Here is a 72,089-nt window from a genome sequence, read left to right on the forward strand (position 1 = left end):
CGGCCCAGAAAATATTTACCCATCCCCAGAGCAAACAGTAACACTCCAAAGGTACATTTCTTGTGATGCACAACACATATTTTTTATTCACAACACACACTTTCCCCACCTCCCCTACATACAGTATGCGTGCTTTGACGTGCCTGCAACGCGGAGACCCAAAAACCCAGGCACTGGCTCCGATTCGCGGCAAACACACAACCCCGGCATCTATACGGCTCGCGTCGCCACCGCCGCCACTCCTCTGCAGGGGCAAAAAGCACAAAGAGGGTTTTGTGCTTTCGCTGCACCGCCAAGAGCAATATTTTTATGTGGAAGCTATACCTGTCCACAGGCTTCCTGCTTCATGTAAAGGCTGCCTTATAAGCAAGATAAGACTGGTCTGGATGGCAGGAGGAGGAGGAAGAGAGGGGGGGGGGGGGTGGCTGGGAGAAACGCCGCGTGATTTAAGGTTGCCGCGGGTCCGATCGCTCCGCATCCAGAGACCGGCTGTAATTAAAAGCCTTCAACTGTGCTTCTGTTTTCTCGCCTGCGGCCACACCAGACAGAGAGACAGAGAGAGATAGAGAGAAAGAGAGAGAGGGAGGGAAAGAGCGAGAGAGGGAGGGAGAGAGGGGAGTGCAAGAACTGTTGGTGAGACAACCAGTCTTCAGTCATGAAAGAGCTCAGTGTCTGTGTGCCAGTGACTGGCTCAGGAGTATAAACCTATGCACTGCTATACACACTGAGCCTGCAGTAGCACACACACGCTTATAATCTGTTGTGTATGCACACACATAAACACACACATGCAAAGTGATATGGAAACAGACACAGACAGACACACATAAACACACCCTACATAGAACACACACATCTAACTTGACTGCAGTAGAAATAATTTGTACAACTTTGTCCATTGCTGGACTGATTAAAGCTATTTGTCAACAATCCAATTAAGCCCGTGGTGAGGCTTGGGTCTGACAGACTGGCGTAAGCGGCATTTCCAAATACTTGGCGCTCTGCCTTGATCCTCCCTTGCTGCGTCTGTTTCAGTCTTGGTCTCCCAACAGCGATTAGAGAGATGAGAGGCAGCAGCAGCAGCGTGTGACAGTGGCTCTGTGGTCAGTTAAGCGCACCACATACTGTATAGGTGACGACGTGAGTGTGCAGACACTTTCTGTCACTTAGCCCACACGCACACCAGTGCCGAAATATTCAACTTACTAGCATTCAATTAACAATGCGCTAAACAAAAATAGAACTGAATCATAATGTACACAGTGGAGGGGAAAGGGGTTCCGCCGTGGTTTGTAAGGTTGTATTGAATTCAATGGAATCTAAAGTAATCGTCTGTTGAAAAGCAGTGTGCACCACACTCATGTCAGCGTCTAGGTGTGGGGGCCTTTAGCCTCCTGACAGGCCAATAGGAGGTGACCGCCGGAGGAGGCCGTCGTGGCCATTCATCTACTGCCACTCCGCGTCCCCAACGCCAGGCTTCTGCTGTTGCTGTAACCACCAATGTGCTAGCCAACACTGACAAAGCACACAGCCGACAGCACCCGCAACGGGGCGGATAGGCTGTTTCCCTTGAACGCTCTCTCTCTCTCTCTCTCACTCTCTCTCTCTATCTCTTCCTCTCATTATTTCTTCACTTTTCCTTTACTTTTTCTGCTTTCCATTTCTCTCAGTATTTCTTGGGTGCTCTTTCCCTGTCCAAGCAACTTTCTTTTTTCTTGCTCTCTCTCTCTCTCTCTCTCTCTCTCTCTCTCTCTCTCTTTGTTCAGTTGTATTTGTTTTATTTTTGTACCACCGGTCCACAAAGCCTATTTCGAAATGTGGCATTAAGCTGTCAGTGCAAATGTGGCGCCATGGACTTGCCTGGCTCCAGAGGTGGTGGGGGATAGGGGTGGGGTGGGGTGGCGATGGGAGGAGAGGAGAGCGGAGCTCAGGATGGAGGTAGGGTGGGGGTGAGAAGGGGATGGATGACTGTGAAGAAAAGAAAATGACTGCGGAGCACAGCTGGGGGAGGGAAAAAAACGACGGCGAGCTCCCACACGCTAAAGCAATTATGCGGCGCGTCCGCACTAACGGTGTCCGCCACGTTATGAGCCCCACAGCATGGAGGCGAGGGGGAGATTACGATAATGCGCCGCCATCATTTTTACTACCCTCTCCATTGATGCTTTCCCCGTGTGTCTGAAAATTTCATCAACGACTCACTCTCTCTCTCTCTCTTTCCCCTCTTTTTCAATCCATCTCCTTCAATGTGTCTCTTGGCCAACCATCGCCACTCTCCTCAATGTAAATAAATAGAACATTAAAGAGAGCTCTCTGTCTCTAGTTCTGGGTTTCGCTCCCTCCAGGGTTTTTCTATTCACATCTGTTTTTACTCTCTCTCTCTCTCTCTCTCTCTCTCTCTTTCTCCTGTCCTCACACTCTGTGGTTAATCGCAAGCTACAGACATTTATTCATCAAGACTCTGGCATGGGCCGATGCAAATGAATGTCATATCAAGTCTAAAGAGACAGCAATACGCTAACACCTCAGTGCAGATGCATTTAGCAGATGCCGCCGTTCTCCCAACCACAACTGGAGCCAACAAACCCTGCTAAGCTGTGTTGTTCATTCAGGGAAGGCCTCAACCACTGTTGTGTAAAACAACGCATCAAAACCAGAGTTTCTATCACTGTGGAGCGCTGTGAAACACCGCGCTAACCTCCGTTTGAACTCAGGCCGCTCTCCAGCGCAGGGGGGGGTCGCAGAGTTCAGCTCAGTCAAAGGCATTCTAGGCGCCCGACTATCCTACCTCGAACACATTGGTGAATGTCTCCATCTAGTGCACACAACGACAACGACATCTCCGCTTAGTCCCTCCTTCCTGGAACGTTGCCTGTGTCGCTAATATGATCAGTGAGGCCCACGGGGGAAATGACACTATTGAAGGATTACGCTCTTTATTGGTAGAGTGAGCGCGGAGAGAAGCATTTGTTACAGTAGTACAGATTATGGGTGAAACAGGAATGCACTAGTGAAAGAGTCTCTGCCATTAGGCCTTTTCAATATTAATAGGCTCAGACAGCTGATTTAAGAATAAGTAATTAAGTGTTTTGAGGGAGTGTAATTAGATTCACTTAAAAATAACTGAATGCTTAATACTATAATTCACATCTCCTAATTGGTGTGGTTCGAAAAAAAAATAGTTTTCCCCATTTTTAAGAAGTCACTAAGAAAATTACACACAATGTCTTTCATAAACGAGTCACATAAGCCATTTTGTGTCATTTATGGGTCTATTTTGGCCGTAGTGGTTGTAATTGAGTTTCATTAGCTTTCCCATCAAAGCTGACTCATACAGTTGCAGATGAAGCATAGGTATGAAAGGCTGCGGAGTTCATATTTCATTTACTTTTACTGCCTCTGGCTTTTAATGTTATAAGTGCTCTTTAGATGGAAGGAGTGCAGTGGCTCCACCTGTTGTGAAAAGTACAGCTTTCTTTAACGTTCTCTTGAGAAGAAACTTATTATACCTCTTTGGGTTTAGTTCATTTTAAACATTTTAAAAGGTTTCAAATAACTTACCAGCACTTACATCCTCTGGTATGTAGACCTTCTGGGAAGATCAGTCACATTACATCTCTGCTGGAGGAAGACAGACATATGAACACAGAAGATGCTTGGCAGCAACATTTTTAACTGAGCACTTTGAGTCCATTTTCTGGTTTGTTTTTTTGATGAACTAGAGGGTAGACACCGACATTTTGACGATGGGTCCTGTTTCAACTTTCTAACTTGTTTTAAATCGCCTTTGACTGTTTAGCAGGGTTATCAAACAGGCACGTTCCTTAATCTGTGTTTCGATGAAATAGGCCCAAAAGTTCTGTATGGCGACCCAGACCCCCACCACATACACACACACTCGGGATGGGCTCTCTACCAACAAATACTGACAAATTCTCCAGTCAACCCTCCTTGTTGCTGTGGCTGTTTATCCTATGGGCACCAACAAATACTAACAAGTACCAGCAAATTCTTTTGTCATTTGCCTTTGTTGCTGTGGCCGTTTACGATCCAAACAGCAACATAACCGGACAAACCGCAAGACCTTGATGAGGGTCACCCATAATTAAAAACAAACACCAAGAAATTCTTCAGTCAGTCATCTTCACTACTGTGGCCATTTATGATCCGATCAGCAACATACATAACCAAACGAGATAGCCCTTGATGCAGGCACCAACAAATTCTTCTCCAAATTCTTTGCACTATTTGTCTCTCAGCAAGGTCACTGAAGGTTAATGACGTGATCTGCTTGAATTCCCAAGACTGGATGAATGATTCAGATTCTTTTGATGCAAATTGTCTCTGCAATGTAGTCTTGCCAAAGCTGCTTATAGCTTGTGTATAACTGATGCTGAGGTGGTGCTGTTAAGTCTATCTACATAGACTGTCCGATGCCACTACCTGCCATGATCGGTCTGGGATGTAATGTGGTATCATGAGTGCTTTAGGGTTTGCCGGTTGGTGTTCTTGACATGTGCTGCAATTCCTTAACCATGTTCTCCATGCTAGTGATGGGGACGAGACCGCCTATGCCGAGTCCGAGACAAGACCGAGTCTTTGAAGGGTCGAGACCGAGTCGAGACCAAGTCCGTTGGTTTTCAAATACAGTCGAGTCCGAATCAAGACCGAGTTTTTGAGGAAGCAAGTCCGAGTCAAGACCGAGTCCTTTAGGAGTCGAGACCGAGTCGAGACCAAGACCATAAAAACATGTCAGTTTTCATATTCATGATTTAATATCACCCCAATTAATAATCAACAGTTAGGCCCAGGCTTGGAATTTCACCATTTTAGGGGCAAGGCCACTTGGCCTTCAGTTGGGCATATTTGGTGGGGGGCACAAAGGCCACATGTCAGGGCACCAAGGCCAAAGTTAACTATACAGTAGTAGGCTATAAAAATAATCAAAGTTGTATTTAGCCTATTCACAGCAGTAGACCTGAATCACTGTATGAAACATTACAAAAACATGAAACATGACATATTACATAGAACTGTAAATCATCTGATCATCTAATATTTAGATGTCTAGGCTATATTTAATATTTATATTTATTTTATATTTGGCCTGTTATGGAATAATGTATTGAACAATTTAAGCACAGCTCAGCTTTAAGAAACTGATGCAACCTAGATGCATGCTTAGCATTTTTTGATCATTAAGACTCCTTTCACAAACTCTTACTCAGCTGTATATCCTCTGATTTTAATATTTACCTATATCTAGGCAATATTTGTAACATTTATTTTGTATTTGGCCTGTTATGAAATCAAGAAGAACGATTTAAACACACCTAAAGACCAAAGTTGGAGACATGAATGTAGACCTTGCTGCAGATTACATTTTTAATTTAACCAGAATACACTGGAACGGCTCACTGTACAGGGGACTGCTTTACACCTTTGTGTTCGGTAAGGTCTGCTGTTTATTCTGATATATGGTTTGTCATGTGTTGAACGAAGGGTTCGTGAAGTATTCCACCAATATGAATGGGTAGGGAGATGGGTGTAGCACCTTATGTAGACGTTATGATAAAATTTAATTATATTATTTACTTTTCTCACGAACTGTTCACCACAGCAATTAGCGGCTAACATTGTTTAAAAGCTGAGAAAAAGCTCTTTTATGTGATGTGATACATGTGCCTGTGTGATGAGTAGGCTTAGCGATTGCGAGTATATCAACTGAGAAGAATGGGTGAATTTGGACGCACTTTCTGTCTTGCCATGTGCTGTCATTTTCTCCACTGTGTAAGACTGAATTAGTTTGCGCTGTGATGCTAAGATTATTTTGACAGGCTATAGGCTAAATAAAATATATATTTAAACGCTATTAAACGGACGCAAAGCAGAATATTGAAAGAAGGGGGCACCAAGGCCAACAAGGGGCAAAGCCGTGGCTGCCGTGAAATTTCATTTTGATTTTTTTTATATGAACATAAAAAAATGCGTTGGTCTCGAGGACTCGGTTTGAAATTACGAGTCCTTCTCCTCCCACTGTGGTCCGAGACCGAGTCAAGACCGAGTCTTTGAAGGAACAAGTCCGAGTCGAGTCCGAGAAAGCAGAAATCGGTCTCGAGACCGGACTCGAGTCCGAGACCGGACTCGAGTACTACATCACTGCTCCATGCACTTGGACATTACAGGCCAAAACATGATGTTACATTATTGTTCTTTTGTGTTGCTGTGTCTTCTTTGTCTGCCTTTTTCCATGCCCATGTGGCCTGCATGGATCTTTTTCAGCATCTTGTCTCTGAAGCTGGTGGGAATGATGATTTTTCTCTTCCTTGAAGAAACATCCGTTCATTTTGGACAGTTTGTCTCTTTGGTTCCAGAACTCACTCACGCTCTGAGGGCACTTTTTTTCTCTCCTCAGGCCATCCGTCTTGAGGGATTTCCCCCAACAATGGGAGCTGTTTGTCCTTCTTTTCAGCTTGAATGTCTTTTATCCAATCATTGTTCACTGGCAAGCTGCTGTGCAATGTATGCATCTGTACATCCATCCCTTTGCTGAAGCTGGTGTTGTGAGCCCTATGTGCTTTTCTAAAGTGTGTCAGCTACAGTCCACTGTCCTTACTGGGATGGTGAGTGATTGTGAAGTTGTATTTTTGAAGCTGGTTGGTTTATTCTCTGTAGCCTCGGATGGATTGCGGCCAGTGGCTTCCTCATGATCCTCTCAACTTAAAAAATGTCTATTCACAATTCACATTCAATGTACTTTTGTGTCCACCAGTAATGTGGGACCTAATTGGCTTGTTTCTGAAAATGTGTCCGTAAGTGATAAAAACATGCATTGTGTTAATACCAGCATGCATCATGTTCAGCCAGATCTGCGTAGCACTGCATGAAGTACAATGGGCCTAATCCATACAGTAGGAATGTGATGCCACTGCCCATACAGATGCCTCATCATTTTATCTAAATGTTCCACCCCACACACTCAGACACACACATATGTGCACGTACACACACACACACACACACACACACACACTGAGAGAGAGAGAAACAAAAGAGAGAGAAACTACAAAAACCCACTGTCTCAGCCATATATATCTCCCTTGTGTTTAGGTTTCTAGTCAGTCTTTGTATAACACTGCTCCCGTCCCAATATCAAAAGGAAATGGTAGTATGACAGTGAGACAAAAATGTGACATTGTTTGGGAATTAACCTGCACTCTGCTGAAGGTATCCTGGGCGCTTCCACGAAGGCCTACAGTACTTGGATTTCCCCAGTGCACATAGCATACACTTGACCATTTGAACAACAGAGGGCAGCAGATGTTTGTATGGACATGGTGAATGCTCTCCAAAACTGTCCACACACACAGCCAAAAGTTTTAAAAAGCTGACAGGCCTACCGTACACATTAGCCTGTTTGTTTCTCTGTACGCTGACAGGTTGCTTAATCATTGTGAAACAATTACGTTTTTAAGCCATAACTCACAAGAACAATTGGACAACGTGTATGCACTGTCCGCCTTTGCGCATAGCCTCCCAACGAGGTCGGTGGCTCACAGTGAAGGGCCTGGCAAGCTTACCAGCAGACTGAATGCTGAGATGCGGCACAGATTTGTAGGAGAGCACGGCCAGTCGAAGGCCGCTTCTGTGGGGGAGGAGTCCAGCCTGCTTGGACCCCCCCGCATATTATGTGCCTTCGCAGCGGCTGACTGTAGGCAGTGAGTCAGAGGGGTGTTGCCCAGGACTCAAATACGCAGACGCCCAGCCCTAGCGACACTATTTCTTTCTGCAGCTAAATCTCTCCCATTCCCCCGAAGTTTTTAGTTTTGTTGCGGCTCCTGCTCTCACACACTCGAAACAGCAAACGCGAGGTAAGAGTGTTTTGCTTGAACTACCCCGTTAACATTTGTCTGTTACTATGTGATGCTTTGGTGCAGGCTAATCAATTCATTGTTTGCCTGTGTGAAACACATGAAGGATAAACTTACCACTTATTCCACCGATTTTGATATTTTGAGTCATGAGCAACTTTACCTAAAAATACGTTCGCACATGGACATGCAGACGTAAGCTATTGTAGCCTTAACCATTTTCTCCGACCGTCATTCTGTCTTGTCCTGAACTTGAAACCATAGGCAACAGATAACGTTAGGATACATACAGCTACGTCGAAAAGCAGTCGAAAAACTCATCAGAGTTGTTTGTAACATGCTTATCAGAGCAAGGCATTGGACCAGGACAGTCAAGTCCATATATGGAGAACACTAAGAAAAATGGTCAGGAATGACAAAAGAAGCGAATTAGATGAGGATAAGATGGATATGCAGCCTAGCTTGTGATAGGATGATGAGCAGAAGGGTTTGCCTGCCCATGACAGATCTGTTACAACACTGTTGTTACACCTCAATAACTTGCCCAGGCCTGCAGCTGTATTATAATGTTTCAGTCATAATGTTTACAGTAAAGTTAAAGTGGGATAATATGTGGTGTTGCATCAGGTTTCTTTGAAAACTGCTGCCAATCAACAAAGACCAGAACTATCCGTTTTAGAAATACCCTTTACACACTCTGCAAGTACATCTTTCCATGCTCACAGCGTGGAAACTTATTGAGCCGTAAGAGTCTGATATATTAACATCGGGGCAGAGAGTACAGTGAAATGGAAAAAACACATAGGCCAGACATCTGTCAGGTAACAGCTGGGGTTGATCCGGCCCTGATCGATCAAGGCCACATTTGTTCCACAGTGTGTGCCTGTCAGGGTGGTGTAGATCTGACCACACCCTCTAGGCCTACACTAACATTTACTTCAATTTATATCTGAAAATATTTGAAGGATTAGACAGTAGACTAATTTATTATGTTTATCCATTCAGCTTTTTTGAGGAGAAACAGTGGAAGTCTAGCCTAGGCTATATCATATCAGCAAGAGTGAAATCAAATGCTTAATGTGATACCACTGCAAGTGTGAGAGCAATTCATAGCTTCCTGCATAGGCGACTGGCATATGAAAATGTTTTGTTGCCATAGAAACAGACAGTAACAAACATAATCTCAGTCATTTACACATCTCCAGCCTCTGTCACTAAATATACCCATGATGAACAAAACAGGAAGTTGGTGCCCCTACACAAGACTTGCCTAACAGAAGCACAGTCAGTTTCTCTTTTAGTATGAAAAAGTAATTCTAGATTGTTATGGCAACTGTAATGGCAACTCTTATGGCAACTGTATGGCAACTTATTTCGAATATGTACATGTATTAAGAAAATTGGATCATTGGTTAGGATGATTAGATCTTAACTGTATTGCAGGTAACGTTGCCTTGTTAAAATAATTTCAACTTACAGCCGAAGTCACAATGTTCAAGTGATGGCTGTGAAAACTCCCCCAAACATAGATAGGAAACTCCTGTGGGACATGTCTGAAACTCGCAGCCACTTGTTCCTTATCAGAGCCTGGGGCTGGCTCCTGAAACTGCACTTGTGTGTAACAGTTTGATACAGATAGCCCACTGCATGTTGGAAGGGGTGAACAGGACAGGCGATATGAGGCGATGTGTGCTTGTGGATGGGTGCAGGCAGGCCCATATGCATTCCGGAATGAGACAGACAGATGGAGGGGGTTGGTGGAGGCGGCCAAACAGCTGTGCGAAAGGGCTGTGGAACTTATGCAAAACCTCACCAGGCCTCTAATCTTCTCGAACCAACCTGAGCTCAGCAGGCAGTCTGAAACAATGACTGGTTCTCTGCGCAGTGATGGTTACTGAGTATGCATGGATGAATGGATGTTTTTTTGCTTCCTCATCCTGGTAGAAAGCAAAGCAGAGCCACAGAAATGCAAAGCAGCCATCCCATTCCAACAAACATGCTAATAACAACCCCCAAACCACCCCACTGGCTCTCGGCTCGACAAAATCCGTCTCTACAGACCTTGAAGGCAGACAACACAAACACATAAACAACTCACTGACTGCAGCAAACAGCAAACATGTTATTGGCCTAGTCCATCACACTTTTTTTTGAAGGGCGAGTTGCAGTGAATAAAAGTCAATACTCGCTAGAAAAAAAATAATTTTGACTTGGCTCACACCTGTTTTCAGGTTTACCTTTGCATTGCACAGGCTACGATTGTCAATGTAAGTGAACCATTACGGGCGGGTCAGACTAAATATTTGCAGGTAATGTTGAGGGTACTTCCTGTTGAGTCAGACGTAACAGCTGTCAGCTGAGGTAGCCAGAGTGGCTGTGATCAAAGCGACTGGAGGCCTTGTCGTTTTCTGCTGACCAGAGCTTTTGTGTCCATGTATGGATGCAGGCAGGACTTTAATGAGGCTGTAAAATATGGTGCATCCTACTCGCTGTGTCTGTCTGAAGTGAAGGGCACCTTTTGTTTGCCTGTGAGTGTGTGTGTGTGTGTGTGTGTGTGTGTGTGTGTGTGTGTGTGTGTGCAATATGTGTGTGTGTGCAATAGAGAGAGGCTAAAGACCCCATGCTGAGGATTTAGTTGTTTAGTAAGGTAAGGACAGAAAGGAAGCCTCTTACATTGCTCTCTCACTCTCTCTCTCTCTCTCTCTCACACGCACACACACACTTGGAGAGGAAGTTTGGATGGAGAAGATGAGTCATCCTGGAAATACCACCGGGCTGAGGATTCTTAAATGCTTGTGTTAAATCTTCTCCACAGACTTCTGGCTGACCTAAACAGTTCAACAGCACTGGACACCACTATGATGTCAGCCATTTGATTTAAGGACTCTGTTATTCCCCAGAGCAATCATTAGAACCAAACCAATAGATTTTTCCATTGGTTGGTCCAAGATATCCAGAAAACATGATATGTCAGGCATTCAAGCAGACATATCTGCCTTTTGACTGTAAATAACAGTAAACCTGTGCTGCTGCACATTATGTAGGCGTTGTGCTACTGTAATGCACACAGAGGTATGTGTTATGCAATTATGAAACAATCTTAGATAAAACATTTGAATCATCACACACAATAGGAAGCAACCCCCCCCGCCCCCCCCCCCCCCCCCCCCCCACACACACACACATACACACACTAGTTTCTATGGTATGCAATTATTTAGCTGAGGGCCATTCTTCGTAGTTGAAGTTCTTTTTATCCCAGTGCCAGCAAAGATAACCTATTGGCTGATAAAGTCGTGTCTTGTTTCCTTCTCAACTCTGAAAACTCTTGATTCCAAAACTCAAATCACAGAACATAAAACACAAATCTTGTTATCAGCTTACAGTCATATACATGCAGTGCATATTGACATGGACCTGGACCTCGACAGCTGCAGACAGGTTGTAGACAGATTCCTTTCCTAGTTCCTTTTGCTGACAAGAAATACAAATCCTTTCCTGTACAAAACATAATGCACAAGTGATACTTTAACTGCAAATGCAGTGAAATAATATTAGAATGAGAGTGTGTTCCAGTCATACATACTGACTAGCTGCTGTGGCATGATTTGACTCTGCTAGTGTGAGTAGCGAGGACCTGCGGTTAGGTGAGGGGTTAATATGAGTCAGAGGCATGAGGATGCTCGTCACCCAGGGCCCCCTGTCATGGCTGAGTGGCCACAGTGCGGGTGGGTGGCGGGCGGTAGCGGGTGGTGGGCAGTGGGCTGGTATGGCTCAGGGGCAGGCCTATCCCTGCTGGCTCCTCCCCACTTATTCTCCTCCTTCTCCTCCTCCTCCTCCTCATGTGCCAGTGAGACAAGTACCAGAAGTCATGTGACCGCACAACGCTATTTATATCCCCAGCCAGGAGCTCTCTCTCTAGCTGTCTCTGGGTCTGTGTGTGTGTGTGTGTGTGTCTGTGAGACAGTCTGTCTGCTACCCTATTTTCTGTGCTGTCCTTATTAACAGTGCAACAGATTAAACTATGAGGGATGTGAGTTGACTAGTGTTGTCAGTTTTAGTATACCCTCATGTTGAGCATAATTGCTAACTTATCATTTGGACCTGTGTTTGTGTATGTGTGTATTTGTGTATGTGTGTGTTTGTGTGTGTGTGTCCCTGTCACTCTGGTTGCTATGTGACCTGTTTTTTAACATTCCTGAAAATGTAATTAGCTGTAAACAATGCTGTTTGGACTGTCACATGGAAAAGGTTGCTTGGTCCTCTTTGCCTCCTGTATCTTGTGTTTATCACTTCAGTCACTTGTACTTTTTCAACACACATCAGAGTTGAGGATGTCCCCACATATGAACTCCTGTGTGTCTCAGGCACTGACAAGTGCACTGGCAAGCGCATGGTGGGCGTGGTAGAGTAGTACAGGTCATTTCACTGGTCAGCCCAAATTTGAGAATTGTGAGTCTGTACTAGCCTGGCGGGCCATCCTATATCATTGAAATGTATAGTCTGGAATCGAACCATTCACCTCGCTTAATCCAAGTCCAACTCCTCCAAAGTTGACGCCAACGCCGATTCAAACAACCGCACTTCGTTCGCCATAGCCACCTTCCTTATTGTTCACTGTCGCAGGACTGTCGTTATCCTGTTAAGCCCGCCTTAAGACTCTCTAACAAAATAGAGCGCTGTGGTTGGATGACGTCCACGGCGTCAGCCAATAGAAATCCCTTTTAAACCCGGTTTGGTACTAGACGTACAGGCTGAGCAAATTAATTTGCGAAGTCTGTACCACTTTGGATTAATATCAGTCACCTTTACCTTTGACAAAAATGCCTAGCAAGTCCTCAATTTATAATCGAGGTGATTATATCAGAAGCTTTGTTTCACTGTTCCTCCTAAACAAAACAAACCTCCCAAACAAAATATACTGTATTCTTCAGACTTGAGGAACTGGGCACTGAACAGTACTCCTTTCACGATGCTGTTTGGAATCCCGCACTCATGAAACCAGGGTTGCCAACCGTTCCGTAAAATACGGAATCGTCATATTTAGTGTTCCATATTGAACTGATACGGAACGCATTTTGTTCCGTATTATTGAGAATCAACATCATCAGTATAATAAGTTAGACCATGAACAAAGAATGTACGATTCGTATGAGATAAAGGGAAATGTTGCTGCTGTCATTTATCCCTATAAATGTGGGCCTTATGACAGAAATAATTCTGGGCCCCCCAAAATGCTAGATATACTATACTATATACTATCTTGAATTTCCCCTGGGGATCAATAAAGTATCTATCTATCTAGTATACTATAAAAATATGCTACATTAATTGATTATAGCATATTACACAGCCTAAAAGGTGACACCTGTTAAACTCACCTCAGCATGACATTTACTGAAGGTAAAAAATGTATACACCAAAAGATGAAAACCCAATACAGGATGGGACATGAAACTAGCTGTAAGAGCTACGTGACTACATGCACAGACTATGTGACAGTATGCACAAAATGAAAGCAATTATAGAACCACAGGCTTCCTATTTGTGTGTGTGTAAAAGAGAGAGAGAGAGACTGTATATCTGGTCACTAGTTTTCTAACTCCTCTAACTTAAAACTGTGTGACTACATAAAGAGACTGTGACCGCATGCACAAATGCACAAATTCAAATGAAACATAGAACCACAGCCCCCCCCCCCCCCCCCCCGTTCCTTATTTTAATATCAGAAAGTTGGCAACCCTATGTGAAACCCTCTAGAGTTTGTGAATCCCATAGTTAATCCCATCATGTTAATAGTTCATTAGATGAGTTCCCAACACAAGTAGCCCTCAGATTGCTTCAAATTTGCTTCATAACAGCTTGGCTGCTACCGCCAGTGAGACTGTTGGGTCTGAGGGATGGTTTTGGCCCCCTTTCAAATGCCCTCCCTGCCAGGCACACCCGACAGCTGCATGCCACTCACAAACAGCCACTCTGTTAGCACTGTGGCTGGCTGCTGACATATCTCAGCTTCATTAAAAGAAAGAAAGAAAGAAAGAAAGAGAGAGAGATGTTATATCTGGCCTTTGAATTCCCACTTAATCAAAGCGTGATGTTTGAAATAATATCTCGACACCCGCGACCGACACCCTTGGTGGGTTAATTACGTGTCTCTGTCTGTGAGATGAGAGAGGCAGGGGAGAGCACTTCATCACACACTGCTCACGCTCCCACGACGTTCGCTATGCTAATCTTCCTGGGTGCATCTGACAGGAGGCTTTGATGAGCCAACTGACAGCAGCAGAGCAAAGGCCCATGCTCCCTATCTATCTACCTGTCCCTCTTTCTCTCTATCTATCTGTCGCTCTATCTCTATCAGTCTCTCACCATTTCTCTCTTCCTCTCTCTCTCTGTGAGCGTGTTTACATGCACTTCAGTATCCCGGTTATTATCGGGATTTTAAAGTATCCCGGTTTTGTGTTTGCACATGTAAACATCATATTCCGATTTCAGAAACCCGGATAAGCCATTCACTGGCTCGTTCACTTGCCCTGTGCTGTGGCTCACTTTATCCAGTGAGCATGCTCACTTGGGCTGCTGTTCCCACGCAGGTTTAAATTAAGTTCCAAAGGTACTAGGGAGTTAGGAACTCGGCCCCAGAGGACAGCCCCAGGAATTCAGAACCACAGGCCAAGAGGAGCCCAAATTGTTTTTTACACAAGCTTTCCATTTAGAATTCCCATGTGATTAGGAGTGAATCTATTTGGTGTTTGCATCAGATTTGTTTTGTTAGTGTAACCTAGACAAAATTCAAACAGTGGGCTTCAGACATACCGGTAATATACCTGACAACGGAAGCCTTAGTATGTTTTAAATCTTACTGTGAAAGTTAATCTATGGGAAATATGGTCTTTGCTGCACTAGACAGCCATCATAGTACAGCGGCTAAAGGCCCATTCACACCAAAAACGATAACGATAACGATAACTATAAATAAATATCGTTCTCGTTAATATGAATGACGACGTTCACACATAAACTATAACGATAACTACATGAAGAACGATATCGTTGGGGATCACTTTCAGAGCGATTTTCACAACGATAAAATGCTAATAGCCAATCAGAACCCATCGAATTTTAGCCCTCACATTTATTAACACAATGTCAGACTTTTATCGTTATGGTTATAGTTATAGTTATCGTTATCGTTCTTGGTGTGAATGGGCCTTAAGGCCAGATTTTTACCTGAATAGTTTTTGCAGAAAGCACGAAACTTGGTACAGTTATACTACTACCCCTAGTGATCAAAAATTGAAATGGACCCCAACACATAGCGCCCCCTATTGGCTCCTATCTTGACTTCAAATATGGCCACCAAAATATGCCCTTTTTTCTACATTTATAATGCTATGCAGCTTTTAACACATAATATGACATGTCTATAGCCATCTTTCAGCATTATGAAATACATTATGTGACAATCATGCATAATTAAAATGGCAGACATGTTGGATTTTAAGGAAGTAACCATAAATTCTGACACAGAGTCAAAAACTGTGGTGCATTTAGGCTGTGTGAAGTTTTAACTGTGTGACTAAACCCTGCACTTGCCTGGGCTCAATCCTTCTAATTTGCCCCCTAGAGGCTGGCACGCTAGCAAGGAGCCTAAAACCCATGGATGCTAGCGTCTGTCAAGTCTCTTAAAGAAACATATGCTGCTTCGGTCACAGACAGAAAAGCAGTTGCTCTAGGAGAACAAAAGACAGTTGCTCTAGGAGAGCTGGGCAGGATGGTAGAGAGTCCCTAACCCAACAGCAGGACCTGTATCTGCTCCTTTGTGCAACAACAAACAGTAGGAGCCCTGCCAGAGCCCTACAAAATGACCTCTTCCAGGCCGCTGGTGTGAATGTCTGTGTGTGAAGAAACAGACTTTATGAAGGTGGCCTGAGGGCCCGATGGCCTCTGGAAGGACCTATGCTCACTGCCCAGCACCGTGCAGCTCAATTAGCATTTGCCATAGAATACACAATTGGCAGGTTCACCACTGACACCCTGTGCTTTTCACAAATGAGACCAGGTTCACCCTGAGCACATGTGACGTCTGAATATGTCTTGGAGAATGCAATGCTGCCTGCAACATCATTCAGCATGACTGGTTTGGTGGTGGGCCAGTGATGGTCTGGGGAGGGATATCCTTGGAAAGACACATTTTTTCACTTAGATTTTTGGGGGGTCTTTGAATTCAGTCCTCTGTGGATTGGTAATTTTCATTCCCAAATAACAAAGTGGCATCCTTTCGTTCCTAACATATTACCCAGTCCATATCAGTTTAAATCTTACCTCACAGGACGCTTGTTTAACGTATCATGGCTTGGACAGCTGTCCGCACCTCACCATCTCACCACAGGGGTCCCCCAGGGCTCAGTACTGGGCCCCCTTCTCTTTGCTATCCACACCACTTCTTTGGGACAGATTATCCGTTCGCACAGCTTCTTATACCACCGCTATGCAGACGACACACAGCTCTATCTGTTCTTTCCACTTGATGACCCCTTGGTCTCGGCACGGATCTCGGATTGCCTCTCAGACATATCTACATGGATGAAGACACACTCACCTCCCAGCTAAACCTACTATACATCGTGACATCAACATCAAAATTGACTCTCAAGAAATTTAGGAGTCGTTCTTGACAACCAACTAACCTTCTTTGATCATGTTGCCTCGGTCGCCCGGTCATGCCGTTTCACACTCTACAACATATGGAAAATCAGGAGACTTGACTCAAGATGCTACCCAACTCCTGGCACAGGCAAGTCACAGTGAAACCCCTTCAGATGATCCAGAACGCGCCGGCGCGTCTGGTCTACAATCAACCCAAAAGGGCACACTGGCTACTATGGCCGCCCACATCAAATTCAAGTCTCTAACGCTTGCCTACAAAGTAGTCTCCAGTTCTGGCATGGGCATACCTCCCATCTGTTGCACTCCTCAGACAAATAACGCGCCACGCTAAGGTCAATCCAAACTTTTACCAGTTCCTACTAGAGCAAGGGCATCCCTCTCCATCTTCAAAAAAACTCCTGAAGACCCAACTCCAGAGAATATCTCATCTCGTAGCACAACTTACAACTAGATAATTCTAGCACTTACCACCTGACTAAAACTGACACTTGACTGTATAACAACAGCACTCACTGATGCACCTTTTCCTATTGTTCTCTACCTTTTTGAATTGTTTTAAATTGTTCTACAATTGTTGAGAGAATTGTTTTAAAAGCTTTAAACTGTTTACCAGGTTGTAAGTCGCTTTGGTTAAAAATGCATCAGCCAAATGTAATGTAATGTAGATGTCCAGCATGATGTTTTTTCCCCATTGAGATCTGATGTGTTTCAGCAGTAAGAGTTAAGGTTTGCTCAGAAAGAGAAGGTAGAAAATATAGAATTTCTGGCTTATTTTCTTACATGGTGGCCATATTGAAATCTTACCAGATTATATTTGATGCCTCATATATTATTGAGGTTGTGATAAAATGACTTTTGTTTTTGAATGATATTTCTATCATGAATAACAATAGAGATGGTCTATATTTTCACATTTGGTATCCGCCATATTGGATTTCAAAATGGTCAACATTAGGTTTGTTTGTAAATCATGTCAATAGCTTCCTTGACCCTAAAAGTTAAGTGTTAGAACTTAAAAGACATTTTTATCTTGCTTAATTTTGAAGCTGTATCAACAATTCTATTAGGAATGGTGGCCATATTTGAATTCAAAATGGTGGCCACTAGGGGGCGCTATGTGTTGGGGTCCATTTTAATTTTTGATCACTAGGGGTAGTAGTATAACTGTGCCAAGTTTCATGCTTTCTGCAAAAACTGAACGATTCCGGTGCTTAGCCGCTGTACTATCAGTGAATTAGAGCAAATTTATGGCTTTGAAGATACCTTCCTCTTGCTGTGCCATTTACAAGATGTTCGTGTGGTTACATATTAACTACATCAGAAATCAATGTGATGTTTATGGCAAGAGTGTGAGCGGATGTAGGAAATGGTTGGCAAGGGAACCAGAGTTGTCAAACAATGGCAAACCAAATCTATAACCACAGAAAATCATCATCATACCCCAATGACTCATACTGTACTGTGCACTTACATGCACTGACACACACACACACACACACACACACAAGCACACACACTTAGCCCCAGATATCTTCAACTTCAAGAATATTAAGCTAGTTAGACTACATGACCAGAAACCATAACTGTTCCCAAGCATCATCGATTGACTTAGTGCCACTTGAAGAGCATCAGCATGTATTCAGCAGCAGGCCACCTAATGACGGCACAGGGAGACAGATGAGACGCTCCTCAGGGTGGGATCAGCACCAGACATCAAAGGAGCAATAGAGGAAGACAAAAAGGGGAACACCTCTAAGGGAACTGCCGTTTTCAGACGTACCAATGTCTTCCCTTCGAGTCCACTTCCCTTTCTTTTTTTTTTTTTGGTGGGGGGACACCACAGGAGAGCTGTATACGTATGTGTGTGTGTGTGTGTGTGTGTGTGTGTGTGTGTGTACATAGTTGTGTGAGTCGGAAAGAAAGACTGACACATCAGCTCCGTTGGGAAGGCCTGTTTTTGTCAGGAAGTTCCTCATGAACCACAGCACCGCAGAAGTACGCCCTGGTTCTCCTCACTCACGTAAAGGATGAAAAGGGAACGCGACGAGATTCTCTCTTTTCCACAGAGAGTTGTGTTTACTTGCTCACTCAGTGGACCTACTCAACGAGGGGAGGCAAGAGAGGGCTGGAATGTAAACCGGAGACTTTAATTGCTTCACAATGTGCACAGACACACACACACAAGAGTTTACGAGGGTCTCTTAGAGCCCAGTCTGTAAGGAACTACACCATTTCATTTGTGCACTTCTCTTTCTGAATCGCTAGTCGTGCGGTTTGCTGTTGATGAAACAGAGTAGTGGTAAGGTCGTATCTATTGTGTGGGTGTGTGGTTTCTGTTTTTGACAATCTTATCAGGTTATTGAGATGCACACTTCCCTCCCCTGGTCATGCTTGGTCTGCTCAAATGAAATATGTCACGCAAAACTCATAAAACCACACATGAGTGTGTGAACTTTGGACTGGACAAAGTATATAACTCACACTGAACAAATTCCAAATCATAGGGTTACCCAGACTGGGATTCCCTTACATTTTTCACATTCTTTAGAAATCTGTTCACACTTTCTGCAGTGGCTTGAATGTTAGCTTTAGTGTCTCTCTCTGCACTATGTCTGGGCTGCTGGATGTTGAGAGGGAGGGCGGTCGGCAACTTGACTCTCCTGCTCCCACACATCTCCTAAGAGCTAATACTGCTGCCATAATACATGATCGTGAGGTGAAGAAATGAGCATTTGAGACACGTTAATGTGTAACATGAAGGAGAAAGAAATGAGATAAGAAATGAGAGCAAAGTTTAAGAGCCGTGTAAAAGTGAAACTAATGGTGATGCGGGAAACATCACACAGACAGGTCAAAACAGAAAGAACTGATTAAAAAATTATAGATACTGTAAAAAGAAAGAACAGAGAGAGAGAGAGAGTATGTGGTGAAGAGAAGCTGCAAAGCTTCTCTAACTGTTTGGACGAGTGACTCATGGCCCAGGCACGCTAGCCCCCCCTCACGCTTGTCAGAGCTGGACCAACTGGCCCCTGCGTGGGCACCTTCCTCAGGCCTCACGCCTGTCCTCACGCCTGTCACCGCTCACAGCTGGCAAGATGAAAGCCAATGCACTATTTGTACGTCTGAGTGTGTGTGAGTAGTTTTCGTCAAGTGCTGTCAGACAGAGTGTGAGTTTGTGTGTGTGTGTGTGTGTAGTGTGAATACAGTATATGAAAGAGAAAAAGACAGAGAGTATGGCAGGCAAGTATTCATATTTTAAAAGGTGCAGGTGTGTGTGTGTGTTGTGTGTGTGTGTCTGTGTGTGTATGTAAGGGTATCTTGGCCCTGGCTCATAGTTCTTCCCTTTCCTGTATGCCCTGTATGTGAGCAAAGGGGGAAACACCCAGCACCAATGTTGTATGTGCGCGCTCATGTGTGTGTGTGTGTGTGTGCGGGCCGGTCAAGCCCCTTGTGTAGATTCAGCTGATAACTATCTCTTGTTATTCCACCCATGAGCAATACAAAGCCTGTAGCATGACTCATTACTCATGATCTAAACATTACTTACGGGTCAGTTAGGCTGGAGCTGTTGGAAGGTCTCCATAGACTTAGGGGTGCACGCAATCAAGGATGAAGGTTAGAAATGTAGGCCGAAAGTTTACATCTGATGGTCAAAGGTCCAGACTTTTATTTAAATATATATATGTATTGGTTTTCAAATTTTCATCCCACAACAGAAGTTTACATCAAATAAGGAAATCCCTACATCCACCCACCCACCCAAGCAGGCATTACAAGGTACATGTATATGTGTATACCAATTAGAGATGTAACGGTATGAAAATTTAGCATGACGATTATAGTGACCAAAATTATCACGGTTATCAGTATTATCGCGGTATTTTCAAATGTGCTGAAAATGTTTCTAAGCTTACCACCAATGATGGACAGAGCTGATAATTGGCCAGTCCTGCATGCACATTAGCAACAAAACTGACAACAAAATAGCATAGTGTCTTGTCAGAAAAGTGGTGTTGCTCCTTTAATAGCAAAAGGCTCCCTTTTTGTACTCGGTGCATGTTAGTGCAGAGGGAGAGAGAAAACGCATACGCAAAACTAATAGAAGTTAGATGGGGTGGCGACTGAGGTAAAGTTATTGAATTGTTGGTCACTAATAAAGCTGCAACTCCTTTGATTGAAGCTGCATTTTGTGCGTGCCTGTTGCTCACAACTAGCCTACCATAACGGAGAGCCAGGACGATTTAAACATTTTTTAATTAAACTGTAATTTACAAAGAGATAGTGCCACACTTAAAGCTAATATTTTGTCACTAGCAACCTACATCTGTCCTGTCAAATACAGTGGCATTTTCAGCTCTAAACAAAACTGTTTAGGAATTATATCAACAAAAGTGAAACATGTGTAATGTTTCATTCGTCCCTCCTGGTCGGGATAAATGAAACAGGCATGGGAGACAAGAAAAAACATACAGTTAAAAACTAGCCGTAAACTTCCGACAATCCGCTACGAGTGTTTATCACAACAAACTTCCAATATGCAGTAGGCAGCTGTATGTAATCAGACGAGTGGTAAAAAAGTTGAAACGCTCAAAAGTATTATGCCACTTATCCTATACATTTGGTAGATTCAACGGAGAACCATTCTTGTGAGAGTAGGCCTGCGAAACCCAGAGTGGGTTTGCTCTCTGTTACAGAATAGAGGGGAGGGGGTGGGGGGTTGTTAGTCATAGAGGTCCAGGAAAGGCCTCTAAATTTTATCAAAAGTATGTGAAGAGGCCCCGGCCATGGCGCGACTGGCTGGGGCACCTGCACCGTACGCCGGCAACCCGGGTTCGATTCCCCCGTGGTCCCCTCCAGATCCCACCCAGACTCTCTCTCCCACTCGCTTCCTGTCATTCTCTACTGTCCTGTCATTAAAGGCATAAAAAGGCCGTAGAGAAAGATGGAGGGGCATGTTGCTTCCAGTTCAAAAGAATCAACTGCCTAGCAAGGAGTGTAGTGAAAGCTATAACTACCCAAGCTTTGTTTGATAGGCTCGCACAGGACTCAACTGGAGTTGAGCACAAATCGGGTTGGGGTCAAGCCGTGTTCCAAACATCTCACCGAAAGCTTTAAAGATACTTATCCAGAAGGATGCAAGAGTTGGGCACAGCCAAAACATGTGTATCAGTTCTACTGGCTGGCCTTTACATCACGGGCATGATGGATCAATGTTTGGGTAAATGCTTTGCCAGTTTAGCATTGGTTAAATGAACTCCGTGTACCTCTTTCATCTGTATTAAGCCATGTAAAGCAGATGTAGATGATATGTGTATCAGGTCTAAGATAGACTCCCATTGGTCCTCTGTTAAGTTAACACCCAGATCAGTGTCCTAGTACCCTGGAAATCCAGAGTTCTCGCGAGAGCACAATTTGAATTGTGCCCGCAAGATACTCTGGCCACGAGCAATGATCCAAATTTCTATCTCTCGAGCGAGAGGGACCAATCAAATCGGTGTAGGAGGGACAAAGGCGAGCTACACTGATGACGACAGTGCTGCGACGTCCGGAATCATCTAGAAAACATTGCAAGGTGGCTACCGATGAACACCAGTTGTTTGAAACGGCTTTGGCCGCTACAATAAAGGATTTAGATTTGGCTTTTCAACTAAAAGAGGAGCAGAAAATCGCCCTCAAATCGTTCCTTTGCAAGAACTGGATACGTCACACCGTGAATTGTTGTGATTGGTCGTAGCGTTATCCAACTGCGTGCAGTGAGAGTTTCAAATGCATGCTTGGTGCCGCCCCTCGAATTGGGCCATTTTCATTACTCGTGGCCAGACCCTTAATCTGAAAGATTCCAGGGTCTGGTTTACCAGGCTAGTGTCCCAGGCTCTTTTCAAATGTTCAGTGGAGTGAGGATTAGTGTTACTGATGGACCCATAGATCTGGGATATTAGTCAAAGATCCTTCTGTATTAGCCCTCTGCAGCTCGAGTTCAGCTCTAGGATACAATCATACTGTGTCATAGTGGGCTTATTTGGATCTTTTCTGCACAGAGTTCCTATTCTGATGGTAACAAAAGAAATGTGTCTTGGGTAAATCATAGGTTTGTGAAAGTTGAAGGAAAGATGCAAATGCATCTCCCATATATAGGTTCTGTATTGTTCTAATCCCTTTGTTAGACAGGTCGAGATATTTTTTTATCATGCAATTTGTAATTTTTCTTACATATGACACACTATCGGAGCATCTATGAACACAAGCATTAAACCTTTAAAACATTAGAACTCTTTGTAAACTTAAGACTTAAAGGTTGTATCAGCGATTTCAGGCCCAAAAAAGGCCCAAACATAAATGATCACATTCATCTAATCTTTCCTAACGATCCACTAGCTTTCTGCCCCATAAGCAGGCCGTCAAAAAAACGCGTCGCTGTAGGCAGCCTAGGCTCCGAGATCTGTACACAAAAACAATTGCTACCAATAAGGGTTGGCAACCCACTCAAAGGCAAAATAAAGTGTTACAACCAATAACCGACGAGATGCGCGTTTAGGAGAGTTTTAATTGCATGGGAGGGAGGGGGAGGGAGTAGCGAGCTAGCTCTCTGTTTTGTTTGCACATCAACAGAAGTGACGTATTCCTGCTATCGCTGATACAACCTTTAAGTTTGCATCCACAAGAGTGGAAACATTCCTCAATAACAATCTTTATCAGTTAATCATGTGATTTTATTATGCCTATAAATCCTTCCATGTACTCACACTAATTAAAGGCTCCCAGTCTGTGTGCTTACCAGTCCCTGCTCTCTTGTGCCACCTGCAGGAAGGATGGTGCACCACCCCGAATTTGAAGGTGCTGGTCAGCAGCCGGGTCTGCAGGTGTGGCGGGTGGAGAACTTCAAACTAGTGCCCGTCCCCGAGAACCTCCATGGAGGGTTCTACACTGGCGACGCCTACGTCATCCTCAACACCATCAAGCAACGCTCAGGACAACTGCAATACGACCTGCACTTTTGGCTGGGTGAGGGCTCAGGAGTGGAAAGAAGTCAAGCTAAAGTCAAATGTTAGATCAGAGTCAGTGGGCATCGTTTCGTAGTTAACAAATGCAAGCTGAAGGAGGAGGAAGTGGGTAGTGGTTACAATTGACCTCCACTGGTGTGTTGTTGAGTTTAAAAAAGACTCACAGACACAAATGCATACAAATATAGTCATACAGGTACGTTCCAATATCTTTAAAGATTCATTGGTATGTGCATAGCGCACACATTGCTATACACTGCTATACACAGAATTAAACATTAGACATGTGAGCGTATGAGTGTATGGGAGGGGGAAGTAAAAGAGTGCAGCATTCTCAGATTGTGTGTGTGTCCTCAGTGAACTCCCAGGAGTGTGTGGCTCCCGCTTCCCTCTCCCAGGGAGCGTTGCTCGGAGAGAGAGAGTGTGCCAGACTGGCGCCGTCTCTGTGGAATGGAAACGCTCTAATTACACATGCAGATCAGCACTCATTAAAATACAGCAGAATCAGTCAACATAGCACGACACACACCAGCACAACAGGGACTCAGCACACAGACACAATAACGCACAACACACATCCTCTGTTTCAAAATAGATATGCAAAAATACATGCAAAAGTTTGTTTGTGTGTATGTGTGTGTGTGTGTGTGTGTGTGTGTGTGTGTGTGTGTGTGTGTGTGTGTGTGTGTGTGTTTATGAGTATGATTTTGTATGTGTACCGTATATGAGACCATTCTAATCATGTATATCTCTGTGTATGTGTGTGTGTGTGTGTTTGTGTGTGTGTGTGTGTGTATGTGTGTGCACGCGTGCGCATGTGCGTGTGTGTGTGTGTGTGTGTGTATGTAACAGGTGACCACTGCACGCAGGATGAGAGTGGGTCAGCGGCCATCTTTACCGTGCAGATGGATGACCATCTCGGAGGGAAGCCCATCCAGTACCGCGAGGTTCAGGGCCACGAGTCCAAGACCTTCCTGGGCTACTTCAAGAAGGGACTCACGTACATGGTAAGAACCTTATGGTCTCACAGGCACCCAGTACACCCAGTAACTTGATTACTGCATTTGTGCAACTTGGTGAGTAACATAGTATTTGGTTTAGAGTTATTTTTTGTTTCGTATAGCTTATAGTGAAAAAAAAATCTTCTAATGCTGACAATGTTGCAGTGACCTATTACAGTAGCATACCATTTGTTCCAAGGCTCTTGAAATGGTGGCCTAGATGTATACAGAAGGCATGGTGGTCTCATAGTGGAAGAAGTTTATTCCTTTTTCTGTTGCAATGCTGTGTACAAGGACATGCCTCACTACATTTCAGCATTTTAACCACCTTCCTCAAATTACATTCTTAAGAAACAGTCTGTTTCCTCTGCACACCAAGCTGTGTAATAAATGGAATAGTTCAGACAATGTGCTGGCAACCTAGCCTTCCCGGATGCATGCAGTTCTCACAGGCACACACACACACACACACACACACACACACACACACACACACACACAAACATCACCAGCACCACACAGCAAAGGTCCCAGTCAAAGTTTGCAGCTGCTTTTTGTTAAGTAGGCCTACCAATCGGAAGCCAGTGTCAGTCTCTGAATATGCCCAACACTGTCAAATATCAGAATCACTAGCATACATTTGTTAACTAGCTGATGCTTGGTTAGTGTATTAAAGAAGGCCACAGGGACGGACTGGGACAAAAAAATGGCCCTGGCATATTTGGCCCAAGCAGCCCTCAAATCGGTTGGGCACACCTCATTAAATACAAAATCCTAAGTGTCAGGGAGCACTGAAAATGGACAAATGTAGGCCTCATTGGCTATTGTGGTGGAAAGAACTCACACCTACCCATTCAATTCAAGACCAAATTAGCACTCTGGTAAACCTCAATCCAAGGAAACACGCTGAGACGAAAGTAGTTGTTGAACTGTCAATATTTTGATCACAATACTACAAAGTGACACAGCCTGACTAAGTCTAAGCCAATGCAACACTGAGCAGTAGAGTGAATGTATATTCTGCATTTAACCCAATTTGAGATCTGCACAAAATCTGAGACTGGAGCAGCTCTGCTCCATCCTTTATCCTCACAAAGGGGTCAAAGGACCTCCTATTTCCTATACCAATCCAATCAGAATTTGGTGTTCAAATTCTGAAGTCTTGGCAAAGGGATATGGCATCAATCCACCTAACAAATCGTTTTTGGGTGTTGTCATGGATACTTTTCTATCCTCAGATAACATTTTGCCCTCTTATGTCGCTTAATTTTCTTGTTAACCAAATATACACATGAAGCTATGGTCACACCCCAATAACTGTCCGCAGCTGCCATATTCTTCAGCTGACAGACTGCAATCAGCAAAATAAAGAGCTGACTGACAGACTGAGGTTAGTAAAAACCTGAGTTATGAAGGATAAATAGCTGATGGACAGGCTAACGTTTCTCTGACCGCAAACACTTGCTGTGTTCAGATGGCCCTTCTCTACAGAGAGTACAATATTGACCTTTTGTAGTTTGTGTAGCCTACACCATCACTCTGACTGATCAGAGGTAGCCATGGAGCGCATGATCTCCATATTCAAGTAGGCTATACAAGCAATTATGAAAGATGCATTTCTGCTTGAATTCAAAGTATCATTTCAAATTATTCAATATGCTACATTTAAACTATACGATACTCAATTGATAGCATTACCAAAACATTACTGAAGCCTATGTGTAAAGAACTAAGCTACCTAGATTGTTGTAGACCTTATTGCAATTTATTTATACCAGTTATAGGACAACTGAAACAACATAAAATAAACAGGGCAACTTTGTTGCCTGTTGGTACTACTTACCTAGTACTGGTACATTTTATAACAGGACAGCTACAAGAACTAATTCCTGTTAATGTCATTCAGTAGCCTATCGTTACAGTATATACAGCTTAGTTGGCTTGTGCATGAATATGACTTGATGTTTTGTAGCCTACATTTCCGTCAGTCTACAGTATTTTAGCCCATCTTTACCAAGAGAACTCTTCCGAGATAACCCTTTTGACGTCCTATTTAAGAGACCAATCACCACTCATGACCAACAATTAACGTTGATTTGACACTCTTTTGCTGTCCGGGTTTGGAAATCATTCATTTAGAAAACTTAATTTGCTATTTCTTATTATGATCACAGCACGGCCTTAATTACATTATCGCAATTAATAAATCATAATCAGCATGTCACACATAGCCTACCTGCTCCATCACAGGTTCACAGGTATAGGCCATCCTATATCATTGAAATGCTGAGCAAATTAATTTGCCGCCGCTAGGGTGCGTCTAGATTTCTAGGCTAGTCTCCTTGCTCAAATTCAACAAACTTCAACATGTTGCTGACATAGGCTAGCTAGCCTACTTGCGATATTGTATATTTTTGTTATTTTTGCGGAATAGGCACTACCGGCACCCACCGCAGTTTCATGTAGGCTACTTCGAGTAACTATTTTTTGATGCACTCACAGAATCCTGGCTCTGAGCCAAAATGGGAGGGGTGGGGCCTGTCCAGTGTCAGTATGGAAAATGAACCAATGGGCCGCTGACTGACCTTTCTTTGAGCCAATCTTTGGCCAAACAAATTAAATATATAGCCTATTTTATCAGCTCAAAAGGTGCGTCGGTCCACCAGGAAAATGCCCGGTATGTCAGATGGCCAGTCCGCCCCTGGAAGGCTACTGTATGTCCATTCAAAGACACAATTCCAAGACTTCTTTGTGCAAAAGCAGTCAGAACAAGTATTGAGTGTATAAATGAACTATTTTAGATTAGTTAATTAATTTTCAAAAGGTCAACATTCCTGTATTATAACCTCTTTATTCTAATATTTTGAGATACTCATTTTTGGTTCTCATGACCTGTAAGCTGTAATAATCAAGATTACAACAAAAAATGGCTTGAAATATTTCACTTTATATCTAATGAATCTAGAATATATAACATATTGGGCCCTATCATGACAGTCAAAAGCGCATCGTCACTCGTCAAAAGCTTATTCAAATCAAGTGGGATGTGTCCAGTCCATATTGGGAGGGTTTTCGTTATCAAACGTCAAGCGCATGGCGCAACAAGGTGTTCCTAGGTTTTTTAATCAGTCATGGGTGTGTTTAGGGTGTATAACATCATTTAAACCAATGAGAATGACATCTGTCATTCCCTTTTACGGCGCAAAGCGCGAATGTCAAATAAATGCATCGGTATGTTGACATTCAACGGCGCATTTGAAGGAGGCTGCTTGCGAGACCGTATGGAATAGTCATTCCACTAAACCATGCTTTACTAAAACCTAGCAAAACTCATTGGCAAAGTGAAACTAACTTCACTATGGTGTCAGTCAACGACAAGACAGTTATATGCAGTTACTTTTACTATTGACTGACAATGGGTTACCATCGAAAACATAGGCTGGAAAAAGCAACACTTACCCTAATATTGCTCAAATGACTGAATAAAAAACATTTATCCTGCAGAAGAGTTGCTTATATGTCGTGACAGTGCGTCTTCAGCTGTGCTCCATACGTGTCTCTCCCCTAATCACTTTTAACCGTCATTACCAATTTGCAAATGATGGATCATGAGATGTACAGTATTTCGTAATATCTTTATTCTAATTATGTTTCCCATTGTAATCGTGCAATTTGTAATGTTTTTCATGGACGTGCGCTGGTGTGCTTTAATGGATGATAGAAGGACGCCAATATGACTGTTGACAATGCGCTCTTAAAATAACATATAAACAACTTGCCATAGACTTCTGACCAGGTGTACAAAAGCGATTTTTAGACAATGCGCCAGGTCACTCCCTAAGTTGTTACTGTAATTGCCACACCCCTGGGTGCATTGTTTAAGAAATAAATGTGCAAAATAAGGAATTAAACTTTGTGCCGGGTGGAAAACGAGTTTTACGGCATGCGCCAGTGTGCAAAATACAGCCCATTATGAAAGATCCACTTTTTGAACTAAATTAGGGGGGAAAATGAACTTTTCCATGATATCCTAATTTTTTGAGACCCACCTGTATTAGGCCTACAAAAACATCAGAGGTGTATGCGTGAATATAATATATGTGTGAATATAATATATGCATGAATGTGTGAATATAATATATGTGTGAGTATAATGTCTGTGTGAATATATATGCGTGAGTATATGCGTGAGTATGATACTGTATATGCGTGAATATAAAAACACATGCAGATATGCAGACAAACATCTACAAATACTTTCTTTTGCTACAGAAAGGAGGAGTGGCATCTGGATTCAAACACGTGGTCACCAACGAGGTTGTTGTGCAGCGTGTGCTCCAGGTCAAAGGTCGCCGCGTTGTCAGGGCCACAGAGGTGGCAGTCAGCTGGGACAGCTTCAACACTGGAGACTGCTTCATCCTGGACCTGGGCAGTGTGAGTTGTGGCATACATTTTGTTTTTGTGGATTTCTGATGGGGAAACACTAAGGTTACACAAAGGAAAGAAAGAGAAAAAGAAATTGGCAGAAAGAGGGGAGTGAGAGAGGGGGGGGGGGGGCGGGATCAGAGATTAATGATCGTAGGCTTGTTAAAGTGTTCCTTGCTTAAAAGCTTTCTATATCAGATGTTACTTTTGCTGCTTCAGTCCTCAGAATAATAGCCCAGTTTAAACAAATCACTCCACTTTGGGTTCAGGGATGTTCAAAGACAACAATCTCCTCCCTGAGAACAATCCAGCACACTGAAGGCTTCACAGAAATGATGTATGAAAATGAATAAGGAAAAGTTTTCCTTGTACCTCTTAAATATGACTTTACTGTACATTATCAGTTGCCTATTGTATGTAGGCTGACATCTATTCTATTTCTATTTTTTTTTCATCCTATGTTACAACAGGAGATTTACCAATGGTGTGGTTCCAAAAGCAACCGCTTTGAGAAGCTAAAGGCCACTACGGTCGCCAAGGGCATCCGAGACAATGAGCGCAGTGGACGAGCACGAGTGTATGTGTGTGATGAGGGGAGCGAAAGGGAGAAGATAATTGAGGTAAGTGTGTGTGTGTGTGTGTGTGTGTGTGTGTGTGTGTGTGTGTGTGTGTGTGTGTGTGTGTGTGTGTTTTCGTGTTCATATGGGGGGATAGGGGTTGGAGTGGGTATGTGGGGTGTGTGGAAACTACACTGACCGTGAACATGTTGCAAATCTGCGCAAATTCATTGCATACGTCCAGCCAAGTTGTTAAGTTGCGAGAGCAAGCCTGTGGGTGAAGTGAGCTGATGTAGACGTCCACCGTGACGTCTGCATTTCATGTCTGTATGAGTAATACAAGAAACGCTTTGAGCTCAAACATCTAGTAATGATATTTGTGTGTGTGTGTGTGTGTGTGTGTGTGTGTGTGTGTGTGTGTTTAACACGTTATCTGTGTGTGTGTGTATGTGTGTGTGTGTGTGTGTGTGTGTGTTTGTGTGTGTGTGTGCAGGTTTTGGGGCCTAAGCCAGACTTGCCTGAGGGAGCCTCCGATGACATCAAAGCAGACGCGTCCAACAGGAAGCGCGCCAAGCTTTACAAGGTGCCTGATCTGTGAGCTTATTGTTGCACATGCCAAACTCTTAAAGGTGCTTATAATGTAAGCCTGGCGCAAACAAGCCCGCTTTTTGCTGACATTCATTTTTATCACCAAATCAAATTGCGAGGCCCTCTGAACATGAGGAAATCATTTCCTACCAGATAAAAGACCCGTTGTGTCAGTTTTGGAGTTTTTTGAAAACTGCATAAGACTAGCAGTGAAAGAAGCCAATGTCACTAAGCAGCTTATGCCATTTACAAGGAAAGACAATCAGTCAGTACACAAACACAAATTTCCTACTTGTCTTGATGCTTTATTTTTGACAGCATCTAGATTATTTTATTTTAATGCTGCCCAAATGACTTATTAATCATAAATCCCACGGGTGCAGTCATTTTTTGTAGTTCTATTTGGCAGTCAGCAAGATAGTAAACAAGATAGTTTTCATGAAACAGTCAGTAGAGATCCAACCCATGATGAAAGACAATTGTGGCTTAATCTATAATGATCTATAACTCATTCAACTGGTCAATCAACCATTCCGTGAAACTCAAAAATCTTTCATGAAGGGCCAAGGGTAGGCCCAGGGAACCAACCTTGACCTTTGACCTGTGCTGTCTCAGGTGTCCGACGCCACCGGGGACATGGCCATTGCTCTGGTGGCGGCTGAGAACCCGTTCTCCCAGAGCGCCCTGGAGTCCAGCGACTGCTTTATCCTGGACCACGGCTCCGACGGCAAGATCTTTGTCTGGAAAGGTAAACTGACGGTTTCGGCCGTGATGACTGTAGTAGACTTGTGCATCTTTTCTGTAGACATTGTACTGTACTGACAAAGTTGTCTTTGCACTGATCTCAGTCAGAGTCTAATCATCTGTGCCAAAGCCCGTTAGCGAGTGAGTAAAGTTGGGTGAGAAGAGAATAGAGGAATGGAGAGATCAATAGAGAGAAGAAGAAAGAGAAAAACAGAAATGAAAGAAGCTTAGAAGTGGCTTAGCAAGGGTTCTGTCTGACAATGAAACAATAGATTCTTCCCATCATTTTTCTTGGGTAATGATTGAGAAATAAAACTATTACGAGTCAATTGTTATGTAAAGCAGAAATAGAGTTCCAGTTTATTGTTTCCAAAGAACTTTTTCCCTCCCAGTAATTTCAATTCTGGCATGAAGTCTCTCCATCCCCTTTGCATGCATTTCCAATTTCATTAACTGGGGCATGATTGGGAAAACACATTTTAAAAAGTATTTTGTTTGTGACTTGGCTAAGTTTTCTCTCTCTCTTTCTCTCTCTGCTGTGCTTTCTCTTCTCTCTCATTCATTCTGTTACTGTCCTCTATCTCTTTTTTTTACTTTATCTCTCCCCCGACCCCCCCCCCCCCCCCCCCCCCCCCAACATCTCTCAGGAAAGGATGCCAACATGGACGAGCGCAAGGCTGCTATGAAGGCGGCGGACGAGTTCATCAAGAAGATGGGCTACCCCAAGCACACGCAGGTGCAGATCCTGCCCGAGCACGGTGAGACGCCGCTCTTCAAGCAGTTCTTCAAGAACTGGCGCGACATGGACCAGACCGAGGGCCTGGGCGTGGCCTACATCTCCAACTCCATCGCCAAGATCGAGAAGGTGCTCTTCGATGCCGCCACACTCCACGAGTCGCCCGCCATGGCTGCGCAGCACGGGATGATCGACGACGGCAACGGAGAGAAGCAGGTAATGGGAACAGTGCAGGTGTGGTGAGGTGTGGTGAGCTGAGAGGAGCTGAGAGCTTAGACCATATTCTGCTTTTGATGAGTTCCAGTCAAACACTGTAAGCCCAGATAATGATACCACTTAATTATCAATTGTGCATAGCTAATGGAAGATGCATTCATTGTAATAATGAGTTCATATGAGTGCTAGCAATCCAGCTAACAATCCAACATGTAGATACAAATGCTAATGATTTAAACCTTACCTCGAGTCGAGTCCAAAGATCAGATGTAAGTCTTTCTAGTACCGTGCGCTCATCTAATTTCTTAAACTTCCATAAAAATTTAAAAGGTGTTTTTAAAGGCCTCCAGGTGTTAGGACTGTTTCACATGAACAGTATTTTCAGATAATTACTCCATATAAACAGTACTTAATCAGGCTATTAAAGTCTAATCATCATCTACCAAATCTTGTCAAGCATATCAGTAGTTCAGTATTTATGAAGTCATTACAAGTTGGCATTGCTTCTGAATGTTTTTATTTGCGTGTGTTTTTGGTTTGGGGTGTGCTTTTGTCAACATCCCCAAACATCACAAAAGGAAGCTGATAGCAATGAGAAAACACAAATTTCCTGGTAGCAACAAGATGTCAAGGACAATCTGACCCAACACGCATCCTGTGCAAATTAGAATGCCTGTTCTAACTTGAACTTTGACCTTTCAGATCTGGCGTATTGAGGGCTCCGACAAGGCTCCAGTTGACCCATCTACCTATGGGCAGTTCTATGGAGGAGACAGCTACATCATCCTCTACAACTATCGTCATGGAGGACGTCAAGGACACATCATCTACATTTGGTGAGAAATCACACTACTGAAGAAATTAATTTGGGAAGATTTTATCAAGTTTAATTTAAAGCCCTGCTCTGTAACTCCAGTCATTTCTTTGCCGATTTCTCACTTTTGTTGTCGCATTTTTCTCTACGGAGCTCCCCCTACAGCTTTGGGGTGCATATTTCACAACTGTCTCTTTGGTCTTTTTCGCTGGCTCTGCCATGATGAACATCTCAAAAATAAAGCCATCGCTGCTAGTTCTTATAGCTAGCCGACATGGCTAATCAGTGTTTGAGGGGGTTGTATGTGTATGTCCAGAGAATTTCGAAGCATTTTGTGTTTCTCGCTCCTTCTCACTTCTCACGATACTTCAGACTTTGCCGGGACACTAGTGCAGATATTGCAAGGTTGGTTTTCCGCTAGGAGATGGTAGTGGAAGCAGGGAAAGCTGCTATTTTCGCCACAATACTGTAGGTCATTTAACCATCACAATGATTTCTAAACTGTTTTATTAAGTGGAAATTTTGCATAATGGGGCTTTAATTGTAAATTTAGAACCCTTTTCGGAGAGGCCTGAGGTTTCCTACTTAGTTCTGGTACTGGTAGCTCTCATCATGTTCCTCATACTTGAAAATTGTTAATTTGTTGCATTTTAGTTGCATTTTATCCTTGGTACATTCACCTGAATTTCCCACAGGCAGGGAATGGACTCCTCCCAAGATGAGATTGGTGCATCAGCGATCTTGGGTGCCCAGCTTGATGATGAACTCGGAGGAGGACCTGTCCAGGTAAAGTTAATACAGAATTCATCTAAAACAATACTGAACACACGCCCGTTAAAAAACAAAGGAATGCAACTACAATGTTTTGAAGCTAATTTTGGTCATTGATGAGATGCTAAACTTCGATTTCTGCATTTTTCTACAAACTAAGAGTAATTTTTCCTGAAAAAGCATAAGCAATTCTGAAGTAATGGTTAAAAAACTATCGGTCAGCAGAGCTGAGTGAAACTTTAGGAAGTGCTACATTTTCTCAGGCTCTGTTGGCAGGCCGAACTGTAGGAATGTGTTTATGGCATTCCCATAAGAGAGATTCCCAAAAGCATGCTCGGATTTAGCTAGGAGGAAGACTGCAGCTAGTTTGAAACTTTGAATTGGCTACTTTTGGGCCAGACTTTCAGTTGACTGTGTCCTGACCTAGAAAAACACGGCATTCCTCTACTCGCCAGTTCTACTACTCCCAAAACAGCTGTAAGCACCTATAGTGGAGTTATTGTTCCTCAGAGTGCTGTTGTCACTCTCTGCTGTGTCCTTCCATTCCTGGCTCCTCCATCCGCTTGCCCCCTTTCCTTCCTCCATCCACCACTGTCACTCCCTCTCTCTTTCCTTCCTCTAATCCCTCGTTCATTTCCCCTGCCTCTCTGTCTGCAGGTTGCTGGTGCCCGTCTTACCACACAGGTATCTCTGTTTATGCGTGGGGTCAGATACTGTATGTATTCCACAGGGGTTGACCAGAGAGGGTTTGAATGCTAGTGCATTGTGGGCCAGTATCCCAGAAAGAGGGTGAGGTTAGAGCCAGGACTGAATTGTATTCTGGCTGGAAGGGTTGGTGTGATTGAAAGCCAAATGTAGTGCAGGACCAGGCCAGGGAGCTGTCCACATGTAATGGGAAATGCATTAGCGGATCGCCAAGGGTTAAAATTGAACATGTCCCAAAATGTAGCCTGACTATTTTTAAATGTAAAGCTCTTATGTGGACTGTTACATAGATAGGCTCTGTAGGTGTTGTCTGCCACAGGAACTACATTACCTAAAGTCCCCTAGGGAATGGCCATTAGTGTCGGTGGCTAGTTTGGCTGTAGCTGATAAAAATCTGATAGGAAAAAGAGAGGCCAAAAAACAGGACATGCCACTGAGATGTTTTTGAGGGACGCCCAATGTTGTCATTTGTTCCTTGTTGCTGCTAGCCACTGATCCCAATTGCAGAGGATTTTAGCTCTGGCAGATGCATTTCCAGATTCAGAGAAAAGGATAAACAGAACAAGTAGAATACAGCCTAGTATACAGTTCCCACATCTGTGGTACAAATCCTGCAGCTTTTATAGGTTTCAGACAGTGTTCTGACTCTAGACATTTCTGAATATCTGGGATCGTCTGTGCCCTTCTCTCTACTTCCCTGTTTGTTGTTCATCTCACTCAGCATGACTGTGAGCTCATTCATGTCATGGTGGTTTGTATAGTCACTCACGTATCGTGTCCAAGTGCCTGTCCATTACCCCCCAATTCAGTCGCCACTTTGCCTGCCTGTTATTCCAGTACGGCATAACTGTGCCTGTGTGTTTGTGAGTGTTTCTGTGTTTGTTTTGGGGGTTGTTTGTGTCCACTGTGTGCACAAACACACCGTATTAAGTCTGCATGGGCTGAGTCGGTGCATGTTTACACTCTTTATCATATCATCCCATGCGATGGTTTCACGGTGACATTACTGGAAAATAACAGAGGACAATAGGGTGTGGAGTCGAAGAGTCTCATGAGACTTGGGTGCGATGAGGAGTCGTCCGTGTGAATTCACACTTGATCAAATGCCTGGAGGGGGTGAATCGAGGTCATGAGGCAGAAATGTGTGGACTGGTGCAACAGATGCAAACAGACTGGTGATTCAGCGTGGCGAGAAATAGTGGCGTGGCCAAAACAGCCGGTCTCAGTGTTGCCCAAGGAGGAGTGGGAGGGCATGAAAGGGGCCCTTTTAGCACCGGCTGAGGGCAAGAGACTCCACACAGACCAAAACAGCAGGCCGGGCCAGACGCTCCCCCCCGAAAACATGTCACACGGCCAACAGCTGAGGATGCTGGGACTGAGGAGTTTGGCTTTTATGTCACATTCCTTTTTGTTGGCGTTTGCTACTGACACCCTGTGGCCACAGTGTGCAAGCACAGCTTAAAAAACAGCATGATGGAACTTACTAAAACAAGAGTGGTTAGATTGAATTGATACTCACGGTTCTCATGAAGAGGTCCTCTAGTGTGCACTTTTGTGTTTTTTATGCACATGCAAAGTTTGTGCAAATGTTGTGTATAAAATGTGTACCGGTAAGCATCACATTCTGTGGACTCCCAGATCATCAATCACCTCATCTTGAGCATGCTACCACAAGGCTGCAAACTGGAAAAAAATGACCATGAATAATCCTTTAATTTCGTGTGTGTGTGTGTGTGTGTGTGTGTATGTGTGTGTGTGTATCTCAGGTGCGTGTGGTCCAGGGCAAAGAGCCTGCCCACATGATGAGTCTGTTCGGGGGGCTGCCCATGGTGGTGCACAAGGGGGGCACGTCCAGGGACGGAGGGCAGTCGGCCCCCGCAGACACGCGCCTCTTCCAGGTGCGCTCCAACTCGACTGGACACACGCGTGCTGTGGAGGTGAGTTCATGCTGCTCCATGCTCTCTGACAACATGCACTGTAAAGCATTATCAAAATGTGAGCAACTGTTCAGTGGTTATTGCTTGGCAGTATATTTTCTTTTGATATCAAAATGTACCATGAGCTTCAGGCTGTTGAATTGTTGTTAAATGTAGTGTATTTACAGTATGTAGTATTGTTATGCTACTGTTATCTGAGGCTTAGTTTTACTGTTCTGTAAACACATTGATACTTTGATACTTTCTTTAAAAGACGTGTTGGCTTACGACATTTAAATACACAGAATTTGCCATGTAAAAATATCAATATTCAATTTGGAGTTTGTTTATTCAAGCATCACCGTATACAGACCTTTGACCTGACTCTGACCCCGCCTCAGGTTGATGCTGCATCTTCCAACCTGAACTCGAACGACGCGTTCGTCCTGGTGACCCCGGGGGGAGCGTTCGTGTGGGTGGGCCAGGGGGCCAGCGACCCAGAGAAGCAGGGCGCCCAGCAGCTGTGTGGCATCCTGGGGGTGTCTGCCTCCGAGCTGCCCGAGGGAGGAGAGAGTGGTGCGTGGGACGCCAAACACACCCCAATACAACACAAGCGCCGACACAACACACACTCACACACGCCAACAGAGACGTGCACACACAACTGCTCCTTAAAAGTCAGCATTCACTAAGTCGCTTTGGACAAAGTCTGCAAAATACCTTCAGTAACTTTTTTAATTTTTTACTTTTATTTATTATAAATTATGAAACATATAAATAATAGTGAAACATTTAAATAATGTGTAATAAGTAAACTTAAACAGTGGCCCCGTTTCCATGGACGCTTTCAATTCTGCGTAGGTGTTCCCTATGTGTTAATAAGGCAGAGTGACTTAAACAATGCGTTTCCATGGCGGCAATACAGTACATCTAGGAGCTTCTGACAAGAAAAAAAACGTCCATGTACTGTAAATGCGGCTAGTGACTCAGATCCACAAACACAAAGCACACATACACTCACAGTTCAGTTAGAGTTTGAATCGCTTGGTAATGGCTGACTGTCTCTCCCATATAGATGACTTCTGGGAGGCACTGGGAGGCAAAGCAGCGTATCGCACCTCCACCCGTCTGAAGGACAAGATGGACACCCACCCGCCCAGACTCTTCGCCTGTTCCAACAAGACAGGCAACTTCATTGTGAGTCTTACAGAGCCCTTTACCCACGCCGCTTCATTTGTTCTGTCAGTTTAAAGGTCCTTTGATGCCATTTCATATTCAGACTCAGTTTTCATATTTGTAAGGATGTACTTAACCTTGTTTTCTTGGCTCAGATTGAGGAGGTACCTGGCGAGTTGACACAGGACGATCTGGCCACAGACGACGTCATGATCCTGGACACCTGGGAACAGGTAGGGCAGAGACACCAGTATGTTTGGGGAGAGGCCAAAAAGGGGAAGCGAATGGAGGCGATGCAGACATTAACGGCTCTCTGAATTCTCCACAGGTGTTTGTATGGATCGGCAGCGAGGCCCAGGAAGAGGAGAAGACTGAGGCCATGGCGTCCGGTATGTTCCGAAACCCGAAATCTCTTTATTTAAGGTCACAAGGGATGTATGCAGCCTACGTCAGCTATTAGTCAGATAATCAGTTTATTAAATTGGAATCTATGTCAATCATATCCGTATTCAAGGAAACAGACCCACAACAGAAAATAAATTAGACCACCAGCACACGGTCTGTAAATGCTCAAACACAAGTTTAAAGGATATTATCTTTGTCATACTATGACAATACTAAGAGGCCTCAACCCTTAGTGTAACAGGGAGGCTACATCGGGCACGTAACTTAAGCGTTCCGTTCACATATATAATCAATAGAACTGTCTACATCAGACGTGATAGCAGCGCGTATAGATTAAAAAAAATTAGACTTCTAGAAGTCTTCCATAAACTATTTTTACGCCATGCGAATGGAGCGCTTCAGTTGCACACCCGGTGTAACTCTGGTGTAAGACTATAGGTTGTTGCAGGCCTTTTGTGTAGAAAATGTGGTTTACAGCCCATCAACCCTCTTCTTCCGTCCAGCTTCTCGCTACATCGAGACTGACCCTGCCAACCGCGACCGCCGGACGCCCATTGTGAAGCTCAAGCAGGGCTTCGAGCCGCCCACGTTCACCGGCTGGTTCCTGGGCTGGGACCATGACTACTGGACCAGCGACCCCCTGGACCGTGCCATGGCTGAACTTGAACTGTGAACTGTGACCTTTTAACCTTTAACCTTTTTCGCTCCACTGCCTTACCGCCCTGAGCTGAAGCCCCAGGCACTCCTGAAGGAAAACAATAATTAGCTGCTCTCTCTGCATGTAGCAGTTCCACACATACAGTGGACAATAGCCATTTTTCTGCATTTTTTATTTATGCTAGTTTGAGGCATACTAGGTACACAGAGAAGACCTGATCTCACCTGGTTTTTACACACACACACACACACACACACACACACACACAACTGTTTTACAATGACTAAGAACACCTGCCTCATTTGACATCTCCTGCATGTTGTTTTTCTATAGAAGTACACAAAGTGTGGTTTTTATATGTCAGCATTAGAATTGTCCAACAGTAAGGACTTTTACTTAGAAATACCCCTTCAGGGTGACTGTTATAGATGCTGCTGCACATGCATACTGCCACAAGTAGGATTATATTCAACATGAAGGACCCTGTCAAGATGCTTTTAACAAAAGAATGAACCTCAAGCCTTTATGCTGTCTTTTTGGCCATCATATGAACCATTCGTTGTCCATAACTATGGATAGGCTGGGTAATGAAATTCCTACCCACTTTTGATCTGTGAAGCCTCTTCTGAAAGAGTAGATGAAAGTGCAATACTGCCAAAAAACATGTTCAGGCCTAATAGCTCTCTACTGCAAAATATTTTAATCCATTCCACATTTAAACTGGTACAGTGAGATGGCTAAATGAAAGCCTGGGCGGGAACTGATATTCAAGCAATAACTATGAATGGCCACTAGAGGTCTCAGGTTCTCCATTTCCAACAAAACAGCCATTCAGCTCATGTTGGCGCCTTGGTGGCTACAATCCACCAGTCTCCTATCTACTCCTTGACATCCACCAGTCATTTATCTAATGAGGACACTTCTTTCCACTCTAATGAGACTTAAACATATAAATATGGAGATTCCCTGTCAGAACAAACAAATGGGAGTGCTCTTGAACAATGGTAGTGCAATTGAATGAAGAAACCCTATAGCCTTAATCACATTAGTTATGCACTTCATGTGCCAGGGCTGATGAATGAGGCCTTGGAGGGGGGAGGGTGCTGGTATCTTGGGCTGGAATGCTGGAGCTACAATAGGTGATGTGTCAGTGGCACTTTCAATTTGTGTTGCTATTCTGGGATGTGATTAGATGGGAGGACCAGGGGGGAGTGGGTGGGGGAGGCACACTCCATCTGAGACCTTCAGAGGAGGAAGCCTGTTTCATTTGAGATTTCCCGAGGTGTTATCTGTAGATTGACCACTGCATGGTCGCATAAAGAGTAAGAGCATGTAACGTTCAGCTTTGTTTAAATATGCTGAACTATGTGTAGAGCCAGAGTTCCTTGAGAGGTAATTCAGTGGATGGAGAAAGGTCTAGGCACAGAAACATCACAGCGTAGACGCCATCTTGAACACATCTATCAACGCTGGCTTGGTCTCCTCCAGCTGGCTTTGCACCAGCCCTGCTTGTCTGCAGCTAAAGCTTCAGCCAGACCTCAGAGGGTTTCTCCTGCTTTGCTGCTTCAAGTTTACAACCTCAATGTTGCTTCCTGAACTGCAGAATTCATTCATTCCCTTGCCTTACTTTTTTGTTACAATAAATACAACCTATGAGAGTTGATAGAAATAAAGAAAATAAACACATTTGTGGTCCAAGATGTGGTCTGATTTCATTTTTGGTGGAGTTTGATCTGGAGCATGGGCAATAGAATCAGGCTTAGTACAAATATGGTATAAACCTTCAGTTGTTTATTGGTTTTATATAAGTTGTTAAATGTGGACGTCAGTGCGTGTTTTCAACATTACACAACTTCAACAAATAAAAGTGATATTCAATAAACACCAACTTCATACACAAGGGTATATAGCACTTTCACTTCACATACTGGTACAAACAAATATTTCACATACATTTCACAACACAAAGCTTAATTTGAACTTTATTATGGCAATATGTGCTGCTTGGCACATACCCGGAAAACACAGTATAGCAAAGTGCAACAGGAAGCAATTCAACAAAGCCCATGGCTTAATTTTGAAATCCCACACACGCTGCAACCTAGAGTGTAAACTTGGCAGAGGTACAAATAGGCACGTAACACTAGGGCATTCACATCTTTGGCGAGACATTACATTAGTAGGCAGAGCAGGTCAGTAGGCAGTGAACAAAACTGCTTGTTTCAGGGCAGTTAAAACACCGCAATAATATTTTCTATTATTAGCTTTCTATAACTAGCCACAGCCATGGGTAATACAAACAGGGTTAATTTGATCAATCGCTATAATACTGAATCATACAATGTATAGTTAAAATAAAAAAAGCTCTGAAGTAAAAAAAATGTTCCTGATAAATTGGTTAAAAAAGTCTGTTTGGAGGTGAGATTAGCATGTAACACTCATTAAGGCTTTATGTTGTCAGATACGACCACGGATAGAGAAAGAGAGAGTCAGGTACAGCTTAATAAAATACAAGGCATCTTTTTTGCATTCAGAACAGCTTACTCCCACAAGCATGCATGCGCACGCGCACACACACACACACACACACACTTACAATTAAGCATCACTGCACTGCACTGTAATCATCCTCAAGAATGTTTACAGTGTTGACTATTCAATTACACTGACCTTTCATTGATACTGTATGGGATTTCAGATGCAGATAGCAACTCACATATATACTGTAGGCAAACGGATCCAAACACACATTAGTGGCATGTTGAGCCTTAACTCAGAGGTACATTCCAATTTGGCAAACAGGCAAACTTTTAAATCAGAACATTTTTGTGAAGACATTTCAAATTGTTTGCTTTAAACTGTAAACAAAAATATGGTGCAATGTGCAAATTGACACAAACACTCACGTCTGTTTTCTGAATTTAAATGTACCTCTGGCTCAACACACTACTACTCTCACTAGGCAAGGGCTTGTGCGTGGTTGCGTTGTGTTTATGCAGTGAGAATGTGTGTCAGAAATGCAATGTTAAGAACATGTGGGTTTGCAGCAGGGCTGAGATGTGGTTACTTCTATTTCCTCTGGTTATTTGATGCTCTGGTTTTCTGAAAGCCTTTAAGTGGAGGGAGAGTATCTCATGACCTGGATTCCACTCCACTTCACATGAATGCTCATACCATAAAGAGATACATCTGTGTGTACTGTATAGAAGTCATATTGTGACTGTCCTATACCGACAACACAAACTCTTTCAGGAAAAGGTTTTATGTAATTTCTTTCGCAAAGTCTGACACAATTCTGAAATGCTGGGAATATAGCGCAATGATGTGTTGCTTGGATTTGTGGATCCACCCAGTGTTTTGTATCTGCTCCAGAATGGCACTTGGCCCAAGCTACACTTCCACCAAGTGTCATAAAAATCAGGCAGCTCGTTTTTTTTGTGTGTGATTTCCTGCTTACAGACTGACCAACAAAGAAACAAACCAGCACCAAAAACATAACCTCCATGGTGGTGGTAATATATGGAGCAGACTTCTTCCACCATTCTAACAAAACAGCCAATCAAATGTCTACCTAATTATCTACCAACAACAGCCAATCATATGTCTACCTGTATATCTACCAATGTTCAGTATAATGAATACAGAATGTTGGCCATACAGAATTCTGAATGTAACATGCTGTCAATGGGAAAACATTGTATAGATTTGGCCAAATGCCTCGATGCGTTTGGAGGGAGAGTGAAGTGAGGTGTGTGGTGGTATGGCCATCTGTCTGACTTGAATGATTGAGTATATCGCATCCCATCCACACAGTCCAAAGTCCAGTATATGCTCACAGTGTGTGCGTGTGACATGTGTAAGCGTATGTATTGTGAGTGGGTGCATGTGTATGTGTGTGTGAGTGGAAGTCTTAATGTTTCATGAAGGTCTGCAGCATTTCTATGGGGAGGGGGAAGATGATGGTGGAGTTCTTCTCGGCGGCGATGGTGTTGAGAGTCTGCAGGTAACGCAGCTGCAGGCCAGATGGGGACTCGGCGATCACCAGGGACGCCTCCTTCAGCGCACGGGAAGCGTTCATCTCGCCCTCCGCCGCAATCACCTAGAGTAGAGGAACAAAGGGAGAGATAGAGAGAAGGAGGAGAGAAAGAGAGAGGGACAGAGAGAGAGAGAGAGAGAGAGAGAGAGAGAGAGAGAGTAGGACAGAGACAAGGTACCGTCGGGGCATTAACATAACTAGCTTTTGAATTACATTGAATTACATGTACGTATTTGCCATGATTCTGGCTGGAATCACACTTAATTTGACTACAATCATAACAAGAACCTCAATCCAAAAATGCATTTGACAGAGAGAAGATGGGAAGAGAGAGTCTAGAACTGTCAATGGAGCAAGCAAGCAAGCAGGAAGACACAATCAGTGTATTAACAGGAAGAAACATGTGAAACCTGTGTGTGACTGTCCACGTGCACTTATCTTATGACCACTGCACACACTTCCTCTTTTTTATCTGTGGGCAGATATTGTAACTACGGGTGTGTGTATAATACCAAATATGTGTGCATATAAAGTATGTCTGCATAAAGGATGGAGAGAGCATATAAGAATGCATAGATGTGTGTGTGTGTGTGTGTGTATGTGTGTGTGTGTGTGTATGTGTGTGTGTGTGTGTGTGTGTACAGTATGTGTGTGTGTGTGTGTGTGTGTGTGTGTGTGTGTGTGTGTGTGTATGTGTGTGTGTGTGTGTGTGTGTGTGTCTGATAGTGTTAATTTTGTCACCTATTTTTAATTTAGTCTTAGTCTTAGTCTTGTGACGAAATGTGCTTTTTAGTCTTTGTCATATTTAGTCATTCAAATATCATTTTTGTTAGTCAAGTTTTAGTCGACTAAAAGTCTCGTCATTTTAGTCTAGTTTTAGTCAAAAGAAAACTAAAGGTATCTTAGTCTTAGTCAGTTTTAGTCAACACATTTTAGTCTTTTTTTTATAACAAATTATTTCTGATTACCATTTGAGTCAAATAGTGTTTCACACATCTCAGTTTTCCAACAATATTGTGTGTCCACAGGGCTACTCGTCTGTTATAATTACTCATTCTGATTTTTTGTCAGTCAGTTACAGTTATAGCTCGGCTGGGATTTGACCATAGACAGTAAAAGATTTGACTGGACCACTGTCATACTCGTAGACCAGTGTTTCTCAAAGTGTGGTCCGGGAATCACTGGTGGTCTGCAAGCTATCCCAAGTGGTCCGCGAGCAGACGTGGTAAAATATAATGTAGATGAGTTGTTTGCAATATTGAACCAACTTGTATGTAAAAACAGTTCTGCAACACTGTCTATGTAAGATATGCCAGTTTAAATCATACAGTATGAATCCACACAGTAAGCAAAGTGCAAAGACAATAAGCAAGGTGGTTCAGTGAGTAGGCCTATAATGTAGACTAATTATAGGCTACTGTTGAAGTAGGTCTAATCTTTTTTTTTTTAGCTAGGGTTAGTTAAGTGGTCCTGAAACTGAAAAAGTTTGAGAAACACTGTCGTAGTCCAAAGTATTAATGTTTTACTCCGTCTCGCTAGATGGCGATATGCGCCCAAACACAACACATTCCCCAAACAGACTCTCCATCTTAGCCATAGCTAACTTGCTAGCGAACTTTCCATATTAGCTTACTTGCTAGCAAACTTTGCATCATCAGTCTAACTAGTTAAATAGTTGACATTACATGATGAACATTTTCGTATGGACATTCTGGTGGATGTTAATTTGTATGAGAGAAGCTTCAACTTCTGGGTATGTAGCATTGTGGCATAAAGCTTAGGTAATTAGTTTGCTAACTCTGGCAGAAATCTCCAGTGTTCTTGTTCCATGTAGTTTCGTGTTGCAGCCACAGGGTTGCAGCAACAGCACGTAGACTAGCCTACAGGAAAGCTGTTGCGTTTGAACTCATTCGGAATATTTTGAAAACGTAACAGCTAGATATTCTGTCTTCTCATTTTGTAGACGAAAATGAAGAGAGATTTTATCTTAGTTTTTATTTCATGCAAAACATTTTAGTCTCGTCTTTTTTCGTCAACAATAATGCATCTTAAGATAGTCTTAGTCAGTGTTTCAGGACAATACTGCCGTCTCGTCATCGTCTCGTCTTAGTCATTAAAAAAAAGGTCGTTGACGAACATATTTCCTCTCGTCTCGTCTGACGAAATTAACACTAGTGTCTGAGTGTGGCGTGTGCAGGGGTCAGACTTCTATCAATGCAAAGCAGAAGAATCAGCTGGCAATGGATTTGAAGTGACTGCTTTTCAACCCGTAGCCACTTAATGCTTATTCTGGCTATTCAGGCTACAAGATAGCCTACACAAGTGTGTCAGATAATATTATATAAGTATATTAAATAAAATATATTTGAAATGGGCTGTTAAAATATGTTTGCCTATATGATTAGCCTACAAAGAAGGAGAAAAGCAAACAGGCGTAAAGGACATGCCTACTTTTAAAGGGCCATCACAAATATAAAAATGTAAAAAAAAAAAAGTGTGTGTGTGTGTGTGTGTGTATATGTGTATGCGTGTGTGTGTCTTAGTGTGGGGTGTGTGTGTGTGTGTACCTTGGCCCTAGCCTCCCGTGAGGCCTCTGCTTCAGCAGCCATGGCCCTCTGCAGCTGAATGGGCAGCTTGACATCTTTGATCTCCACGCGCTGGACCTTGATGCCCCAATCGTCCGTGGCGTCGTCCAGAGTGGCCTGAGGAAGTACAAACGGACCCCAAGGCCCATCACATCCATGAGCACCCACACCCACAGAATAAATAGCACATTGGTTCATTAATACCACTTCTACGGCAACATTAAGAGTGTAAAACGTTTGCACTGATATTATCATACACGGCAAACTAGTTTATGAGTACCACTTCTACGGCAACAGTGACAGTGTAAAACTAAGCTTTGGAGAGTCAAAGTATGTGCTAAAGTAGCTCACTGAGTTGCTCATTGCTATTCTTAAATGTCATGCATAACTTGAGAAACAAAGATGTGAGTGTGTGTGTGTGTGTGTTTGTACCTGCATGCTGTGTGCAATCTCCTCGCGATCTGAGAGGATCTCGGCCAGGTTCTTGGTGCCCAGCACGTTCCTGAGGGTTGTCTGAGAAAGCAGGCGGGTGGCGGCGTCAGCGTTGGTGATGTTGGCCACAGCCAGTGTGGCGTTCTGCACGCGGTAGTACACCACGCCATCCACACTCACTGTCACCGAGTCCTTGGTCAGGACCTATGGACACACACACACACACACACACACACAGTAGGAGAAATGAAATTGTGGGTTAACTAAAAATGGTGCCATTTGCTTGTGAGACCACAGTTAAGTATTCTTTTTTTTTAATACAGTGCTTTCAGCATGCAGATGTTATTTTCACAGTATAAAATCTGGGTCACAAAAAGACACACAAACACAAAATACACAAAAATAGCCTAGTTATAGAATAGTTATAAAATCTAGTCCACACTGCATCTCTTCAATTTGAAGATGTGCCAGCTGAATGAGTCAGTTTTGTACTCCATCCTTCTTTAAGCTTATCTTCATGTATTTGGCTGATGTTTTAAACTAAAGTTACTATGCAATTCTCAGTTTTTTCAACTTTTTTTAAATAATTGTTCATTTTAACTATTGTAAAGTTCATATTCTGGAAGTCGCTTTGGACAAAAGCATCTGCAAAATACTATAACTCTTACTATAATTAACTGCAGGGCCAGTCTCCCTGGGGCAACTCAGGGATAAGTGCCTTGCTCAAGTGCACAAGGGTGGCAGCTGGGAATCGCAACCCCTGGACTTGACTTTTGCTAACCCGGTTTCTTAACCAAAACACCACCACCGAGAGGAAATAACTGTACCTATACATATGCAGTGTGTGATTATAAATTCTTTGCATGTGTGCATGTATGCGTGTGTGTGTGTGTGCATGTATGCACGCATGTGTGTGTGTGTGTGTGTGTGTGTGTGTGTGTGTGGAGAATTCATCACCTCCTGTGGGGGAATGTCAAATGAGATGGTGCGCATGTCCACTTTAATGAAGGTATCTGTGCAGGGCAGGACGAAGAACAGACCTTTGGGACACAAATACACAGTTAGTATAAACAATGTTGAACAGCAGAACAGCAGGTAGTCTAGCCCAGGGGCCAGACAACTTTAGGGGCATCTCAATATTTGTGTTTTTTGTCTTTGCAACATTTCCTAAATGAAACTGATGTAGATGTTTTGCGTGTTCATTTGCATGTGTTTTGTTTATTTTCTTAATTATTTTTTTTAATTTGTGTTCTTGTGATTTGTTGCGTGTTTGGCACTTCAGGGCCACTGTAGGGTCATGTTTAAACAACAGTTAATTTATGCCTGGATAGCCTAGATCATCCAATCATTTGTTAAATTACTCATGAAAGAACCAGGGTATACACACAATAAAATAATTGTTTAGCTGATAATTCAACTGGCCTTGGGGTTGTTCCAGGACAACACCAGGCACCATCCACCAAGCATCTGGCCATTAGCAAGACTGCAAACTACAGCACTTCTCTTTATACAACAGAAGACCCTGGGATACATCATGGAAAATTCCACTGGCTCCCAGTTAATTTGTGCATTGAGTTTTTTTTTTTTTTTGCACTAAACCAAACATCATGCTGTGTATGACATGAGACAAGGAACAAGGAAACACATAACTTGGTTAATGTAAACAATTACTGTATCATTTACAGGGAGAGGACACAGCAATCACACAATCTTTTCAAGTCACTTTTTTGAAAGCCCAATCCCACATAGCCTATGTTGTTCAGTCTCACATGCACTTAAATATTTGTGAATAGTGGAGAATTGCTTTCTAATGTTGCATTACATTGAGGAACTGAAATCCATACATCAGTATAACTGTATAGGATAAATATAGGTGTAGTTCAAATGTAACATACTGTTGTTTTTCCACTGGACCTACAGTACTGTTAAAGGCATCCTAAGCCTACAGGGAGGCCACTGACAGGTGTACTCTGCCTCATGTTACACATGGCTGTCATTGTTATTTGGGCTATCTCATGCCCAGCTACTTACATAGGTCAAAAAGCTTTCTAAATAAAGCTGTGTGGGGACCACTGACCCCACCAGATCTCCACCAGTTCCCTCAGACTTCACTTCTTGTCCCGTGTGTATTGAACTTAGGGGCCCCAAGCTCATATGACCGTGAGTCACTGCTTTAAAGTTTCACTGATTGAGTAAACATTTGGGCGTCTGTGGGCGGCGTTCAGATTTTGAATAGCTTCCTCAAAAAGAATCTCTTCCAGATGTAGGCATGCAGAGCACATCACAGGGGCCTCAAGTTTTTTTGAGTATGTGTTGAAACAAAGTGAACTTTTTTTTCCTAACTAAATGATTACTGTACATGGGGGCTGCTTTTGCGTAAGCGGCAGCATACTGACCACATTCGGCTGGGTTCCGGTAACACTCACACCCCCCCGCCCAGCTCTCTCCAACTTCACTTCCTGTCTACCAGCACTGACCACTAAATTAAAGTAGGTTTACTGCTCTTGAAAACAAAATGCCTAAACGGGTAAAGGAAGTTTATATGGTTTGCATGGTTTAACACCTCTTACACCCATTACAGGAAAAAACAAGACATGAACATTACAAGAAAAAGGAGATATAACATAATAACATATTCAGCAGGCACTTTTATCCAAAATGACAGGGACTCACAGAGTTCGGATATCTTAAAAATGCTAACTGCTGCCCCAGTACGTATAGTTAAGAATAAAATGATTCATACATTATACCCCTGGCAAATATTGATTTAATGTTTCACTTGAACAATATGTTTGTTCTGACTGAAAATGACACTGCCACATGGCTAAAGGTTGTAAGACTATGTGGTAGAAACATGGATAGTTTTGGGTGTTTTTCAGACAATGGGACCTGGTGACCTTCTCAAAGTAAATACATGTAGTAACACTAAAACTACATTAAGATTCTGGAGGAAAAGATCAGGCAGTCTGTGGAGAGAATTGCCCCATTCGGACCATTAGCCCTCTACTGCATGGTGTTGCCATATGTTGCCAACAGTTAATTTATCTTAGTGTTTCTAATTGGTACTAACACAAAGCCTATATGGACCTAAGTGGACTTTAAAGGGGAACTTGGCAACTATTTCAACGTAATAAACCCGTTTAGAAATCATTTGGATGGTTAAATGACCTGTTCCGGTGAAAATGGTGACTTTTCCCGCTGCCCCTAGCGTCCCCAGGCGGAAAACCAACCTTGCAACATTGAGACTACCGTCCCGGAAAGAGAACCGAGAAACAAGAAACTCGTTTTAAATCGTATTTCTTACCTTGTAACATCCACATTGTCTGCCGAACTTATGCTAACCGTTTTGCTAGCTTTTAAACAAATCCATGTGCTTTATCGTTACCTTTTTCCACAGTTTGAAATAGCATAATGCACAATTTCTCCAGCAGAGGGGGAAATCCTGCCAAGTTTCCCTTTAATTTTGGTATGAAAAAATAATTGTTTGGTCACATAACTAAGATGTTAGTACTTCACATTTCTACAAAGAGGTACCTCTGTGACCACCACCACCACCTGTCCACTACCTTTGCATGGCCAAAATTTAGGCATTATTTCTTTGAGAAAAAAATTATCACTATCTTGACTATATAAACATGAACAATTTATCATTAAAACAAGTTTATATATAATTAGTTTTTTGTAAATTGGCAAAATATAATGATCACACAATGATCCGAAACATACAGCCAAGCAAGGTAAGAAATGGTTAACAGAGAACAATATCATCATCATTTTAGAGTCCAGACCTCAATCCGTCCAAAAAGTGAGCACAAGGCCAGAGTGATGGCAAATAATTGTTTCTGCCTTTGAGAGCTTTTTTTTTTTTTTTATAAAAGATTTTTTATATTAAAAAAAAGTAAAAAAACGGTTATTTGTCTGATTCCATGTTTCTACCACATTGTCTTGCAACCTTTTGGCATGTGGCAGTGTCATTTTCAGTCCGAACAAACATACTGATAAAGAGAAGATCAACATTAAATCAATATTTGCCAGGGTTATGAGTAATTTTGTTCTTAACTGTATACTCTATACAGTAAAATAAGTTTTTAAAGATTTCTCAGTCATAATGTGAGTAACAAAATGTACATGTGACCTAACTCTTAAAACCGTCTGCTGTTTCCCCTACCCCTGTCATATTGTCAGAATCCTATCCAGAATTCTATATTCAGACTGGCCCTAAATTAGTTACAATTTTTAAGTATAAGTATAAGTATATATACTCTTTTGATCCCGTGAGGGAAATTTGGTCTCTGCATTTATCCCAATCCGTGAATTAGTGAAACACACTCAGCACACAGTGAACACACAGTGAGGTGAAGCACACACTAATCCCGGCGCAGTGAGCTGCTTGCAACAACAGCGGCGCTCGGGGAGCAGTGAGGGGTTAGGTGCAAGGGCACTTCATCCGTGCCTACTGGTCAGGGTTCGAACCAGCAACCCTCCGGTTACAAGTCCGAAGCGCTAACCAGTAGGCCACGGCTGCCCCTGTATTCAGTAGTAGCAGTAGTAGTAGTAGTCTTCTGAACTGCTGTAGATCAATTGTGGAGCAATATAAAAATCAATAGACAATCAACTAATTCAAGAGGAGTACAACCGTTCACATCATTAAGCAAGACTGGTTAACCACAAAGTGCAAGGGGCTCCACCTTAATGCATTGCAGGGGATGAACACTCCCAACACATTTTTGTAGAATCACATGGTGTACGAAAAAACACTGCACTTGATGTGTACTTCCAACTAAAAGGTAGATTTTTTCCCCACCAAACCACAAGCCCACTCAGATATTGACTTCTCTTCTTCTAGCTAAGCAAGTGAAAAAGGAAATTCACTATAAATACATCATTATAGCAACACTTACGCAAGACTGGTTAACCACAAACTGCAAGTGGCTCCGCATTACCGGGGATGAACGCTCCCAACACATTTTTGTAGAATAACATGTGGTATACAAAAAAACACTGAAAAGTACGGTAAAGACAGAGGTGCTACTTCCAACTAAAAAGTAGAATTATTTCCACCAAATCACAAGCCCACTCAGATTCTGACTTGTGTTCATTACACTCTTCTAGCTAAGAGCTAGCTAAGCAAAAAAAAATAAAAAATTCTCTACAAATTCATGTCGCCACGTATTTCACTATATGTGTCGTATACGTTTAAATACGTGTCGTCATGTGTGGTACAACAAAAGTTAAAAAATATACAATACACAATCTGCAGGACACTATATGCATTCCAAGTGTCTGTGTTTTAAAAAGGTATAGTTATAGTTCATAATGTAATAATATACCCTTCATATGCCACAGCAGTGCAACATAGTATACTTAGGTTCTCACCTGGCCCCTTGGCACCTCCTTTGAGAATTCGTCCTAAACGGAAGATGATGGCTCTCTCATACTCTTTCACTATCTGCAGGAAACACAGAAAAATGTGGTTATTCATTAAGTTTATGCAGTTAGATTAACACAAACTGGCTATAGTCACTGGTTTTCTAAAAAAAAAAAAGTTATTCGGGAGGAAAAGGATTTTTTTCTGTCATTTCCGTTCAAACAAGCTGACACTGTTGTGAACTATCCCCAAACACTCCAAATCTGGTGACTGATGCAAAACAATGGGTCAGATAAGCCAATGGAAAAAACCCAGGTTCAACCAAGGAAGTTGCATTTTCTTTCAATTTAGTAGAATGTCATTCTGGGGCACTGTCCTTCTCTATGAGAAGTAGAATAACCATTTCCATTTCCAACATCATCATTCCAACCAATGATGATTTTTTTAAATAGTTTTTTCACTAGATTTTCACTAGTTAATTGGTCCAGAAACTCAAATTCATTAAAATTCAACTGACAAATGCCAATGATAGCTGACATTAACTGATAGAATGTCCACCTCCTAATTGCCCCCTGATGCTGCCATCTTTTAGCCTGGTTAAAACCAGACTCAAGAGTCTGGGGACTCATGATTGGGAAACGTTTCCAACACTATGGTGACGGGCATAGACATGGCGTTTACTTTGAAATCATTGGTCCAGCCTAACCAATCACATTGATCAGGAATTTCTGACGTTACTTCCTACTTCACCTAAACTTTACAAACTGACACAATAAGCAGCATCGACAGTCAGGAAATAATATATGTAGGCTTAACTTTGTTGTAAATAAATTTACACATTTTTCCGACTGCAATTTTTGATGTTTGCAGGTGCTGCTACTACCGTTTACCACAGCCCCTTTCAATTCAAAACTATAGCGCCATCCCTTCTCTGTGCTGATCGACCTGACCTTTTTGGGGTCTAATGGAAACGTTAGTGAATTATGGTGTTCCAGATTAGTATCTCCCTGAAAAGAGATCTTTTGTCCAGGCTTTTGTCCAGGCTTTGCCCAAGCGTGTCCAGGCTAGCCATCTTTGCCCATCTAAGGAAATCCGCCTCCCGATATGGGCAAAGATGGTAACCGGATCTCCTTATATGAGCAAAGATGGCAGCTTTTGGGTCCTTTTTGTAGGTGAACTTCAGAGGTCTATTATCTCCAAATTGCACTGAGGCACTAGCCTAGAAATCTAGACGCGCCCCTAGCGGCAGCAAATTACATTTGCTGCCAGGGCTAGTCTAGCAACTCTCCGTTGGCTTGTGAGCTCCAGAAATCGAAACTTAATCAGGCCTTTGAAATCGTGTATAGAGTCGTTTGGTGGGCTTAACATAATGATTGATGGCAGAGTTGCAACGGTTTGGCTTGAATTCCCTGCTACTTGAAAACAAATATCCTATTGCGTCCTATTGCGTGCAGAGGGAATTTGAAAGACAACTGATTATCCCGCCCCTCGGACTGAGCACTGCGAACGGTGAGTGCCCAGACCCTACATTTTAATGTGGGTCTGGCTCGCCAGGCTACTGAGGCACTGTTTGAGCCAGTCAGTTGGGATTCGCACACCTTAGTTGACCAGGGGAGTTTGGGGAGGGGAGGGCTCACTCTCTGGTGTTTTGCTTGGTGTTTGATTCAAATATAAACAAATGTGAAGTCATTCAGAATCACTTAAACATCTTTAAGTAACTTTTCAGACAGGGTACTACTGGCATATACAGGGTATTACTGGCCTTTATACACACCCATATGGAGAGAGGGAACAGGGTCAGAGTCAGAAGGATGGTGATTAGTTTGCTAGTTTCAGTACACACACATGTTACCTACAGATAACACCTACAGTACACCAACATCAATTTCATTGAGTTTTATTAAGTAACTTTTCAAACTGGGACGCAAGGCTACCTTTATGCACATCCATATGGAGAGAGGGAAGGTGGCCAAAGTCAGCAAGATGGAGATTCCTACCAGGAACCATCCACACAGACCAATGTTAGAGTCTGCTTCCTCCAGAGCTAGAACAGAGAGAGAGAGACCGAGACAGAGAGAGAGAGAGAGAGAGACTTAGTTCCACTTTGTCACAGTGTCTGTTATCATCTAACAAAAAGTAAACAGAGGCTATTTATTATATCAGGGTAAATCAGGCAGAATAATAACCAATGGGGTGGAGCGTTAATGTCATCTTCTGTTATATTCTGCTCCTAACATCTTCACTTCGACACTGAATATTAAAATATTGTTTGCCCAATAATATGTTTAATCGCATAAATTCCTCTTTATCGTAACGTGCTGATTTACTAGGTGCAACACCAAAACGGGACCGCAGGTTGAAACACACAGGCTCCATCGGGTCGGGGTCGGACGCAACTCTGTCGGACGCGGGCCGGGTTTAGACAGACATTTGCGGCCCGATCTAGCCTACTTACGGCACGCCCATCCGTGCCATTCCAACGGGAACCAATGTGGCAGCAAAAATTATTTTAATATTCCACCATTTAAGGCGGTAAGTTACGTATTCTGCGGAATTATTTCAGTTGTTGGCATTCATAGTACTAGACCACATTATACTTTCACTATACAGCAGCAGAGGCGAAATATGCTAGCAAGCTATGTGGCTAGTAAATTGAACAGCCACTACCAACCTCCTCCAGTCTACCAAAGTTATCCAGTTAACGATACTACAGCCACATCCTAAAATAATCTTGATAACTTCACAGTATCTCCTCCTTGTCATTGTCATTGCACGTCATAAACTCCGCTGTGGTAACTTGCCTCCGCCTCGTCCATTAATTCCGAGTAACGGGACACTGTGGCCCGTTATCCCGTTATCAATAAACAGGGTTTGTTTGCTTAGAGTGAAGTTAAGCATTGTAGAACTTTGCGAACTGACCTGATATTTTGATTAACCTTACCTTGGCGTTCTTTGTCATTCGTACGACTCCGCGTTAGAGACGATTCACTACGATTTGCCATGTTTTCGGAGGTTAACACACCGTATAATCTACATCCGCTCAAAGCGGTGCTGTTCTGATCGCCTTGGTTCTGATATCTTTCAGACAGTAGGCTATCTCCTCCCCTTTATGCGTAAGAGAGAGGTTTGGTCAGTTGAGGGAGGATCTTAAAGGTACAGAGCCCATGTAGTTGTTTGGGGAGAGATCAAAATTAGGCCGGAAAGAGAGAAGTGGTCTAATAATTCTCCAGGTTTTAGGCCTAGGCTATAGCCTATTTGCTGAATAGATTAGGATCAGGCTGTTATGCGCAAGGATACTATTTCCTTCCAGGCATGTTGCATGTTTTATTTTTACATTCTTCAGGTCCTGATAGACCTAAATAAATCTCAGCAAACATGAATGAAGAATAATGATGATTCCTAAAAGAATGTTGGAAGCTCTTGGTAGGATATGTTTGCATTTTAAGTAGCCCTAGGCCTATAAGCTTCCATTCTTCTTATCAGCACCCCTATTGTCAGGTTCATAATACACTAGGTCTCCATAGTCAGGTAGAACTTTGGAATGTACTTATAAACTGGAATTTGGGCTTAAGTACATAAGGTACTGATGCAATTTTTTGGCATAAATTGATAGGTAAGGGGGTGTCCTTTCAGAATCTGACGGGTGCCGCTCCGGCACCCTTGAGCATTTTCTTTAAAATGGCATCAGCTGCCACACCCCTTTTTTGATCATATAAAATCATCTAAATAGACATTAACATATAAACCCATCATGTATGGTATCAAATTAAAGCTCTTTTCATACAGAAATCAGCTTAGCCCATAAAAAGTAGAAAAAATAGTTTAGGTCCCTCCAGAGAACAAAATACCTTTTGCAAAGTGACCTTTAAGGTCAAATTAGGTTCCTTTTTGCGGCATAATAGCTTATACCTCTAAATCGTGTCATGTTTGGTATTAAATTAAATAAATTATTGAACTGCCATGTAGCTTAATACATACAGGAATACAATCATTCAATAGTAATTCATTTTAATATGAATATTATAGCAAGTCTGATGTACCCTAGTTCACCAACTTGCGGGTTAGTTAGCACCTTAGCTTTAATTTCCCTTGAATCAGTTGCTGAATTTCAGACAGCAATGTTGTGAGGTACTTCCCAGGTAGTAAGCACAATAATTATAACTGTCCTTGGATTTCCCCCCAGAATTAAAGACAACAATATTTTTCATCCTAACATTTTTTAATGCTTTAAAAACAGACACCACAGTCCAGGATTGATACAAACTAGTCTGAGTTACGAGGTACTTGCCAGTTAATCAGCACATTACATAACTATAACAGTCCTTGAATTTGCCCCCTTAATTACAGAGTAAACTGCAAAGTTGATTACAGGAGGAGAGGACAGAATCAAGAAAATTATTTCTTCCAGTATTCCATATATTCCACCAAGGAATGAGACGTATCATTTGGAATTACAACAACAAATATAATTTATGTAAATCAGTTTTATAGCCCAAGTATACTTGCATATACAAGGAATTTGGTCTCTGCATTTATCTCATCCATGAATTAGTGAGCACACAGTGAGGTGAAGCACACAATGAGCACACATAAGGTGAAGCACAAACTAGTGTTCACTTGCTACAGTGGCGCTCGGGGAGCAGTGAGGGGTCAGGTACCTCGCTCAAGGGCACTTCAACCATGGTTGTGGGCATGAGAGAGCAGTGCTCTTCAACTACATCCTACTGGTCAGGGATCGAACTGACAACCCTTTGGATTCAAGCCGGAAGCCCTAACCAATAGGCCACGGCTACCCAAGTATACTTACATATACCAGTACGGGAGCATGCCTATGTTCCCACAGCCCTATGTCCCCTTACCCTAACCCACACCTCAGGCCTAACCTTAACCCTAATCCAATAAATGTGGGACACGGATACAAGGAATTTGTGCTCTGCATTTTACCCATTCGGTGAGCATACTAGGAGTACACATACACACCCGGAGCAGTGGGCAGCCCTTGATCTGGCACTCAAGGGCACCTCATCTATGGATATGGATGTGGGAGAGCGCTGTTAAGTCACTTCCCCTAACTTCATTTTTCCTACCAGTCAGGGATCGAACTGGCCACCCTTCAGTCACAAGTCCGATTCCCTAACCAGTAGGCCATGGATGCCCAGAGTAATTGACATTAATGCTATGGCTGACAAATTAGGAGACAAATGTTATGATTTGTTGGCTGTTCATGTATTGTTTGGTTGTGACAGTGTGTCATATCCATATGGCAAAGGAAAAAACTCAGCAATCAATTTGATGCGCAAGAGGAATCTTGATTGGAAGAATTTTACAGATGTACTGTAGAAGCTGATGAGCATGAAGGCAGGGTTGGATTTCCTTTCTTGCCTCTACTATGGAAAGACTTTTGAAAGCCTCAGTAACTTGAGATAAATGCTATTCACCAAGAAAAGAGACCATCCTAAAATAAAGAGTCTTCTTCCAACAAGAGAATATGCAGTGGAACACATCAAAAGTCTTTCTGTGGAGAGCAGCTGACAAAAAAAAACACCTCCTGTGCCTGTTCATGGCAACACTGACATTGCACCCAAAACAGTTCTACAGCTTGTTGCTTGTGGATGCAAGGCAGTGCCAGCATGCTCCAGGGCCTCTTGCTGCTGTCAGTCAGATGGACTACCATGCACCACCTACTGGCATGGCAAAGGTGGTGAACAGTGTGCAAATAAAAATTTGAAGATGGCTACACTTTCAGTGGAGGATACTGATGACAGCGAGGGAGAAATGTCTGATTGAATGAATGTTTTTTGGAGACATTTGATGTTTGTGATGTGTACAAGGCCAGCCTGGCAACATGTTCTGTATATAGTTGCTTTCAGAATCTGTGAGAAAGTTCTACTTCGTTCCTTATAACTTTGTCTATTTGACTAATTTTTGAGGGTTGATACAATTTGTTGCTCAGCCTACCATTTCAGCGGTGTGACCTTACCAGGCTTTAGAGTTATTATGTTCTCTGGAGGGACTTGAAATAATTTTTAGCTTGTTTTATTGACATAATTGATTTCTGTTTGAGAAGAGCTTTCATTTGATACCATACATGATGGGTTTATACAGTAATGTGCATCTAGTTATTTTTTATGGTCAAAAAAAGGGGACGTGGTCATTAAAAAAAATGCTCAAGGGTGCCGGAGCGGCACCCGTCAGATTCTGAGTCTACAGCCCCTAAACTATCAATTTATGCAAACAAATGCATTAGTACCTTATGTCACACCTATCCTGGGGTTCTACCTGACTACCAGTTACATTTCACTCAAAGGCTTAGCCATGGGCTATCATAAAAAAGGCACAAATGAAATTATTTGTATAAACTGTCAAATGAAATAAGCCTACCAATGGCAATTTCACAATGTGAAATAAAAGTCAATCATCACTTATTGATACTAGTTCTTTCTCCATAGATAATTTAGATGGATAATTGATGTTATGGCCATTTTTGACCCTGGTGTTTGAAATATCCTGGCTACGGCCCTGCCCTTCATAGGCCTTCGTGTTATATCTAGACAAACCATTTTGTGGAATGATGCCTCATATTAAATTTGCAACAATGTGACTCAAAAACAATCTCTGGTATAGCAGTGACATCATGCTCTCCACTCATTGTCTGTAGCTGATCAAAATGACATAAACCTAAAGCTTTGAGTTAAGGCTACAGTATATGTTTAGTCTATTGAATAACTTAATGATAAAGAAGACAAACATTCATCATAGGAAATTTGCAACGATTGTGACTCAAAAAAGTGACATCACGCTCTGTCTGCCACATGTTGTCTAGCTGGTCATGCTTTACGTGTGTGTCATTCTGAAGAAGGGGGTAAGCAAACATTTGGAAAGCATACTGTACCACCTATGGGAGGCTCTGAGGCTAGTAAGGGCCCACCCATACACATTGCTCTACCATTCCCTTGTCAATCTGGAATTTTTCAAATGATAACAATTTGTTGGAACCTTTAGTCCATTTATCCCCTTTTAATGGGACCTTTTTGTTGCTCAAAAAAGAGACGTGCAAAATACGAATAAACTTTACGCAGTGAAAATAACCCAGGTCGGAAAATAGAGCCCTAAATATGTATAATATGGCCATGTGAAAAATGTTGTTTCTGTATGGTTGCACACCATATTTATGATGTAAAAAGAGTGTAATTCTCCATCAAATTCAATCAGATCAGTTACAAACAATAAAATATAAGCTTAGACCTAAATGAACATTTTCACAACTAGTTCTATTTATGTGTGCACAACTTTTTTTTCCATGGTAAGGATGACCTTTGTATGGAATTGCCCAGCTACCTTACAGGCTATACCTGACTTTGGCTTGTTGTAGCCAAAATGTTACATTTACACTCATGTATTTACACTTGGCATGACAATAGAAACACAATTACACCTCTACCTACAAACCAATGAAGTTCCATGGAATTTTGGCCAAAGTCATCCTTTAGCCCTGAAATCACACCCAGCAATGAAGTAGTATGGGTAAAGCATACATTTCCTGAATCCTTGGAGTCCAGAACGTATTTCAGTTTCTGTCTTTTGTGTCTGTAATGTTCTCTGATGTCACAGAGCATAAAGAAAGTGTATATTTTAGGTGGAAATTGTGGAAAATGTGTGTTTTGTGTTGTGTTTTGTGTAGTGTTTTTGTTGGTTCAAAGAGCTCCAGTGACCTCTGTGTTTGTCAGAGAGCTTCACCAATGTGCTTAAATGAAAGCTTAGGATGTACTTTAAGATGATACCACTCATACAACTCAAATTCACATACAACACTGTATAACACACAAACACACAGACAGACAGATTCGCAAGTAATCAAAGTAATCCTTGTATGCCTTGTCGCACAACAATGATTGCTGCTGTTTAAGTTTTTTCTTTTTTTCTCTCTGACTGAATCTTGACTAATCAGAGATGTATTACATCCACAGATGCATTACTTCAAAGGATGGTAAATACAGAGAGGAGCGTGCTAGAATCTTTAGTGGTAGGTGTCTAGCCATATTCCACAAGAACAACAAGAATTCCATACTTCACAAGAACTAAAATAAAATAACTCTAAAATCACATCTTAGAAATATGTATCTAGGAGAATTACTTCAGTTACTGTGGTCTTGGGGTCTTTTTTGTTCCTGTGGTAGGCTAGTGACTAATATCTTGTCAGGATAGGACACAGTGTGGTCATTTCCTCAAGAGTTTATGCACACAGAATACAGACATCAGCATGTCCCGAAGGAGAAAATACTGATTACTTTTACCTCAGGGGAAATCAGACAGGGTATGATTACTTGTCCTACTCTATGGATAACCAGACATTAGATTAGATAAACAACAAAGTGTTGGGTCATGATGACACAGTTATGCTACAAACCCAGTACCCGCTTTCTCTGAATTCTGATAACTAAGATGAGCTATACAGTTCCACAGGACATTTGTAATGCTCAGTAATGAGTTGGGATTATACAATGCTGAATGCTATGTGTCTCATAGACTGCAAATAATTAGGCTAATAAATCTTTTTTAATCATAAGCATATGCATGTTTCTAAATATATTATGCTTCTGTGTCAGGACAAAAGCTCAAAGCTTTACACTTCATAAGATATTAAATCAGTCAATAATGACAAGGATTCTAAATTGATTAATAATGGCAAAACACAAAATAGTAATTAAATCATCAGAACAACCAAACAAAAATCAAAAGGTTTTCCAAGGTTAAATAACTTACTCACAGTACACTTCACAGTCCACTAACAACAGTCCACTCTGCATGAATTACAGTATTTATTGAATGTATTTAAGGTACATAAATCCAAAGCACACTACAACTGAACTGTTTGCTTGACCTTGCTGCACACTGACCCACTTAACCTATTTTTCATGTTTTGTTTTACCATTTTTTTTACCAAACATTACAACCATAAAACACTGTAAAACTATAATATATAGTAACTATAATAATATAAAGTATTAGAAAATCTGCAGACTATATGTGATTAATAAATGTGTATATATTTAGAAGTAAATCTTTCTCAATGTGTCTTTTTCTGCTGAAAGGTGCTGCGTCTAGCCTTGTGAGTGTTATTCCCCAGTAAGACACATAATTTCCAGTGTCCTGCCCCCCAGGCCAGTTGGCCTTTCACAGTCAAGAGTTCCCCCTAGACATGAGCTTTACACTACTGAAGCTACCAAAAAAACGTTAAAGATGAATCTTAATTTCACATTAACAGCGATCAGGTCAGGGGATAGGGGGCTGGGCCTGTGGCGATCCTCACAGCTGTACGGTCAAAGTGACCGCAGCTCACCGTTGCCCATTCCTCTGCGCTTTGGCCACTCTTTTCCTGGGCATTAGTCCAGAACGGCTGCTCCCCCCCCCCCCCCCCCCCCCCCCAAAAAAACACCCGACTCCCCCACCCCTTTTACCCGGCTCCATCCCACTCTCTGCACAACCCCCCCCCCCCCCCCCCCCCCCGGCTCCTTGAGGTGCGATTATCCGGAGAAAGTAAGGGTAACGGAGGCAGGGCGCGTTGGCGCGGCCGGGGCCTCCGTGGCGGATAATCCTCTTTTAATTAGGCTAAGGAGAGGGGGATCGGGGACCCCCCTGGACGCGGCGCAGCACACTGACAAAGCGCCACGCTGGGACGAGCGCGCCGTGCCGGCGGGCAAGCTGCCCGCTAGCGCCTGGTGCCGGCCTCTCGAGCGTGAAAAACTGCTCTTCCTTTCACCTGACCACTACCTGAGATTTGACCTTTTTTACTCTCTTGATGCCACAGGATTTCATTTTTCAACTCTCCCTCCCTCCCTCTCTCTCCCTCCCTCTCTCTCTCTCTCTTTCTATATATCTCTTCCTCGCCCTAGTCTTGCCTCACAGGATGTGTTAGAGGATGTGCTTTGCTATTCTTTTTTTAGTAAGAGTCTTCATCCATCCCTTTACCTGCTCTTATCCTCTCTCTCTCTTCCTAATATCCCCCTCTTTCTGTGTTTCTCTCTATCTGACTTTTTCTCCTACTGGACTTCTTCTCCCTTCATGTAGCAGGGTAATCACCTCTCTCCTCTTCACAGTCTCTCTTTGTCTCCCACTATCAATCTCTCCTTTCACTCATTAGCTGGTGCCGAACGATTTCTGTCCCTCCTGAGGATAGGGATTGGCACAAGCAGGAGACGAGAGGTCCAGCCCCAGCAGGACCGGCCCTGCGCTCCATTCAACCGTGAGAGAGAGAGAGAGAGAGAGAGAGAGAGAGATAAAAATGTGGGAGAGAGTAAAATCATTTCAAACAGAAAAACCACCATGCGGGTACTAATGTGCTGACGATTCCTGCTCTCTTTTCCACTGCCCCCCCCCCCCCCCCCCCTGTTTTTTCTCCCTATTATTTCCTATGATTAATATTATACCAGATAGTAAACTGATATGATATGCCCTTTGAAAGATTGGGTGATAACCTAAAGATAGACTGTTTTTAAATAGCAATTCTGAATGATTAGTCTAATTTCTGTCATGATCTGCCTGTTCATTACATTTAGCTTGGATCATCGCAATCTACTCAGTGCAGCAATGCTAAAGGTCAAAAATTTTTTGGAACCCACTAGGCTGCAGGTGCACAAGTAAGCCAGTAGAGGGGGATGTTGCATTTCAAACCACAGAACATCAGCAACTAAATAGATCAAGAACAACTGCCATATCACTATCCATAAGAAGGGGAAATACTGACTGTTTACTAGAACATGAAGACACGGAAGGTTTGTTTTCACATATTAATTATATGACATTAATTATACAGTAATAATACCAGATCATTCAGCTATACATAAGCTATAACTGGATCTAACAAATATGATGTGTAAAGAAAACACAAGTGACCTTCCCAACCTCTCCTCTGCTCTAATAAAAGTGTTCATCTCTACAGAGAAATTATATTTCATTTCGTAATTTAATGCGATTCATTTTTTGCCATCAAAATTATACAGAATAGAAAATGCAAAGTCAACCAAATGCTTTGGTCATATGTGGTCAATGTACACATTATCTGGTCATCATTTTGGTAAAACATAAACTTTTACTATTATTTCCTGCAAGGTTGTAGTTGTCCTTATCTACCCATGAACAAGAAAACAAAGGTTTTTTTTTAAACATTTACAGAAGTGTGTAAAATATTTGAGGGAATAGGAGTGTAGCTACATCTTCAAACATCATTCTGCTTTGGGTCATCTGTGGTCATTGGTCAGAAAACAGAAGAAATATTTGTCATAAATAAATCCATGGAAATGAAAACAGCAGTGTATTGCATTATAGAATAATGCCCATTTCACAGTGTCAAATGCAGGTACAGCAGTGACACCTCTTCCAGAATTGTATTATTGTTGTTATTGCTGTGTGTGCTGTCTGCTTTTCTAAGAACCTGACCACATACAGTACATGGCAGCAGTCATATTGTGTTGTTCCTCTCTGTATGTGTGTGTGTATGTGTGTGTGTAGATATGCTATTGTGTGTGAAGTATGTTTGTGTGTGTCTAAAATAATGCTTCTCTCTCTCTCTCTCTCGCTCGCTCTCTCTGTGTCTATTGTCTATGTGTGTGTGTGTGTGTGTGTGTGTGTGTGTGTGTGTGTGTGTGTGTGTGTGTGTGTGTGTGACTCTTTCCACAGGTAGCATCTCCAAAGGCATTGTGCATTCTGTTCCATCTCCTCCAGTGAAATGAGTTCGGTGCGAGCAACAGAGGGGAGTGCTGGCCGCTCGGCTGCTCTCCCCTGGGCCGCCGTACATAAAACATAAAAAGCTCGGCCTATATGAAAAATGCACAGAGCACTGGGCCATAATGTGCCTGATACCCTGCTGCTGTCGGGAGAGACGAGAGAGAGAGAGAGAGAGAGAGAGAGAGAGAGAGAGGGAGGAATGAAAGATGGAGAGTACAAAAAGGAGAGGAAGAGAGAGGAGACTTCTTCAGATAGATCCCTTTCCATCTCTTCTATCTCTCTCTCTCTCTCTCTCTCTCTCTCTCTCTCCTCAAATTCTCTTCGAGCGCATTTGACGCTCGGTGTCTTGATGGCTTCCTGCACAAACATTTACTCACCGTGCTCGGAGCGCTGCCCGCATTGCAAAGATTGATTGTTCGTTCGGTGTGCCCCCCCTACCACCACCTCAACACACACACACACACACACACGCACACACACACACGCACACACACCTCCCCACTCCTACCTCGCTGTCTGATTCATTGGTCCAGTGCAGAAATCAAATGGAATCTTTGAAACAAAGGGAATCGCAGGGAGCGCAGCGGAGATTGTTATGTGTGGCACCTGAGAACAGAGAAGAGGGGGGAAAAAACACTTGGTAACAAGGTGTAAAGGACGACAGAGAGGATATATCTCTTCAGTACACTCATAACTGCCCTGCGTGTGTGTGTGTGTGTGTGTGTGTGTGTGTGTGTGTGTGTGGTTTATTAGAGGTGAATAAGAATGAGATCAGAATAGGGAAACAGTAATGTGCATAATGTGGAACAGGAAGACATGCATAGCTGATAGAAAAAAAGGAAGACAGAAACAGAAAGAGTGAGAGAGAGAGAGAGAGAGAGAGTGAGAGAGAGAGAGAGAGAGAGAGAGAGAGAGATATTACCAGTCTGTGTAAGTCTTCACCCAGCAGCGAGTCTGATCGAAACAGACATTACTTTCCCTGCAAGGTGACCCACAGCTTTTACCCCAGTCTTTTCCAACCAACTACACCAGCCAAGTCAAATCAATCCCCGGCATCTAATTTCATGCAGAAAAGTGTGTGGCAGGGGAGAAAAGGCCTCACACACACACACACACAGACACATACACATGGATGCCTGCGATGTTTTGATCAATATGTGAGTGTGGAAATGAGGAAATGAGAAGGGTTTAGAAGGCTGGCGAGCGGACTGCGAATGAACAGCTGCCGCCCCCGAGCAGCTCGAGTGGAAGCGCTCGCGCAGGCAAGGCGCGCTGACCCGAGGGAACACGGGTCAGACGGTGAGCCGGGGTACCTTTCCGCGGATAACAACACCTCCTGCACATGCACACACACACACACACACACACACACACACACACACACACACACACACACACACACACAGAGAGAGAGAAACACACACACACACACACACACACACACACACTAACACAGGGTTACAGTCATCATCAGATTAGCCTTCGTCATCACAACTTGTCCTCTCGGAAGCATCTCTCTCTCTCTCTCTCTCTGTGTCTCTGTTTCTCTCTCACTCGCTCATGTCGTTAGCATTTAGATAGGCGCGAGCAGGGAGGCCAGGGTAATAGGCTTTTCCCCTCCTGCTCAAATCAGCTGAAGTGAGAGGGATTAAGTCAAAAGAACAACAATGATGAGAGAGAGAGCGGGGGAGAGAGAGAGTGAGCGATGGAGAGAGAGAGAGAGAGAGAGAGCAGGGGAGAGAGAGAGTGAGCTCGGGTTGCATAACGCTTGATCGGCTGTGAGCTCATTAGCCGAGGCCTTGACAGAATTGATGTTAGAGGTGATTGGAGATTATCACATTTAGGGGGGAGATTCTTCTTCCCCTTAGCACGAACACCTCCCTCCCCCGCCTCTCTCTCTCTCTCAATAACACCCTGCTCCATCCATCCTTCCCTCTCTCATCCTCCCCACCCTCCCTCCCTCCCTTCGTCTCTCTGGTCCCTCACTTTCTCTCTCTCCATTTCATCCAGGTCAGCTGGCCCCCAGCTCAATTCTCCGGAGCCCAGGCCCTCTGGGGTGGGGGGCTCACAGATAGCAGCACCATGCACTGTCTGCTTGATCTTCCAATTCTGCTTCATTTAAACTTCATCAACTCTTCCACTGGACCGGAAGACTAGAAGAATGAAAACAGCTTGCGTCTTTTTTTTTCCCCCTTTTCTCCCCTCGTTGTTGTTGCTGCTGTCTGTGGTCCCATGTTCCCCCTTTTGTTGTCTGATCTGATATTATACCTTCACAAATCGCACCCCCAGCCACACACCCACACCCCCCCAATCCCACTCCTTGCTGTCATTGCACTCAAATACATGCACACACACACACACAACACACACACACACACACACACACACACACACACACACACACACACATATAATCACTTACATTCAGAAACTGACATTCTCTCTTGGCCTCACTCACTCGCTCACACACACAGCCATACACACACAGAAACACACACACACACACACACACACACACACACACACACACACACACACACACACACACACACTCACACACACCTGACCAGCTCTGGAGAGAGAGAGAGAGGGGAAAGGGTTGCTAATCCCCTGGTTCCCCTGACGGTGTGTCTCTGCGAGCCCCTCAAGCCACGGCGTAAAATGTGGCGTGGCCTCGACGGCTGGGCAGAAAATGAGATTACTGTATTTAAATGACTATGCTAATGGTGAGCGTGCCGCCGGCCCCCCGGCCCACCACAGATCCACCCGCGCCTCATTGTTAGCAGTTTAGCCGAGCAGCCACGGCCATGCGTCCACCCACAATGGGCATGTCAAACGTGAGACTTTTTTATTATCCTTTTTTTGTCTTCTCCTGTTCATTTTTTTTATCCCCTATATACCACCTCTTTCCATCCACTCACTCACTCACTCACTAACCCAGCCCCCCCGCTCTCCTCCTCCTCTTTTCCTCTTGGGACGCAGATGTGGGGTTCTCTCTATCACTCTGTACCCCTCTCTCTCTCTCTCTCGTTCCTGACCTGCACTCCAGACGCAAGGGTGATGTTCTTCTTTGAGGGGCTGAGTACAGATCAGACAGGCTCAGTGCTTTTTGATTAATATAATCCCCATTTATAATCATACTAAGAGAAGATCGGGGGGACCCTGAGGAAGGATGTTCACCCCCTCCATTCTCCGACAGGAAGGTCCAGATGTCCAGCAGCCTAGTAGATCCTCATCCGTAAAATCGGCGGGGTAGTAAATAGCGTGCTATGGTAATGGTGAGCATAATTGACATGGAGCATGGAGAAGGGGACTGCAGCAAACCATCTGACGTTTAGCCACTTGAATGCCACACACTAGGGGCTAGTGTGCTATGTTACATTAATAAAAAAAGTGGTGCAAGGGTCCATGACAAAGAAAGGACAACTTCTGTATGAAATGAAAGAAAAACAAACAAACAATAGATCATCTGAAAAGAGTGTGTGTGTGTGAAGTGTGTGAAGAGAGGTAAGTAATTGGAGGGGGAAGCTGAGAAAGGGGGAAAGAGACAGAAAGTGTGAAACGCATCAAATTAGAGGGATAGGGTGTGCATGTGAAGATATATGTGTACATCAACGTAATAAAGATGAGATGTGTTAGCGGAACGACGGTGCTGCCTATGTTTCTCTCTTTTATCTTTTCTGTTCACTCTCTCCTCATCTCTTCTCCCCCTCTTTCTCTCTCTTCTCCTCTCCAGGGTATCACAAAGCAGTTCATCATAGGTGGGTTTTTCTGCCGGGGCCCTTACAGCAACATGCCCCCCCCCCCACCGCCCCCCCCCCACCGCCCCCCCCCTCCCACCGGCCGTCCCCGGTCCCAGCGTAGCCTCCCTGGGCCCCCCCGCTGTTGGCCTGATCTATCGCCGCTCTGCTCTGCAGCGGCCAATAAATCATCGTAATGCGGCCCGCCGATGATCGCAGCCTCGCTGCAGAAAGGACTGCACCAGAGGAGAGGAGACAGAGAGAGAGAGAGAGAGACAGATGGAGAGAGAGAGATGGAGAGAGAGAGAGAGATGAAGAAAGAAATAAGGAGAAAAGGGGGGAACAAGGGATAAGAGGAGAGAAAGCATGACAGCACGCTCGCTCAAGAGTCAAAGTGGAAAAGTGTGTGTGTGTGAGAGAGAGAGAAGCACCCAATAGAAAGGAAAAAGAGTGAAGGAAAAGAGTGTAAAAGAATGGACAGGAAAGATGGAAGGACAGAGAGAAAGAGACGGAGGAAAGGGAGGGGTGCAGCCTGCGATGCAGATGCCAGTGGCAGGTTACGGATGGGGTTTGTTTTTCTCAGCGCTGCTCCTGAGTCCTGCCCAAGGAGTTGGAGGATGGGGGGGGGGGGGGGCACAGGGGGGCACCTCAGGGGTATAACACAAAACACACACAGCAGGTCCACAGAGGTGGAAGAGAGGAGAGAAGGAGAGAGTGAACAAGAGAGAGGAGGAAGAGAGGAGAGAAGGAGAGAGTGAACAAGAGAGAGGAGGAAGAGCGGAAGAGAGGAGGGGAGGAGGAATCCAGCACCCTCAGAGACACAAAGCACCGCTGGGTCACTCTCACCCACAACACTGATTAAAGCACAACATGGCCGCCCGCTCTGCGACATGCCATACTTCAAAAAGAGAAAGAGAGAAAGAGAGTGGGAGAAGAAGAGGGTGGGGGGGCGGGGAGAGGAGATCGGGGAGAACCAACCACCCAAGGGGGCATAGCCAAATGCAATTAGGCAGCGTTCTATATGAATAAACAATTAAAAGCACATTTATATAAATCGGGGGATGTTAGCCTCGTTTTAGCTCCGGTGCCTGGCTGAGTTTAGATCGGAGCTGCCTAATGAAGGGAAGGCTTATCAGGGCTCAAAGTGAAGCACTTCTCCTGGGTCCAATGCATCAAAAACAGACCAGTAGGTTAGATTCTATCAGAGCATCATTAATCAGAGACTGGTCATCTTAGGAAGGTTCCAAGGTTGATTCAACCCACTTACACAACCATTTTATAGACCGTCAGGGCTGAAGAGGGTACTTTAAGGCTGGAAAAACTAGCGGAAAACTTAAGTGTCGAAGGAGCTTCCTAAAGATGCCTGCAAGCAAGCCTTCATTAAAAAGTTCTGACCTGAACCTTGCAAGATCCTTTCTTTCTATCTAGAGGTGAACCTAGAGAATCGTCTCGGTCAAGAGTCTAGTTTTGGAGGTGCAGCAGTCTAAACTAGACCAGTTCCACACTCTGGTAAGGTCCGGCGAGGCAAACAGCCTAAAGCATACGATAACAGTGTAAGAGATGGGTTAACAACCCAGCTGGCCAAACACTGTCCCAATTAACCCCTGCCTGCAGCACACACACACACTGCCTGACCCCGCTGACCTCTCCAGACTGCCAAAGTGGACGGAAGCACTGTCAAAGCAAGCCTGAGTATGTGGATGGAAGGCTCTAGAAACATCTAATGCTGTACTGCTCCTAGGGTCTGCGAGTGTGAAATGAAAGCTTTATGAGTCGTTAGTGTAAGATAGTTTTCGAATCACCTGCCGTGATGGGAAACCCAATTGGGCTGCTATACAGTGTGAGCAGCGGTAAGGATCAAGGTGAACAAAACTCACCGCAGACCCTGTGACTCCCTGTGTCATGTGTGAGAGCAGGGAGTCAAGGCAAAATCACGGAAAAATAGCAGCCAGGGTTTGTCAGGAGTGATAAACGCGGCGCATCCTCTACAGCACGGCTGGCATTTGTATTGTGTGAGCATTGACAGAGCGATGGAGGCCCATTTAGCAGCCAAGGCTTCCGGAGTTTCACGCGGTTTCATCAGTCCACGGCGCTGAGGCTTGAGCAGGTGGGCGGACGGTTCTTCCTGGAGGAGCTGGAGGAGCGGCAACACTGGCGGTGGTGGAGAGGACTTTGGAGTGTGTGTGTGTGTGTGTGTGTGTGTGTGTGTGTGTGTGTGTGTGTGTGTGTGTGTGTGTGTGTGTGTTTGCTTTCGTTAACATGGCCGTTTGCGGGTTGTTGCGCGCCCATAGTGCCGGATCTCTCCAGGTCGGCACGGATTGAGTCAGACAGGAGATGCCATGTTGTGTTAACAATGAGAAGAGAGCGAGAGGCAGACGAGGATGGAGATGGTAAGCCGGAGCAACGTGATGCAACCATCTCCCCGGGCCCCATCCACTGAACCACCTTTAGCCGGCGAGCCAAACCTCCACCTGTCCACTGTAATCAGTCCAATCCAAAATTTGAATCCCGATTTATGCACTTTTTCTCCCATTCCTAAACTCCTGTGACCTGAAAAAAATATCCATATGCGTTATTGCGTTTGTTAAGAATTGATGCGGATGCTGCAGCACTTGCACACCTGTCTGTGTGTACCATTGGTCTGATAAATAAATAAAAGAAATTGATCTTGTGCATTCAGTCATTTTGGATTATATCCTCTCTTGGATATCTGTATTTGTGTGAAACTGACCATCTGGAAAAACTGATTTGTCAATGCATGAACTGATATTGCATCAAGGTCACAGTGGCCAGGTGAGGACGAGAGTACATGGATTGCACTATTAATAATAGTGATGGCAGATCACCCTTGAGGGCTTGTAGATTAGGAAGAAAATATTGTTTGTTACAGTTTAAATTCTCTGTAGATAAAACTCTTGAGAGTTTGATTTAAGTTAAAACAATTTAAAATTGCATCATTCTTACACCACCATGAACAAACCACTCGACAGATGCTCCGCATTTATAGATACAGTAGATGAATGATCTATGATGATCTCATTGATGGATGAATGATCTCATTGTCTTTAAAATCTGTATGGCATATAGAAAAAGGTTATGCTGAACACTCCATACACATCTTTGCTGTCTTGGTTTATGCAAGCATAAACTCAATTTGTTTAAACAGCTTTTCATTTAGCTTCTCTGCTTTCAGGCACAAAGCTGTTGATTCAGGTGCCCCAATCTCAAACCAGATTTAGAATTCCGGATTTCCAGAATAATCTCCATTAGACGGGTATTTTGCACACAATCAACACTATCAACAAATACGGTGCGGCGGGCGTTGATATTCCCGTCACATGTGGCGTTGCACTGGCCTGCATTTAAGCACAGTTTAGCAGAGCGGCCTGATCCAGCACAGCCTGCTGGGTAGTCGCCACGGTGATGAATTGGCCTTTTCTTGGTCGGGGGAATTATGTTCCATCCTGTCACTTATCCCCTGATCCTCTCATCCGACCACCACACCATACCCCACCACCCCGTGCTCCACCCCCACCCCTCCCATACCCCCACCCCTCCCTCTCCATAGAACGATGCTAATTCTCTTTTGATGAGGCGTGCTAAATAAATCCTGTTTGCCGCCTTTCTTCTCCGTGTTTGGGCTGTTGGTGCGCAGAGCCAGGCAACAGATTTTTGGGGGGCTTCTGCTCCCCGTGACCCCACAATGAGGTCCGTCTGCCCTCCGGCAAAACGGCCAGCACTATATCGCATATATACTTACACACACACACACACACACACACACACACACACACACACACACACACACACACACACACACACACACACACAAATGTACAGGGGAAAACAAACATGTTTGAGAAAATACAGCACATAGTGACCCAGATATACAATGTGCAAATGTACCAATGGACTCAGAGGTGCTCACGACCCAGGAAAATACCACCATGCACTCCAAACACACAAATCTCCCTCTCATCTCACATACGGTACACACACACACACACACACACACACACACACAGACACACACACAGCACAGTGGTGAGTATGCTCCTCCATCTCTGCTGTTGTGTCGGTGGCAGGTCGTGTTATTAATGAGGAGCAGCTGGGCCCAGCGCAGGTACACGCACAGCCAGACAAAGCCCAATATATAATCACCTCGCCATAAAGAACGACCGCATGGAAATGAGAATGCGTCTGTGTGTGTGTGTGTGTGTGTGTGTGTGTGTGTGTCTTCTGCATATGTGCATGTGTTTGTGTGTCCATATGTGTCTGTATACATGTGTATGGGGTTGAATGCGTACAGTTGTGTTTTTGCATGTTGTATGTCTGGGCAAAGAGGATATTTTGGTGAGGGCATTTGTTTTTGTTTGGTGAGTTTGTTGTGCATTGTGTGTGTGTGTGTGTGTGTGTGTGTGTGTGTCTGATATGTGTGTGTGTGTATTCAAGTACAGATTGTCTGGGTGTGTGAGTGCATCTCATCTTCAGGGCGCTGCTCGCACCCAGGCAGAAGTTAGAGGACATCGACATCGTTGGTCATGTGTCACCGTGACAACATAGAGGACCAACGGCCCCTGAGCCGCTGAGGAGCGACCCGCCGGCTCTCCAACCATGCTCGAGGTCAAAGGTCGGCCCTTCAGATGTGCGACCTCTTCACTGCCGTTTTTTCCTTTGCACGGATTGCGGCACTTAGCCAAAGGTGACAGCTGGGCAAGGACTGGACAAGTGTGTGTGTGTGTGTGTGTGTATGTATGTATGCATGTGTATGTGTGTGTGTGTGTGTGTGTGACAGCTGGACCAGGAATAGACAAGTGTTCAATCACATAGAAGGGGGCCTTGAGTGAGTCCCGCAAACCCTGCAGCAGTCCATTCCTGGACTGGAGCCTGTTATAAGACGGTCATAAAAGAGTTATTACACTCTTACAACAGGTCATGAAAAGACCTATATGGTGCCATCACATGGGCTTGTCTAAAGTTGACAAAGTAAAGTAGAGCTTTACAGCATAATGTCAATCGCAGCATGAATCAAACGCATGTGCTTGGAGAATTCCACCAAGATCTATGAAGTGAACAAGACGTTTTCTGAGACCACGTAGAAAGCTGCTGTGGCACATCAATGAAACATTGCGTAAAATGTCTATCTTAACTCATTGAGTGCCAAAAACGTAATATTACGTTTTTCCTTCCCATGCGTTGAGTGCCAAAAACGTAATATTACGTTTTTAGCTTTTTTTTTAATTACGAAACTAGACACTCTAACACACCTTATATGTGATTTTGGGAACTCTGTGATGAATGGAAATGAAATATATGACGATCAAAAACTCATGAAAACGCACAATCTGGACATTTTATCTGGACATTTTATCATAACTCGGTTGCCGCTTTGGGTCGAATCAGTGATGCATGCACGTCAGGTCAAAACCAGGCCATTTTCGTGGGTCTATCACTAGGTGGCAGTCTTGCCAGGTCTCGCTGATCACTTCCCGGAAAGTTTACACAAGTAAGTAACGGGCAACACTTCATATTTCATGAAAGACGTTATATCTCCATTTCTAGAAAAAAACAGGGATTTTGATGAAAACTAGCCACTGTTTAGCTTGGGATTTCTCAGGAACAGAGGCGTGTAGAAATACACGGTTTGCACCCACCGAGAGCTTAACGTCTCACCTTTTAATCGAGCTATTGTATGTGTTCATAGCTATAACACAGAATAAGCTGTGGCTGTACAAAAATCATCAACAATGGTCTAGATTGCTGGCACTCTAGGACAAAGCTCCCAAAAACAGCTTGGCATTTAATGAGTTAATTTGGGTCACCTGGAGGACAAGAGTACAACTTTGAATATGAGAGAAAAATTCACAAAATTGCCCAATCTATCAACAAACATTTAAATGATCTAATCTTTATGCATGATTTTTCAACAATCTTACACCCACTGCTCAGC

The 72,089-nt window shown here is 43.4% G+C and overlaps 2 protein-coding genes across 4 annotated transcripts; one reads left to right on the top strand and one right to left on the bottom strand.

Annotated features, from left to right (window-relative positions):
- The first annotated feature begins 7,675 nt into the window (after window positions 1-7,675).
- On the top strand, window positions 7,676-39,952 carry gsna (gelsolin a). Of its 2 annotated transcripts, XM_042058662.1 has the most exons (17): window positions 7,676-7,871; window positions 23,346-23,543; window positions 24,395-24,549; window positions 28,816-28,977; window positions 29,439-29,588; window positions 30,019-30,108; window positions 30,729-30,861; window positions 31,505-31,809; window positions 32,512-32,645; window positions 33,319-33,409; window positions 34,052-34,078; window positions 35,866-36,036; window positions 36,417-36,591; window positions 37,091-37,212; window positions 37,347-37,424; window positions 37,520-37,580; window positions 38,100-39,952. In XM_042058662.1, exons 2-17 carry the CDS (start codon window positions 23,351-23,353, stop codon window positions 38,267-38,269), a joined length of 2,217 nt encoding a protein of 738 aa, XP_041914596.1. In that variant the 5' UTR covers window positions 7,676-7,871; window positions 23,346-23,350; the 3' UTR covers window positions 38,270-39,952. The 2 variants fall into 2 exon arrangements, with proteins under 2 accessions (XP_041914596.1, XP_041914597.1); XM_042058663.1 differs by lacking the exon at window positions 34,052-34,078 and having other exon boundaries at window positions 7,682-7,871.
- stom (stomatin) lies at window positions 29,957-53,815 on the bottom strand. Of its 2 annotated transcripts, XM_042058665.1 has the most exons (8): window positions 53,617-53,815; window positions 52,610-52,719; window positions 50,684-50,756; window positions 46,265-46,347; window positions 45,308-45,511; window positions 44,858-44,992; window positions 42,146-42,353; window positions 29,957-29,992 (listed from the first exon to the last, which is right to left on the bottom strand). In XM_042058665.1, the coding sequence occupies exons 1-7, from the start codon at window positions 53,675-53,677 to the stop codon at window positions 42,165-42,167; spliced, it is 855 nt and encodes a 284-aa protein (XP_041914599.1). In that variant the 5' UTR covers window positions 53,678-53,815; the 3' UTR covers window positions 29,957-29,992; window positions 42,146-42,164. The 2 variants fall into 2 exon arrangements, with proteins under 2 accessions (XP_041914599.1, XP_041914598.1); XM_042058664.1 differs by lacking the exon at window positions 29,957-29,992 and having other exon boundaries at window positions 40,026-42,353.
- Between the last annotated feature and the right edge of the window lie 18,274 nt (window positions 53,816-72,089).

Source organism: Alosa sapidissima, chromosome 13, assembly GCF_018492685.1.
Source record: "Alosa sapidissima isolate fAloSap1 chromosome 13, fAloSap1.pri, whole genome shotgun sequence".
Taxonomy (NCBI): domain Eukaryota; kingdom Metazoa; phylum Chordata; class Actinopteri; order Clupeiformes; family Clupeidae; genus Alosa; species Alosa sapidissima.

Excerpts from the sequence above, each read along its gene's own strand:
- gsna (XM_042058662.1), top strand. The coding sequence starts at position 23,351 with ATGGTGCACCACCCCGAATTTGAAGGTGCTGGTCAGCAGCCGGGTCTG. Across the intron at positions 32,646-33,318 it reads GGACACATCATCTACATTTG|GCAGGGAATGGACTCCTCCC; the intron begins GTGAGAAATCAC and ends AATTTCCCACAG. Across the intron at positions 37,581-38,099 it reads GACTGAGGCCATGGCGTCCG|CTTCTCGCTACATCGAGACT; the intron begins GTATGTTCCGAA and ends TCTTCCGTCCAG.
- stom (XM_042058665.1), bottom strand. The coding sequence starts at position 53,677 with ATGGCAAATCGTAGTGAATCGTCTCTAACGCGGAGTCGTACGAATGAC. Across the intron at positions 46,348-50,683 it reads AGGAGGTGCCAAGGGGCCAG|GTCTGTTCTTCGTCCTGCCC; the intron begins GTGAGAACCTAA and ends TGTGTCCCAAAG. Across the intron at positions 45,512-46,264 it reads TTGACATTCCCCCACAGGAG|GTCCTGACCAAGGACTCGGT; the intron begins GTGATGAATTCT and ends GTGTGTCCATAG.